Source organism: Gossypium hirsutum, chromosome D05 (assembly GCF_007990345.1).
Source record: "Gossypium hirsutum isolate 1008001.06 chromosome D05, Gossypium_hirsutum_v2.1, whole genome shotgun sequence".
Taxonomy (NCBI): domain Eukaryota; kingdom Viridiplantae; phylum Streptophyta; class Magnoliopsida; order Malvales; family Malvaceae; genus Gossypium; species Gossypium hirsutum.
In genome coordinates, this window is record NC_053441.1 from 33,423,253 (window position 1) to 33,495,341 (window position 72,089).

The window sequence follows — 72,089 nt, forward strand, 5'->3', positions numbered from 1 at the left end:
TACCCCAAGTGCATATGTCATAGCTTAAGTGCTTCTAACTCTCGATTTTCAGTTGATGTCACAGCAATTATCTCATTAACTGTACTTTCTAAATAGTGGTACAGGTTATTATTCTTGTAGACCCCCTTCATTATCACGTGTGCACCAAAAATAATCTTCATTTCACCATCTTTAGCTCTCACTTAGAAACCTTTTGATTCCAAGATTCTTACATAAATGAGATTCTTTATCAAATCCGACACATAATGAACAACATGTAAAGTTATGATTGATTTATTATGATTTCTTAATTGAACAAAGCCAATCCCATATGTGGCAAGAAGAGTATTATTTGTTGTATAGACATCTCCACCCTTTAGTTCTTTAAAATCAAAGAATCACTTCAAATGAGGACACATATGATGGCTACAAGTTAAATCCAACAACCATACATCAAAATGACTAGTTACTATTGTAATAAGTGAGAAATCTAAATCTTCATCATCACACTTAACTGCATTTGATTCTGCTACAACTTTCCTTTTATCATATTTACATTTATTTTCAACTTTCAGAAATTTGTCATCTAGTGTCCTTTTTTTCTTAACGGAAAGCACACTCACCTTTACTCAGCTTCCCCCTTGACTTGGATCTCCCCTTCTGTGGTGTGTGAATGACCCTGGACTACCAATGCTTCCACAGCTCTGGTTGAATTTCTTTTCTTTTCCTTCTTTCTCAGTTCATAATTGTATAAAGGTGCACACACTTTACTAAGAGATACATCAACTTCTTGTGGAGTAGAGTAGTTTTGAGGAACTCAAACTCCACAGGAAGTGAACCCAACAACATCAAAGTCAAATCTTCATATTTGAAAGTCTCATCCATATTCACCAGATTTGTGACTAATTGATTAAAAATGGTGATGTGATCATTCATAATGGTACCTGAAACATAAGTGAATTGAAACAACCTTTTCTTTATGTAGAGCTTATTTTGATTATTTTTCTTCAAAAGTTTTTCTTCTTTGAGAAAGCATACCTTTGCTCTCAACAAAAGTCTCTTTTGAGAAAGCATACCTTTGCTCTCAACAAAAGCACGATCGAATTGTATCACATGTCAAATGATTAACAGTCATCCAATCTTTCTCCTCCACATTATTTGGTTTCTTTCCATCAATGACACTTTTTAGACCTTGCTGAAAGAGAACATTTAGAACCTCACTTTGCCACATATTGAAATGACTTGTGCCATCGAAGATCTCCATTGCCAATCTTTTATTTACCATTGTCGGTCTCCCCTATATGGACGATGTTGGAGTCGTTGATGTAGATATGAATCCTCTTAGACTATCCACCATTTCAGCCATAATCTTTCAATAGACCCAAGGAAATTTTTTCTAATGTGGAAGATCAGTTTAAACCGCAAAAAAATAGCATACTTCGAATAACTTTCAACTCTAATATCTCATGTTGTGAAAATAGGGTAAGAGAGAGTGCATTATTGTACTAGAAAATCACACTAAGTTTAATTCTTAGGAAAGATTGGAGGGGTCATAAACAATCTCGTTTAAAATCCAACCTCCTAAATAGAATCTCTCTACAATGTAATTTAATAATATAATATATCACTACAAGTGTACCCTACAAAATATTGAAAAATAAATAAAAATAATAAATAACACCACAAATTTAACGAGTTTCTACAAATTACGCCTACGTCCTCGAACACTACCAAATATATTTCACTACAAAAGATACAAGTGAAAAATTACAAATATTGTAAAATAACAAATAATAGCAACAAATATCGACATTCAAACCCCTAGCTGCCAAAATAGTTTTACTTGGAACAAACTAACGCAACACTCTGCAGCAAAAGTGGTTGATCTTGGGTGGTAATCCATTATTCCATACCGAAAGCCAACGGCTATCAACTTGTAAGCCAACAATGTTTTTGAGCATCTTGATAGCAAACCAATAACCAAATTTAATAGTGTAAACACCATTTCTCTCAAAGTGTCAAATCCATTTATCCGAAGGCGAAAAAAGTCCACGAACCATGTCAACAGACCAATCATCCCCTTGCTCATTCAAAAGATCTCTAGCAATTAAGTGGTTCATACTAGTGAAGGGGTTCAAAGCAACATGAAAATCAAGAGGACACAAACTCAGTTAGGAATTTATTTAAATCTATTTTCTTTTACAAAGCAACAAATATTATTTTGAAGGTATTTATATCTTTTTATATTTTTATAAATTTAGAAAACATAAATACACACTACACCAAAATAGACTTTTAGCGGCATATTTTGTGGCATTTGGACGGAAAACGTCGCCAAAAATCAAGCATTAGCGGCGCAAAAAATAAAACGCCGCTAAATATCTGGCATTAGCGGCGCTTCAAGAAAAACGCCGTAAAAGAACATAAGTTACGGCATTTTTGGTTATGCGTCGCAAAATCTCAAGACCAAAACGCATCGTTTTTGTATTGATGTATACAATAATTAGTGGCGATTATGATAAAACGCCGCTAAAGCAAGTAATAGCGGCGCATTGTGGGAAGCGCCGCAAAAATCTTAACGAAAACGCATCGTTTTGGTATCGATGTATATTAGAATTAGTGGCGCTTACAAAAAACGCAGTAAAACAAGTATTAGCGGCGTTTACTAAAAGCGCCGCAAAATATGATAACCAAAATGCAGAGTTTTGATCTTAATGTATATTAGAATTAGTGGCGCTTAATAGAAGTGCCACAAAAAATGTTAACCAAAACGCAGCGGTTTGGTCTCGATGTATAATACAATTAGTGGCGTTAGTTAAAAACGCCGCTAAAGTATAAAATTAGCGGCGATTTTTTAGAATCGCCGCAAGATATGCACACCAAAACGCAGAGTTTGGTCTTGAGGTATATTAGGATTAGTGGCGCTTACGGAAAAACGCTGCTAAAGAGTACTATTAGCGGCGCGTTTGGAGAAGCGCCGCTATATTTCTTAACCAAAACTCAACGTTTTGGTCTTGATGTAAAATATAATTAGTGGCGTTTACAATAAAACGCCGCTAAATATTAGTATTAGCGGCGCTTTCAGTTAAGCGCCGCAAGATATGCACACCAAAACGCAGAGTTTGGTATTGAGGTATATTAGAATTAGTGGGGCTTATTGGAAAACGCCGCTAAAGTATACTATTAGCGGCGCTTTCTTAGAAGCGCCGCAAGATATATTAACCGAAACGCTGCGTTTAAATTTTGATGTATACTGGAATTAGTGGCGTTCACGAGAAATCGCCGCTAAATCATATTATTAGCGGCGCTTTTTTATAAGTGCCGCAAAAGATCTTTACCAAAACGCACAGTTTTGGTCTTAACCATGCATTAATATAATGTAGGCTATTATATATTTAGTTTATCGTATTTGGGTTACGTTTAGGGTATTAGGGATCATTATACAATGTTTATTATTTTGGATTATAGTTTAGGGTTTAGGGTTTACTATGTAGGTATATTGTTTTTGGTTTAGGGTTTGAGAGTTTAGGGATTAAGGTTCAGTGATTATTATAAGTTAAAAAGTTTATCGTATATAGTTTAGGGTTTTAGGGTTAATCATTACATAATGTTTAATATTTTGTGAATATTAGAGTATTGAGTTTAGGGTTTATGATGTGGGTTATGGTGTTTTGGGTTTAAGGTTTAGGAGTTTGGGGTTTAAGATTTAGGGTTTGGGGTTTAGACTACTTTAGTCATGTTAAGAGGCTAATTACTGCTTTAGGGGTTTATGCTTGTGGTTAACGGTTTGCAGTTTATAATTTAACGTTTACAATGCATGGTTTTGGGGTTTGGACGATTTAAGGTTTAATGACTTTTTTGGTACCAATTTGAAAAAAATGACAAATACGTATTGTTTTTAATTATTATTATGATACTATAGTTCTAAGTGACACAAATGACTAGTTTACTAATTAATGACGCATGACATATTTATATGTTATATATGATGAAACAAATTAATTTAATATTGTGTTATTTACATTTATATATTAATCATTGATATATTCACTTAAAAATAAAGTATATATAATTTTAAAATTATAATACATTAATTGAATAATATAAATAATTTATAATTTATAATTTTAAATATTGATAATATTTAAATTATACAGATTTATTTTTAAAATTTATAAAATTTTAACAATTGAAATTAATAAATCTGTATAAAATTTTTAAATAATATTATTAATAATATTAATAATGTCATAATTTTAATGTATGAATTAAAAATAATGTCTACAACAATGTAAATAATTTATAAAAAGCTAAATATTAGCGGCGTTTATTAATAAAACGCCGCAAAAATATATAAAAAAAATGAAGTAGTACTACACTGTTTCGTTGACGAATTGCAGGTTAGTGGCGTTTTTTTGTGAAACGCCGCAAAAGTTGTGAAAGTAGTGGCGTTTATGCATAAGCGCCACAAACATTATAATATAAAACGATGCCGTTTTCAAAGCAATGATCGATTAAGTTTTCGGAATGCGGCACCGTTTCAGTGTTGGGAAAAATTTTATAGTGGCGTTTTTGAAGGGAAACGCTGCAATAGTTAATTAAATTTTCGGATTCGGCGCCGTTTCTGTTCTGGAAAATAATTTAATAGTGGCGTTTTGCTAAAAAGCGCCGCAATTATATATAAACTTGGCCAATGCGGCGCCGTTTGTGAGCTTCATAAAATCCAATAGTGGCATTTATTATAAAAACGCCGGAAAATACAACGCAAAACGTTGCCGTTTCGCTTACTGAAAACAATTTTGGGGTATACCCCCGAAGCAATCTTCCCCCAGCCCCAAATTCGTCGCCCCCAAATCCCTAAATCGCCTTCTCTCTGTGAAATTCTTGCGTCCTTCTTGCCCAATTTCTTGAATTCCCAAATCCGTAAATCTCCTCCTTCTTGCCAAATTTCTTGAAATTCGAAATCCCTAAATCGCCTCCTTCCTCCTTCTAGAAAAGATGAACGTCGCACAATAGGCCTTCAAAGGTTCGATTTTGTTCCGATTCTGCGTATGTAATCTTTGGGTTTTGACTTGTTTATTAAATTTATTTTGTTTTTTATTCGTCAAATTTATTTTGATGTTCCTTACTTTAAAAAATTTCTCTTCTCTGATCTGTATAGGGTTTTCGTTCGTTCAGTTCATCGTCCTACAGGTACTATACTTGTTTGGTTTTACTTCTATTTGGGAATGGTTTCATTATTGGGTATGCAACTGATGTTATGTTGTTTCAGTGATAATTTTTAGGTTTATTTCATTTCGCCGTTGACAGTGGTTTTCCTCATCGTCCTGCAGGTACACTGATTTTCTTTATGTTTGAAATTGTTTTTCTCGAAATGGTTTCAGTGGGTGTCTTCATTTCATTTCATTTAACTGGTTTTAGGCAACGTTTCACACACCATTGTTGTTGTCTGTCGATATGTTACTGTTTTTCTGCATTTTTTAGGCATACTGGTCTGTTACTGTTTTCTATCGATGTCATAAATTGTAGAAATCTTAAAGTATGCAAAAACATGAAGTATCTAGCAACAGAGCCTGGATTTAATCTATTTTATTTTTATTAAATTATTACATGTACTTAGGTTAAATAAATTTTTAGTATAATGTGTGATAAGATACAGAAATTGAAGCTAAAATTGGTAATTTAGAATTGCCGAAATTAATAGATCATGAAATTGAGTATGTCATGAGATTTGAATTGCTTGAAAATGTTGTCATGTTAAGATTTGTTTGAGTATTTACATATGGTAAATGTTGTGAATGGATTACTATGAAATGAGCCTTTGTATTGAATGGTAATGATGTATGGTATTTGTACAGTTATGAATAAAGTAGTATTGTTTACAATTGAAATTTGTTAAGAACATATTTGGCCAGAAATGTGGTATAAAAATGTGAATGGGCTGATTATGTATTTGCAGGTTGGTATCGAAAATTTGGTCTTTTGGGGCTCCGATTTTGTATACATTTTTTTGCTGGTTTTCCTTTTAAATATTGGATGATTTTACTTACTTAAAATTGCCATCTAGTTTTCTGCCTTATATTTTCTGCTATAATCTGGCATCCAGTTTGCCATGTTTTGGTATTAAATTATTTTGGTCCTTCACAAATCAAATACGGTATATTAATGTTTAGAGACTAATTGATGATACTTTATCTAAAGGAATCTAAATATGTTCTCATGTGTCCTGCCATCACCATTGCCGTTAATTACAGCATAAGTTACTGCATAGGATTCTAAGGACCCAAATATAATACAGCTCGTAAATTACATAATTAGATAAAATTGAAAGTATCCTTTTTGAATCTACTTTCTTCTCACATTTAACTTTCATTAATAAATAATTAAATCTTCTTCCATTTCTCAAGTAATTCATTTCCAAAATCCCATTTGAAATGTGTAAATAATATTAACATAGATAAATAAATTGGTCCAAACTATACAAATATTTATATGTTTTCCTTTTTCATTATCTTTTTATTTTAATTTTATGCTATTTTAATCACGAAAAATATATTTTGTTTTATTTTTAACTTACCTAATTAAATAAATTGTATTTAAAGTTATATTTTAAATATTTTATTTTATTTTAATCACGAATTTTTTTAAATATTTTATTTTATTTGAATCACGAATATTTTTAAATATTAATTTTTTTTTAAAGTTCAAATTTCATAACTTACGTAATTTACATATCTTACATAATTCATAACTTACGTAATTTAAATTTATAATACATAACTTACATATAATACATAACTTATATAACTTAAATTTAGCAATCATATCATAACTTACATACATAATTAGTAATCATATCACAACTTACATAACCAACATAATGACTTACATAATAACCTACATAATAACTTACATAATAATACATAATAATACATAACATACATAAATTAAATAAGTTACATAATACACAAAAACAAAAACTTACATAACTTACATAATAATACATACCATAAATAAATTAAATAAGTTACATAATACACAAAAACAAAAACTTACATAACTTACATAATATCCTACATCCCTACTTACATAATAATACATACTGTACATAAATTAAATAAGTTACATAATACACAAAAACAAAAACTTACATAACTTACATAATAACTTACATAATAATGCATACCCTACATAAATTAAATAAGTTACATAATACACAATAAGGTTAAAAACATAGTGTAACTTACATAATAACTTACATAATAATACATACTCTACATAATAATACATAACTTACATAAGACATAACTTACATAAGTTTCATAATACACAACTTACACAACTTACACAACTTACATAACTTACATAACTTACATAATACATAACTTATTCCTAAATCCTAAACCCGTGCAATTTATTGTCAATGTCAGACTTCAAGAATTAAGAAATGGACCGTTCTTGGATGAATTTGTCAAGAGTTAGCGACGGTTATCGAAATGGAGTGCAGAGTTTTCTAAATTTTGCATTTCAATATGCAAGCCAGGAGAACATGATTCTTTGCCCGTGTAAGAAGTGTGTCAACATAAACTGGCATTATCGTGAGGTTGTATACGAGCATCTAATTGTTGATGGGTTTGTTCGGGGTTATAAACAATGGTTATTTCATGGAGAATGCCCGCTTGGTACTTCCTCTTCAACGATGGATGTATCTTGCTCTGGTCCTGCTTACTATCAGTCTGATAGAGGGGATGACATGGAAGGTATGTTGTGGGATGCATTTAATATGCACAATCATGGTGTCCAGTTGTTCCCAGCGAACTTTGTGGCTTCTGATGATTGTAATATTGGGAGAAATGCTTTTACCGAACCGGGAAGTAGTGTACCTCATGAAGAGCCGAATGAAGAAGCGGCGAAGTTCTACGCGCTACTTAATGACATGAACGAAGAACTGTATGAGGGATCAAAATTTTCAAAAATGTCTTTCTCTGTTCGTCTTTTTTAGTTAAAATGTTTGGGAGGGTGGACCGGAAACTCGTTGACAATGCTGTTAGAGTTTTTAAGAGAAATGTTTCCGTTTGTAAAAATCCCTCAGTCATGCAAAGATATGAAAAAACTGATAAAAAATTTAGGCCTTGGGTACAACAAAATCCATAGTTGCCCAAATGACTGTATGTTGTATTGGGGCGATCGAAATGACCAACAGTGCTGTCATGTATGCGGCCAATCCCGATGGATTAGTAAAAACACAGAAGATGGGAAGGACGATGAAAATGGTGCACAATCGAGAAAGAAGCCAGTCAAGATTTTGTGATATTTTCCCCTGATACTAAGGTTTCAAAGACTATTCATGTCGTCCAAGACAGCAGATTCAATGACGTGGCACCATGATGGACAAACCGATGATGGATTATTAAGGCATCCGGCAGATTCTTTGGCTTGGAAATCATTTGACAATAACTTTCCAGGCTTTGCAAGCGATCCTAGGAGTGTGAGACTTGGGCTAGCATCTGATGGATTTAATCCTTTCAAGATCATGAGCATTGCGTACAGTACTTGGCCAGTAGTGCTTGTTCCTTATAATCTGCCTCCGTGGATTTGCATGAAACAATCTTCCCTTATCTTATCTATGATTATCCCTGGTGAGAAAGGGCCCGGGAATGATATCGACATTTATTTACAGCCACTTATTGAAGAGTTAAAACAATTATGGGCTAGTGTCGAGACATACGATGTGGTGAGAAAGGAGAACTTTAATTTACGTGCGACTTTAATATGGACCATTAATGACTTTCTCGGTTATGCCAATTTATCCGGTTGGAGTGCCAAGGGTCGTTATGCGTGTCCTTGTTGTGCTGCACAAACATGTTCGCAATGGTTGTACAATGGGAAGAAGTTTTCTTACATGGGGCATCGTCGGTGGTTACCGAAAAATCATAGATTTAGATTTCAGAGTTCTGTATTTGACGGCACTGAAGAGTTCAGAAAAGCTCCTTCCCAGACCAGTGGCTCTGAAATCTTGTTCATGTTGGAAGATATGAATTTCATTTATGGGAAGATGAACCAACTGCCAAACATGCAGAGAAACAGAAGATCAAATGATGAAAGGGACGAAAGCTCCGACGAAGAGGACGATCCTAATGAGGCGGAATTGTGGAAAAAAAGAAGTATTTTTTTGAGTTGCCTTATTGGGAGCATCACCTTTTACGACACAATCTTGATGTTATGCACATTGAGAAAAATGTCTGCGAGAACATTGTGGGTACAATTTTGAACGTCGACGGAAAATCAAAAGACAATCTTCAGAGTCGACTTGATTTAGTCCAAATGGGAATTCGGCCTGATCTTCATCCCAATCCACTTCCGAATGGGAAATATCGGTTGCCGCCTTCTATTTTCTCAATGTCTAAGACGGAGAAAGAACTGTTTTGCATGGTGTTGAAGGATATAAAGGTTCCAGATGCGTATGCATCAAATATATCTCGATGTGTTCGTGTTAAAGATCGAAGATTATATTCGCTAAAATCACATTACTATCACATCTTGATGCAAGATTTAATGCCAATTGCTCTACGATGTTGTATGTCCAAGAAGGTGACGTCTTGTATCATTGAACTATCCAACATAATGAAAGCTATTTGTGGCAAAGTTTTGGATATTCAAAAACTTAAGAAGGTACAGGATCGAGCCGCTTTGACTTTATGCAACATGGAGAAAATCTTATCACCTTTCTTCTTCACCATTATGGTTCACTTGATAATTCATCTCCCGCACGAAGCAATTCTTGGCGGACCCGTTTTCTATCGATGGATGTATCCCATAGAAAGGTGTTAAAGAAGTATTTTTAAAATTTTCCTTCATTCACCTCTATGTCTTTAGTTACAACTTTTGATAATGTTGTATATTGTGTTTAGGTTCCTATCCAAATTAAAGTCTTACTGCCGCAACAAGCGATATCCAGAAGGATCGATTGCTGAAGGCTACTTGGCAGAGGAATGTATGACCTTCTGCTCAAGATATTTAGAAGATGTCGAAACAAGGTTGAACAGACCAAATAGGAATGCTGGACTCGCGGACTATAACTTAGCCGATACTTATTTGTTCCAAAGTTTTGGAGAACCAATCGGTAAAGTTGAAATTGCATAATTAGATCATTTATCGTGGGTACAAGCATATCGATATGTTTTGTTTCACCACGAATCATTGGAACCTTTACGGAAGTAAGTTCTAAAAATTTTATAAATATTTATCAAACTAAATATTGTTTATCTTCTAACAAAGATCACATTTTTTTAACATAGTCAGTACAAACAAATATTGAGATCTCGTTCGCGCTCCCGAAGAACACAACATCGAGATATCAATAAGTTGTTTACAGAATCTTTTTATGAATGGTTAAGCCAAACGGTATGCAGTTGGAGCTTCCGCTTACAAATTATAATGCTTTCTCATAACATTTTTAATTACTCAGTTTACTTTCCATTCAATAGGTTTGGAGTGGGAAGAGCGTAAACAACGAAGTTAAATTGGTCTCTCAAGGTCCAAATCGAGTGGTTAAAAGATATAGTGCGTTCCTCATCAACGGATTCAGATTTCATACAAAATATCGCGAGAGGTTGAGGAGAACGCAAAATTGTAGAATAGTTGTTAATTCTGCAATTACAAGTTATGCTAGTGCTAGGGACAATAATCCTGTCGAGGGAAATGTGGAATATTTCGGACATCTTACTGACATAATTGAGGTGGATTACTACGGCAAATGGAAAGTTGTCTTATTTCGAGGTGATTGGGCCGATGTTAATACAGCTCGTGGAATCAAGCAAGATCAATTTGGTTTTACAATGGTGAACTTTGACCGATTGATTCACACAGGACAACAACTGATAGATGAGCCGTATGTATTCTCAAGTCAAGTCAAACAAGTTTTTTACTCAAAAGATCCAACTGATGAGGGTTGGTATGTTGTACTCCGTAACATCCCTAGAGACTTGTTTGACATGGGCAGTGGAAGTAGAGATAACATCGACAACAGATCAGAAACTTTGCCATTTCCAGAACAAAACTTAAACGATAATATCCCTAGTACTAGTGCACAATTTCAATGGGTTCGTCAGGATACGGATGAAGATATTTACGAATAATGATGTAGTAAGATTTTACGATTGTTTAATTATATGTAATATCATAATTTAAATCTTAGTCTTATTATATATTTCAACTATTTTATATGTGTTGTTATTGTTGCAATTAGTTATTAAGTTTACTTACATTTTATGTGTATTGCAGATAAAATGCCTAGAAGAAAAAATGTAAGGGAAAGCATTGTTCAAAATGATCCAAACTCGACAGAAACAAATAGTACTGAACAACAGACGGCAATTGGATCTTCGAATGTTCCGATTACACCTGAGGATCCTACGGAAGTTCAAAGTAATTTTACATTTAATTTACATGCGTGTTGACTTATAATTAATTTATTTTTCAAATTCTTATATTATAATATACCATTTGTAGCTGAAAATGGTGGGACGCGCAGAGGTCGAGGACGTACGCTACTTAGAGAGTTGTACGAGTTAGATCCAGTCGAGTGTGTCAAGGTATGCAGAAACAATTTTGGTCAGCCTGTTGGATCAGAAGCTCGACTTTTAGCAGGATACATGGGCATTTTAGCACGAAATGCGAATATGTTGCCTATCAACTACGAGTCAAGGCGTCAAATGCCCGATAGCAACAAAAACCAAGCCCTCGATAATATTAAGGTAACAAAATGTTAATGCCATCTGTAATGCTTGGGAAATAGTTTCGTTTATATTTACTTTATTAACTTGTGTTTTTTGTAGGGGAGGTTTGCTTTAGAGGTCTCGGATGCTTATGTAAAGAAGGCATTGGGAAAAAGATGGAGAGACAATAAAAGTACTTTGAAGAAAATTTATTATAAGACAAAAACAACCTTCGATGAGAAATTGCAAAATGTCCCGCCGGGTATGTTGAGGTACCAATGGGAAGATGCGGTTAGATTTTGGCATTCTCAGAAACGCGAGGTACGACGTACTTCCAAACTATTGTAATTATTTTGGTTTATAGTATTTACTATTTACGTTCTAAAAATTTTATAACGTAGGATCGTGAACGAGTTGGAAAAAGTAGCCGGTAGCAACAAAAATTCACTCACACAGCCGGGTCGAGAAGTTTTGCATGTGTAGCTGAGGCGGAGGTATTTTTAATTTTTTAATATTCTCAAATATGTATAACTTTCTATTAAATAATATTTTTACTACTATATTGTAGGAACAGTCGTCCGGTCAAAAAGTTGGACGCCTTCAACTTTTTGAAATTACACATAAGAAGAAAGATGGATCTGCTATGACTCCTGAAGCTGGTGAAATTATGGTACGTTTACTTAACACGATTTGACTTATTTTAGTTATTTATAATGTTTATTTTCTAATGTTTTAATTCATTGCTTGTAATGCGACTATTGTTATATTGCATTTGTTTTTTTAATATATATTGCGTTCCTAACTATGTGATTTATTTATTAGGAAAAAAAAGACGGAGTACGAAGAGATTACTTCTAGTGATAGTTCTGTTCATCTTGAAGACATTGATAACCGGATTATTGCTGAAGTTTTGGGTCCTGAAAAGTATGGTCGGCTTCGATTTCAAGGATCTTTTTTCAGCCCAACCCAATATTTTGGATCCAGCTCGCACCAATACATGGCTTCGGGGAGTCAATCTCAACCTGAAGTTCAGAGGTTAAAAGACCAGATGGCTCAGATGCAAGCGACCACATCTGAGGTTCAAAGGAAATATGAAAAACTTCAGCAACAACTTAAAGCAGAGGCGGCAACAAGGGAAGCAGATGCTACAGCGAGAGAAGCAGAGGCCACAGCGAGAGAAGCAGCGAGAGAAGCAGAGGTTCAAAAGAAATATGAAGAACTACAGCTACGACTTCAAAAAGAAGCGGCATCGAGAGAAGCAGAGCAGAGAAAAAAGTACGACGAACTTCAACAGCAGCTTCAGACTATGATGAAGATGTTTCAGCAGTCGCAACTTCCGCCGTCATAATATATATTGCATAAATATTTTTATTATTTTAACTTTAAACGTTTTTTTAAAGAAAATTATGAATTCACTTTTATTTATATCAATTAATATTATTTTAGTCATTATATTATATAAATTTATTGTTTTTGGTTAGTTTAGATCTGGTTGCTTTTGATTTGTTGTTGCAGGAGGGCTGAAAAAAACAGAAAATTTTATTTTAAAAAAATCCTAAAATTAGTGGCGTTTTTTAAAAAAGTGCCGCTAAAAGTCATATCAAATAGTGGCGTTTGTGAAATAAGCGCCGCTAAATAACACTACTATTAGCGGCGTTTTTGAACAAGCGCCGCTATAGAACATTACTTTTAGCGGCGTTTTCTACCAAAGCGCCGCTAAAGAACATGATCTTTAGCGGCGTTTATTTTCTTAGCGCCGCTAAAGATCATGTTCTTTAACGGCGTTTTTTTCTGTAAGCGACGTTGTCGTTAGCGGCATTTTTTGTGGCGCTTCTTCAAGCGCCGCAAATTGCTTTAGTGGCGTTAAAAAGCGCCGCTAAAAACCTGTTCTGGTGTAGTGACACTTAATGAAAATTATGATATTTAAACACAAGACATCATGCTCTTTGTCATCTCCAATTTACCATTTCAACATCTACATTTTATTTTTATAAGATTTTTTATGAATTTATTATATGAATATTTTCACCCACATTATGGTCAAACCGTAATTTAGTTTACTTTAGGATTATATTAATTTAATTATCATAAATTGAACCATAATCTAGGTTACTTTCGGATTATATTTATCTAATTATCATAAACTTCCTTTGACTATAAAATTTAAAAAGCTTAATACCTGATTTGGCCTTTGTACTTTTTTTTTATCAATTTAGCTCTTATACTTTTATTCTATAATCCTTGTTACCCAAATTTTAATTTTCGACAAAAAAATTGTTATCACAAAAAAAGTGAAAAAAAAAATACTTACAAGTTTTTAGAAAATATGATTTTTTTTTTAAATCATTAAAATCCAACAAAATCATAAAATGGAAAATTATAAAAACTAAAAAAAATCATAATCTATTTTGAAAATTATAAAAAAATAAAAATTTATAAGTATGTGAAACTTTAAAAACAAATTAAAAATTTTCATAAATATTTAAAAACTTTTTGTTTGGAATTTTTAGTTTTTTAAAAGAATTTAGAATTTTATGATTTATTTAAAAATTTTATGGTCTTGTGAAAATTTTAAGATTTTCCTTTTTTTTTGTATTTTTATGAAAATTTTTATATTTTTAGGAAATTTTAAATTTTTACACGTGACATTATTTGATTGGATGGGGAGATTTTTTAAGGAGAAATATGAATGAGGTAATATGATATAGAAAAAAAAAGTACAGGAGTCAAACCTATAAAAACGATAATTTAACAGAAGTAAAAAGAGATCTAAATCAATTTATTTTTAATTTTAATTTTAAATGGCTACCAAAGTCTCCATTACATCAAAAAAAGACTTCCAAGCCCCCTTTTGCGAGAAATTTCAAAGTCAATTCGCCTAGATATTGATGAAAAATGGGGAAGAAGGGAAGGAGCAAGAAAAATAACCAAGACAAACAGAGGCATGATCTAGATGATGATAACCCGAGAAACACTTCAGCTTCCAGGTAACAACTCTTAAGTCTTAACTAATTACCATTTTCTTCTAAATTATCAGTATTTTAGTTCAGTCTCCTTGTATTGGATGAGGTATTCGGATATGAGTAGTCTAACTGATAATGTTTTCGCCAAATTATTTCATCATTTATCTATATATGGAAGCATGATCAAGAGAAATCGTACAAACATGTCAATATCCCGAAAAGGTAGCTAAGTGAGAACTTTTATATATACTTTTACTTTGGGTTTTGTTATTTGTTATGATCACACAACTTTTGAGTTTTGATATGATCAAATGTTGTGTTTTCTTTTTCTTTGGAACAGTAATAATAGTATGGACCCGAATGATTTCATCAGTCATTTACCTGATAACATCCTTCACCAAATCATTTTGTTCCTCCCTGTTCAATCCGCTGTCCTAACTTCTTTCCTTTCAACTCACTGGAAACACCTCTGGAAAGAGGCTTTGTTGGAACCAGTCCATGATGTAGTAACAATGGAAGCTGCTATTGAAGCCATAAAAAGCTTTCTTGATGATTTTGACACACACTATAGGCCTAGAAATAAGTGGGGTTTCATATTTGAGTTGGGTCATGGAAGAGGCATCTTAGTTTCTAGCATTTCCAGCAATGGTTCACTTAAACTTGATTTCTCAGCTAGTAAACCAGAATTTCCAAGGCCATTTGATTTGCTTTTGAAGCTGGACCTTGCACCGCCTAACGCTTATTGGTGGCTGCTTGAGGAAAATCACTCCTTGCAAACCCAACAACCATCTTCAAACACAACGAAAGTAAAATCTTTGCATCTCATATCAGTAAGCCACCTTTCTAATGTGGCCGTTTCGTCTTTGTTGCCAAATTTGCCATTTCTCAGAAGCTTGACTATCGCCAAATGCAATGGATTACAATCTTTACAGATAAAAGAGGCCAAAGCGCTTCGTAAATTAGTGGTCCTCGATTGCCCCCATTTACAATCTCTCAGTTTTGAAGGTTCCAATTTAAAATCTTTCAGATATAGAGGCAAGTTAGTGTCTTTTCAGTTTAGAGACAACAGTGCTTTTTGGGGCGACTGTTGGTTCTTCTTGGAAGATGTCATGGTTGATATCAGACAAGGTTCTCTAACGCAGTGGACATGGGACTTTGAGACTGAGACTTCCTTTTTCCGTCATCATTATGGTCTCTGTAAAAGAAATCATTGGGGCTGCACCAGCAAGTATACATGCTTCAACTCAATTTTGAGAAGCATTAAGAATGTCAAATCTCTAACAATATGCAGATGGTTTTACGAGGTATGTTCATTAGTTCATATAATGTTTGAACTTGAGTATTTGTATGGGATATGTGTTTTAGATGGGTGTTCACTCTTTTGGGTTTTTTTTTTTTTTTTTTGTGTGTGTGTGTGCGTGTTTTGAAGGATCCTTAAAATATCATGTCCTTGTGTATATTCATATTTAAAAATATAGTCCTTTAAGCAAATTGAAAAGTCAACCAACATCCTTGCTAACCTTCATAACTCAATCTTTGATTGGTGATATTGTTGTGATTTGTTTAGACATCGATATGCAAGAAGTTACCCTTCTCAAGTAGACACCCTGAATGTTATTTGAGCCAATTAAAAGAGCTTTGGTGGATTGATTGCTCAACGGAAAGAGAATCAATCAATGCCTTGCTTTGCTTCCTGAAGTTGTGTCCTAAGTTAGAAAGACTGTATGTTACAGTAAGTTTTACCATTTTCTTAACGCACTTTGCATATCTTATTGTATAAATAGCAATGTTACAGTAAGTTTTACTTGCAGCTTGATCCAAAAAGCTATAACCTGCCCAGCGCTGGAAAATTCTCTGCTTTAGTCACTGTTCCTGATAAGCTCTATGATCTCAAAGTTGTGAAACTAGAAGGATTTGCAGATGAAGAGAAAGAGAATTTCATTGCCAGACGACTGGTACCTTTATTCGGAGAAAATAATCCAGTTATTATATCAAAATCAAAAGGGAAATGTTTGAAACATCTGGTGAAAATAGCCAAGTTGGAGAAAAAAGGGAAGTATCCTTACAAGTTTAAAATGGTTAAAAATATTGATGAAAAGTTTCTGGATCATGTTCACATGAAGCTTTAATTTCCTGTCAAGAATAGCCAATTTCAGTTCTGTAACTCATGAATAGTGATGAGGAAATGATTGGCTTTGGTTTCTGTTGGAATTTTTTTTTCTGAACTATGGTTGGAAATTGAGTTGTTTTTGCAGTAAAAGGTCGTGATTTTTTTACCCATTCGGTTCAACAGTTTCGGCTATATTGTATCAGGTCCATCGATTTAGTTTAATTTAATTTTCTGTTTATTTAAATTTTATTATAAAAATATTTTTAACATTTTAATATCTTAGATAAACTAAATTATTTGGGTTTTTTATAAAAATAATATTAAAAAATTAATTAATTATAAAAATAGTATGAAAAATAGATTAATTATGAAAATAAATTATGTTTTACTATCAGTGTCCCCTAGTTAATTGACAACACTATTATAATTTTTTACGGATATATCAAACTGAAATGTAATATTTACGGATATATCAAACTTTACTTTTTTTAGATTGCCGTTGAAAAACAAGAAGGCTTAAAGGTTTGGCTAATATCAAACGTAATATAGGGGGTAATTAGTTCATAAACTCTTCCTTATTTATTATTTTCTTTTTAAGGTCCTCAAAGGAAAATTGAACCTCCATAAAAAGTGGCATGAGCATTGATCCATGGTCCATGAGATCCACAATGGGGATGATGACTATGATGGAAAACCATCAACAAAGTTGACGACTTGAACAAGTACAAGAAACCCCAAAATTCCTATTGCTCTGCACATGAAAGAAAAACAAATACAAACTCCATAAGCCACTCAGCAATGATAAATTTGTGCTTAAAAAAAATCAAAAACCACTAGAGAATACAAGCAACAAACCCCATTTTTTTGATGATTTAAAGTAAAAGTAAAAAAAAAAGGAAAAAAAAGAAAAAAAGAAGAAGAGAATGAAAAAGAAGGAGGGAGTAGTAAATGAACCTTGAAAGGAATTGTTTATGGAAACGAAAAGAAGGGTGATGTTGAAGGGGAATGAAAAATAATAATAAATAAGAAAGGGTTTACGAAGCAATTATCTATTGTGTCAAGTTTGGTGTTGTCAGTAAGGCGCGCCCTTAAGCTTCTTTGTTTGAACAGCCAATCTAAAAGGAAAAGTTTCATATTAGGTCCCTAAATGTTTTGTTTATCATATTTCAATTCGGTGCCGTTAATAAAAAATTATTTTAAAAACCATGATGGTGCCGTCAACTAATTAGGCCGCACAGAAAAAACTGTAAAAAAAACCCAGTTTTTGTAATTAATAATTTTTTTAGTATTATTTTTATAAAGAACCCACATTATTTCTTACTTAATTATTGATAAATTCCTTTCTTTTTATCACCAAACTAAGAAAAATTACAAAATTATCACTCACATTTTCAACTTTTTCTTGTTTATCCATTTCTGTCAACTAGTGGTAGATTTTTAATTTTTATAATAACAAATTTAACTCTCAATATTTATATAAAAAAATTTAATCCCAACATTTACTCATTATATAAATTTCATCCTAATTTTAAAAGTGTCCAATAAATATTAAATAATTTTTTTTAAAATTTTCATTTCACGCCACCTCCTTGACCTTTCCCTCCATCTCCTCACCCACCCAATTTGTAAATTATAATATAAACAAAGTGTTTATAACACCAATCGAATGTTGCTATGCATCTGTATTGGCATTCCGATATCATTTTCAAATACTATAAGTAGTCAAATGTTCTATACTTATTCTCTCGTCATGAGATTTTTTTTCTCTCTCTTTAAGAATTTTCTCCTCTCGTACTCTAAGAGATCTAGTCATAGGTTTTCATTTTTTTTATCACATTGCATTATTTTCTTCAGTGGGGACTGATCCTTACGATTAGGAGTTGCGCTTTCATTTTAATTCATTTGTACTATAGCTTTCTTTATTAATTGAACCTTTATTATTTTTTAGGGTTTGGAGTCAACTTCCGTTTAAAAGAGATTTAATCTACAGATATACTCCTTTACAGGGAGGCAAAAGGTAAGGATTCAGTGAATCATTTTCTATTTTTGTATCTTACTCTAGTTTCCTCTCAAGTTGGGTAGTGAATTTTGTAATAGGAGGGATAGATCTTGTAATTGAACTTCAAGTGGAGGACCAGGAGAGTAGAAAATGAGTTCGATAGATGTTGATTGTCAAAATAATTGTAAAAAAAAGTAATAAATAGGAAAGCGATTGTAAATGTGATTCATAATTCTGCCTGTTAAAGAAAATTATGGATGTAGGGGAATTAAGGAGAAGTCTATATGGAATCCTATTTGAAGATGAGAGAAAAATGGAGATTTTGAATATTCTTTGGTCGATTATGGGATACATTCTAAATTTGAGGGTTTGAGATAAAGAAAAGACAAATGATGAAGTGAATTTTTCAAGAATTAGCTTCAGGATTCAGGTGCATAAGGTTCCTTTGGAGCAGAATGCTAAGAAAATTAGAGGAGTTATAGGCAAAGTTGTTGAAATTAAAGATTTAGCATGAGTTAAGGGAATAAGAAGGGTTTTTTGAGGATAAAGATAGAGGTAGAGATTGATAAGCCTCTTATTACTGGGTTTTGGTTTTCTAGAAGAGGGGGAGGGAAATTATGGGTTGAGATTAAATACGAAAGATTGTCTAATTTGTGTTATTATTGTGGAATACTTGGGTATGTTAATAGATATTTCAATTATAAGGAGGAAATTAGAGGATTGGAGAGTGGCATGTAGTATGGGAAAAAAGAGCTGGATGGTTATAAATGAGGGAATAGGATTTTTTTTAAGGGTGATAGTGAAAGTAGTAGAAGTATATATAATACTAATGAAATTGATAAAGGGGTGAGGTTGTTGTGAGGGATAAAGGGAAGAAAGTTGTAGAAGATGGGTGTGAGGGGGATATTTGTTTTAGTTTTAAAAAGGGGGAGAGAAGTAACAATAATTTTGGTTGTAAGTTAGTAAATAGGAATAGGCAAGGGGAAGTACAATGGTTAGTTAAGGAAGTTGTGAAAGGGTTTGAAGGCATAAGGATGAATGATGAAAGAAAGGGTCTCGAAGAATAAGAAGATGAAAAGGTGAAGAGTAAAAATGGAGTATGATGAAAGTTTTGGTGATGGGAATATTGGAATAATGAAAGGGGAAAGGTAAGGAATTTTATAGTAACTAAGGTAGGAATCAGTGAAAATGAGGAGAAAAATGAGTCATTATATTGTGGAGTTACCTTTAGATGAAGCAATGACTGATGTGAGCTAAATAGATAGAGTGGAAGGGATTGATAGTGAGTGGCATATTGAAAATGTGATAGTTAATTTGAAAATGGAATGGGAACAGAGTAATGGTGTAACACCCCATACCTGACCAAGTCTGAGCTACGAGATGTCACATTCGTTGTCGGATAAACTATGATTCAATCTTAATATGATTTTCCATCATTTGTAGTCTTATACGAGCTCATGAAAGCTCTTTTGCTAACTTGAGGTCGAATTAGGATCAAATTGTAAAGTTTACAAAATAGTGAGTTGACGTTGCGACTTCAGGATTTCTCGTTACGACATAATTCATTGACTTGGCTTCCTTGCAAGCTAAATGGGTCAACGTCATGACATGACTCCTGTTTCCAAAAGGTCCGATTGGTACTTATTCAAATTACCCAAAAATATAGGCCAATTCATGTTTTTATAACCCTATTAACTAGACACAAACTTAGAACGAATACATGGATCTATCACCCTGGATTTCCCAATAACGATGACACTGAAACATGTACATACCATAATTGTAGGTTGCCTGACAATGATGATTTTAATCATCTGATTTATTCTGTCATCTTGAGTTTCTCGAAAATAATGACTCTATATATACATTCTACCACCCCGGGTTGTCCGACAACGATGATTACTAATTAATATTCTGACCCTATGATATGCCAACTACATTTGACCTTGTCCAAACATCTAATAGGGTAACCAATTTTCCAATTTCATTATATAATTCAATTCATATTCCATCGATCTCAATTCATCATCATTTCACAATTTTATATCATCATATAACATGTTCAATTCATTCCATACCACATATCACATATAAATTAAATCATGCTACTTTCTATTTTCTTCAATTTAGTCAAATATCTCAATATTTAATCTCAAATAGATCATATCATTTCATACAATCATTATCAACTCACCTCGATATAACATTATGCAGAATATTATGAATAGGTAATAATTAGATTGATCTCGAATCATAGAAATACAAATCAAAATTTTGCATCACTCATCACCAACTTTCGTTTTTTCCTTTCCCTCTCGATAGCTCGGCGTCATCTTTAGCTATATACAATAATTTAAAAAAATAAAATATCAAATTGCATCCAATTCACATTCAAATACAAAGCCAAACATATTTTTCATTTTATTCAATTTAGTCCCTAAACTCGGGATATGCATATCTTTTTATATATAGCTTTGAATTAAAATCCAATTTCACATTGTTTCATTAGGGAACCTATGATTTCTATTTATAGCATAATTTCATGATAGGTTTTCAATTTATTCAATTTGGTCCCTAATGTTACAAAATTAACAACCAAGCTTATTAGTTTTACAATTTAGTCTTTTTCATAATCTAAGTTTAATATCTATCAATTTCAATTTGAATACATCAATTTCTCAACAATAGTAACTTGCTAAAAATTCAAAAATTGAACAAATTGATACATGGGCTAGCTAAATCAAGCTTACATGATCATAAATCTATAAAAATTAAAGAAAAATGGCTTAGGAACTTACTTGAATTAGTTGTTGAATGATTAAGCTCCAAAAGTGGAGTGTGGTTCTTTTACTATGGATGAACGATGGATGAAGATGATAAATTCATCTTTCTTTCCACTATCGAGCTATTTATACTTAGTTTAATCTTAAATTAATTATAGTTAATTAAGTTAATCATGTTTTACTTAATTAATTATCAACTACTTGCATCCATTGTCCACTAAAATCTATTTAAAGTTGGTTTATTAATCATTTTAGTCTTTTAGATAATTGCTATCTAGGTCCCCAAGCCTTTTTCTTAATTAAAACTTATAGCGATTGGACTTTGACAATGTAGTCCCTAAGCCTTAATTAATCAATTTTTCAATTAAATCACTTAACTGAACTTTAATATATTTTTATATTAAATTCGTAAATATTCTTATTTTATATTTACAGACTCGGTTTACAGAAATAGGGTTCCAAAACTGTATTTTTTGACATTACTAGAAACTGGGTCTTTACAAAAGGTGTTCAAAGGAATGGTAGTACAAGTTTGGGGGATATGGAGAATTTAACAAAAAAAATTAAGCTGGAGGATGATAGAATTGTGGGAGAAATGAAGGTGCAAAGTAATTATAGTAACATTGAGTTAGAAATTTGTAGGATAAGTGGTATGTTTTGTAACAACTGCAAAACTTGGTCTAATTGACCATAGATTTGGCGCACATCGACTTGCACTACATGCAAACCTTCTTCTACTTTACTCACCCTAATAGCCAATGAAGGGTCACTACTATAGGTTGGTTTTTTTTTTGGTGCCCTAAAAGGAAATGAAGGTTGGTATGATGTATTAGGTTTTAGAGGGTTAAAGTTTTGGTTCCCTTGGTTTGATGGTCCCGTTTGGTTCCATCCCCACCTAAGGTTAGGATATCAAGCCATCCTGAGTTATAGATGTTGGAGTAAAGGTTATATCCTCTATTATCTACATAATTCATCTCTATATAGTTGCCCTCATCGTCGTGTCCTGCATTAAAATGGGTTAGATTTGGCTGATTTTGGACTTTCACCTTGGCTGCATTCATTGCCAATTGATTTAACCTTTTAAGGACTTGTTGATACTTATCCTCACTACCTACAGCATTAGTTGCCACTTATTTGGCTCGATATGTGAACCGTTCAGCCAGCCGCATGTAAGAGTCATTGCCATGTCCTCGATGAGTTGACAAGCCTCGATGTAGGTTTTGGCCATGAATTCTCCCATGGATGCTCCATCAAGACTAGAGTGTAAGTTCCTATCAAGTCAATTATAGAAGATTTAAAGTTGCAGCCAATCTTGTAAACCATGATATGGACAATGGCGCAACATTAACTTAAAGCACTCTCATACCTCATATAATGACTCTCATTTCAATTGTCAAAAATTCGTAATATTCATACGAAGTTTCATGGTATTGCTTGGTGGAAAATACTTTGCCAAAAACTTGTTCACTAGCTCGTCCCAAGTGTTTATTGAATCTACCGACTGCAAATCTAACCATATAAAAGCATCATTAATAAGAGAGAAAGGGAATAACCGAATACGTATAGCATCATCAGATACCCCATTATATTTGAAAGTATCACAAATGCTTATAAACCGCTAACGGTGTTGATTTGGATCCTTATTCATAACCCTCAAAATTGAAGGCTCAACTGTATTATTTGTATCATGGCCAATTTAATTTTGAAGTTATTAGTATTAACCGTCTGGAGATTAATGCTACCTCAAATAGTATCTAAGTTGGGCATCTCGTAGTTGCATGAAGTTCTTTGCTCCATAGGTAGTTGTGGTTGTGGTTGAAGCTCTCATTATGGATTTTCAACATGTTGCTCTCTTGATGGAAGTGGGATGTCTCTAGGGTGTTATGCCCTTCTTACGTGTGATGATACGTTCCGATACCGACTCAAATGGTAAGACACTGTTATTGGTTCGAGTCATACAACATTTCTTACAAGCACAATAAATTGAGGAAAATTAATTAACTTTGAAATGAAATAAAAAAAACATAAAATAAGGTTGAATCTACAAACCCTATTTTGACTACTTATCTCTACCTAAAATTGTACACTAAAAATTACTCAATCTTATATCATCTTCCCCGGCAACGGTGCCAACAACTTGACCCAACTTGTGCGTGCGTGTTAAAAACAACGAATTTATTAAAATCATTTAAAGAGTGAGTTTTAACTGCCAGCATACAGTGTCAGTTGTAATATTTATAATTCCAATGGAACACAAAGTATTACAAAGGGTCGAACCCCAAGGAAGAGGTGATCGAGCAATAACTAGCATATACAATAAAGTCTAAGCGGCTACTAATACGATTTTATAGTACGACAATTTATAACAAGATGAGTTTGTAAGAAAATTAAATATTCTACTCTAAGGACTAATTCTGATAAATGTAAAACTAGAGGGACTATCTAGCAAATACTAATGGGGTTGGTTGACTTCGATGTGGTTCACCCAATCTCGGACTTGGGACATAAATCTCGTAAATTACCAAGTAGCTCCATTTTATCTTCCGATCTCAATTTTACTGACTTAGACGAATTAGGTCTGGTTTATCTTTTATCTCACTGGTTAATCTGGGACTAATGAATGTGTGTGCGACAAGATTACCTTCCAATCTCACTTTATCTTGATATTCTCTTAGGGCGTCACTACCTAAGTTTTAAGTTATATTTAGATTAGTCCAATTTGTTACGATTTAGTCCTTTATCCAAGGGTTTTAGTTTGCCCACATCCCATCAACCAACCTCCTTAAAGTTTTAGATACACATGCTTAAAGTAAAAAAAAAAAAGCATAACAATAGAAAAAAAGGCAACCATGAAAATAAAGCTTGAGAAAAATATAAAAGTACAAACATATGTTAGGCCTCCTAATGGCACTATTAGCCAATTTGGGTAAAAAAATAGACAAAAACAAAACATTTTCCCTTAATAACAAAAATAAAAAAATAACGAAAAACTATGCTAAAAATCTATTTTGCTCGAGAAAAAGCTTCTTAAAGGGCGTCAAAAAAGCCTAATTTGCCAAATCAATTTGTAGTAGATCAGGAAGCAATAGAGATATATTGTGACAACCAATCTACTGTTGCAATTGCAAATAACCCTGTCTTCCATGGCAAGACAAAGCACTTCAAGATAAAATATCACTTTGTACGAGAAGTCGAGCAATCAAATGAAGTGAAGCTAGTTCATTGCAGTTTAGATGACCAACTTGATGATATTCTGACAAAAACTCTTGGAAAGATGAGGTTAGAAAGTTTAAGATACGATATTGGAGTTCACAATATTATGGCCAATTAGAAGTGTTGCGAAGTGGCCATTCATGTAATGGCGAACTCAGATCACAAAGCTATTAGCTCATCCAAACTTGCGAGCTCGCCTAGAGATACAAGCTCTTCGAAAGCTACGAGCTTAACCAAAGTTGTGAGCTCATCAAACATGCGAACCACCTTGCGAACTGCCTAGTGTGAGCTATTATGGGTTTTGACGAACCACTAAATGAAGTTCGAGCAGGGTTCACAAGTGCATAATTTGATATGTTTTTTGCTTAGTTTGTTTGTTAAGATAACTTGTTAAAACTTTTTAGGTACTGATTTCTCCTAATCGATTTGTGTACAAGTTTTGTTTTTACTTTTCCAATATGGTTGTTGGATAATTGATTACTTGTAAAAACTCATCATATATAATGTGATTTTTTGGAATGAAAATATGAGTGAGATCCATATAGTAGTTTATTCCATTTGCTAAATGCGTGATTTTTCTCTTTGTTCTTGTTTTCTCTCTCAAAACACCAACAATTATCTTCTTTAATAAAAAAAATTGAGCAACTGATTGGAACAACCTAATAAGTCAATCTAGCCTCATTTTTAATTTCATTGTTTCATGCAAAACGATAGAGATAAAGTATAAACAAAAACAATATGTCAAAAAGGAAGTCAAAATAACGAGACACATTCATATAACTCAAGTCTCATTCTCTTTAAATTTAAAATGGTGAAAGATTATCAAACAAATGGTTGATCCAATGAAATAAAGAAAAAGATCCAAAAGGGTAAGTTCTATAACGAATATTGACAGCTTGAACAAAGTATGTATGATATGATTTTACTAACTTCTCTTTCTCTAAAGATGTAGAATCCAAAAGTGAAGGAATGACTAAGGCTTTGGAGGAATTCTCAAGGGTTGTGTGCTTGCTAGCATCTCTTTCAACTCACTTATGGGAGGTCGGTCTTTAGGATTTGCTTGTATGCACCACAATCCAACTACTACCATCTTTATTGCAATCTCTATATTTTCTTTACTCACAAGACCAAGCAATTGGGGCTCGATATTGTTTTGCTCTATATGCTCATAAATCCATTGCGAAAAATATATCTCGCTAGCTTGTACCTCAACATCAAGGTTCTTCTTCTTCTGGTCATCTCCAGAATCATCATTCCATAGCTATATACATCCGATTAATGGGACGGTGGTAGGGGTAGGGGTGAGGGTTGGTGGATTTGTATTTTATTTAATATTAATATAATTATATTTATTTAATACTAATATAAAATTTAAATTTATTATTATATTTTAAAAATATTTATTTTATATATTTTAAATTTTTTTACATCATTATTTCTTGTCAATAATTTTATTTATATATATTTAAAATATTTGTGTATTTTTATATATTTATTTGAATTTTTTTAGAACTATGACTAAATTGATATAATATGTAAAAGTTTAGAGCTAATTTTTTTTATTATATCGGTTTTTTTAACTACTACGTCAGCTTGTCGTTTATGATTTTAATGAGAATAACCAAAAATGACCAAATTATGTAACGTGGATGGTTAAATTGCAAACTTTTTATTTTGAATGCCTAAAATGAAAATTTTTATAATTGGGTGACTATCTATGTAGTTTACCCTTTTATAAAATAATCATTTCATTTAATTTGAATATTATATTAATTGACTTGTTTTTGTTAAATATTAAAGTAAAATATAAAAAATAGATTTTTAATTAAATTTTATCTTCAAATTATTTTAAATTAAAATTGAGTAGAAAAAATTAATAAAAATATAGTGGTAAAATTGAATGAAATAAAAGTGAATCCAGAAAATTCAATATTGAGTTTAAATGTAGTGATAATTTTCAATATAATAGCAAATTTGTAAATTAACCCTTTTTGATGAGGAGGAGGTAGTGGGGAAGTTGTCATTAGTCCATATATAAGTGGAACGTTCGTAGATGGTGTGTGTTCTCCTGAATTTAATAATTTAAGCTATTCAACGTCAAACTTAACTTGCCAATTCTTTTTTTGGAATTAAAAGAAAATAAGCAACTACCCCCTTATTTCATTGAATCTTTATTTTTAAAAACTATTATTTATCAAATAATCTGGTTACATTTTGTACTTAATTTTAATTAATATATTAGTAAATATATGGAAAGAATATGATTAAGAGAAGAGTCAAAAAGAAAAATATGATTAAGGGATAACCAACTGGGTAAGTTATTATAAGAAATTGTTCAGCTGGGATGCACAGCTAAACAAATTTAGACCAAGAGTAGCCTTTTTTCCTTTGAAACCTAACAAATGGAGACGTGCAATTTAGAGAAGCGGGGTAAGCTCTTCATTTTAACCTTCACCGGCGAAGACGAGCACCGCATAAACCCCGCCCGAATCGACGCAATCCGGTCTGCACTCAACCAAATCCGCTCCGACTCTACCTCTCTCTCTGGCTCCGTTCTCATCACCACCGCTCACGGCAAGTTCTTCTCCAACGGCTATGATCTCGCCTGGGCTGGCTCTTCACCAGACAAGATACGTTTAATGTCTTCCAAGCTCCGGGAACTTGTCGCCGACCTTATCTCCTTTCCTTTGCCTACCGTTGCCGCCATCACCGGCCACGCCTGCGCCGCCGGATTGATCTTTGCTTTTTGTCATGATTATATTGTTATGAGGAAAGATCGAGGGTTTTTGTACATGAGTGAAACGGATATCGGCCTGAAAATTCCGGCTTGGTTCATTGCCGTTATAAGGTGATTCTTCAAAAACCTCTTTTTTCTCCTTCATCTTGATTTTTTTAAGTAGCCGAGTATGGGAACTCCAAATCAACATGGCTGCTGACCATTTGAGAAAACAATGATATATTTATGCTGTCAAAATCAAACTTGATAGCATTATAAACCAATATTATCAACCGTCACGCTGATTTAGGATTCCCATGGATAGCTCAAATATTATTGAGAAAAAAAAAAAGAATAAGAATTGAATATAGAATTTTCCTTTTTCTTTTTTTCTTGCACTTTCCCACTTAATTAGCTTTTTCCTTTTCCTTTCTTTTTTAAAAATAAATTAACTTACGAAAATAACTTACAAAATTAGAAAAAATAATCACTGGAAATAAACAAAGGCAATGAACACCTAACCCAACAACACAAACAAATAATTAAACATTACCTTTAAAAAATTTAAATCCCGTTCTCACTAAAATCAAATAACCTACAAATTTGGATTTTTTATGAAATTTTTGCAAGGGTTTCAATTAATTTTAAGTTTCATATTATTTTGAGATTAAAGTTTCATGGGTTTAGATTTAACAAATGGAACTACAAAAAAACAAAAGGGGTAAATGGATTTAGGGTTCATTGTTTTCAATTTTTTATTTCCAGGAAGAAATCTTTCTTTTAACTTTCCGTTTTTCTTAGATTAATTTATTTTTAGTTAATTTCTTTTTAAATTTAAAAATAAATTACTTGTTTTTAAATTCCTCATATACTTGTTATAGCCAATTGTAATTCAAAAACTATATTTAAAAAAAGGAAAAGCTAATAGGCTAAATCACTTAGGAAAAATGCAAGAGAAGAGAAAAGAATAGGAAATTTTCCTTTTTTTTTTGCAATAATATTTAGATTGTACAATAAATCTTCAAATTGGTATGGCCACCGACGATTTGAGTTTACGACGTTGTTTTGACTCTGACAGAAAAAATTAATCATTATCACCCTAAATCGTTAATCGTTATGTTGATTCGGGGTTTTCATACATAATTCATATTATTCAAATAATTAAAAAAATCATATTATTTTGATCATTATTATTTTTTATATTATTCCAAAATCAAGAAAAACGTTTTTCTGAACCCAAAATGGTCTTATTTCACTCGTACAAGTAAGTTTAGTCAAACTTTGAATTTTTTTATTTAATATTATTTATTTTTTAATTTTAGCTGCAAGATTGGAGACGCCAAAGTACGGCGAGATGTGGTGTTGAAAGCGAAGAAGTTAACGGCGGAGCAAGCATTGGAGAGTGGAATTATCGACGCAGCGTTTGATACAGCGGCGGAGACGGCAGAAGGGGCGGTGGAATTAGGAGAAAAGTTGGTTAAAAATGGGTGGAACGGCCAAGTTTACGGTGAAAATAGAAAGCAGCTTTATAGAGAGATTTTAGATAAACTTGGAGTTGATGAAACTACAGACGATGTGAACAATGTTGCAATTGCAACATCCAAAATGTAGTAGCGGTTTCTGACCCCAAAAGAAATGCGGTAACGCTCCTGTTTTTTTCTTCTTTTAATTATTTTTTTATATTATTAATTGAAATATTAATTCTAATATTTTCTGTTTCACAAATAATAATTATAATGTCTTCTGGATCTTTTCAATTATATTTAATTTTTTATTTCCATTGCTCATGCTAAAAAAATATTCGTTAGTATAATAATATTCATAAAAAATATGAATTTACACATTACAAAACATCTTTTGTTTGTTTTAAGTTATATTTTAATTATTTTTATTGATGTGTTATTTGTATAGGAAGCAATCTCAACTATAAAAGTGAGTAGTAGAATACTCAATAATAGTTTGGAATCTTTTGTATAATTATCTTTGATTGTTTATGTCTTTAGCATGATCACTTGATGAAATATTGAGGGAAGCGGGATAAATGGTCAACATTATCGGAGGAGTTTCTCTTTGGATAATAGGTACGGTAATTGATATTCCTGTGATCAATTTAATTGGTATTTTTTTTATGGTTCATAGTTTGGATTATATTCGTCTTTGTAATATGAAATAATAAGACGAACTAAGTTATGGACATGAAAGTGTAAGAGATGTAATTGTATGATATAATTATATAATATTTAATAGGCTCAATTGAATAGAGACTTTAAACTATTGGTTTTGATTGAATTAGGGCTTCCTACTCAATTAAGCATATTTAATACTATCAATTTTTTGATAATAGAACAAACAAAAGGCAGATAATACTGAGATAACTTGTACAAATAGACTAAACTTGTAACGGCAACTTGTGTATACCAAACCCTGCGGTGCCTTTATTCCAATTAACATACAGACTAGCCTCCAGAACAGTGACGGAGAGTCACAGTGAATTGTATTTGAAGGTCTCGCATCCTGCCCATGAAATTTGAGTTTGTTCCTTTGAAGCCCATGTGGACCATCATGAACAAGCAATAACAGGACACCTATATCCTTTGTGGCTTAACACTCCTCAAGCTCTGCTCTATAGAATAGTCACCATCAGCAAAGATTTGCTCTAACGTTTCATAACTTTAGATTCTAAATATTTACTTCTTATTTAGCTGAACATATGATCCCTCAAAAATCTTCTCTTCATTGTTCATCATTATAGGTTATCCCCTGCCATAAAACTGCTTGAATTACCCAAGGTAGCATTTCAAAACTTATATTTGGATTTTAAAATTTTAGATTTGAATTTCTTGATTTCTAAATTCTTTGTTTAGGAATTAAAATTTGTTAAAATAGATGCTGATAATGGCAATTGAATGATCGCAAAAATAAAGAAAAATAAGAACACATAGATTTTACGTGCAAATTCTTTCAGAAAAAAAATTACGAGCAAATGAGAAGAAATTTACTAATGTTAAAAAACGAATGATACAATAGGAGTTTCGACTACATCTATTTAAAGGTTGAAAAATATTATTCTAATCAATGTTAAATAAACGAAGTATAGTTCTATACAAGAGGAGTTTTAGCCCTTGGCTTTAAGCCCTACATAGATTTCCTTGTTTTATCATTGTATTATTTTTTAATAAGGATTCGAGTCACACAACTTTAACAAAATAATGTTTCAAGTACAAGATTTTGAATTAATTTGATTCATTGTTTGAATAATTCAAATTTAAATTTAAATTTAAACTAATTTAAACTTTAAAAAATATTGAAATGAATTATATGTAAATTATAATTAGAAAAATACTATAATAATGATAACAAATATCAAATAAATCTCAAGTTTGAGCTCTAAAGCACTTCATTAAATTAAGATTTGGATATAGAGCATTTTAAAATTTAAAAAGAACCGATTAATAATAATTAAGAAAAAGTTATATATATATATATACTTTTTTTTTTAAATAAGATAAAGTTATCTGACTTACAAAATATAACTCATATTTCATAACTAATACTAATTCATGTTTTATTATTAAATTATTTGACTTATAAAAAATTGATTTTTGCTAGTTCTTAAATTTTGTGGACTAAACTGAAAATTTTGAGAACTATATTAAAAACTTGAAAAAAATAAAAAAAGACTACGATTTTTTGCTACAGCTAAAGTAATGTCAAAGTTTGTACATTCTTGTCCACATATTTTTGTAAAAAAAAAACATAGTGAGAGCAACAACCACCATATTTATAGAAATTTAATATAACATTTAACTCAAGAACGATTTGATATAGTTAGATTAAAGGAAGAAAATTTTATGATATTTAAATTTTGTAAATTCATATATTTTATTTTATATAAAAAATATATTTAAAAATTCAAATTCAAAATTATCCGAATCTTGGTTTTTAAAAAGGAATTAATTTTTCTTTTGCCTGATTTAAAATTTAGAGGGGTTGTTTTAGTGACACTTCAGCTTAGGGTAAAAATGGCATAAATCATCTTTCCCCATTCTTTTTATAATTATAGGCTTAATCGAAATTTTTTGACGTAGCTGGCTAATGTTTCTAAGTTATTTTTTATATACTTTTTATTTTATATTTAGAGTATTATAAATTAATTGAGAAAATATTTGATGTATTGTTAGTGTATGAGTTTTATATATTATTGGTAGAGGCGCTCATGGGTCGGGCCGGGTCCAACAAAAATTTTAGGCCCATTTGCTAGGCCTGGGCCCGGTTCGGCCTGAACAATGGACCTAAAACTTTGCCCAAGACCAACCCGAATAAAAATGTTAAAACTCGAGTCTGACCCATCCGTTTTACTTTTATCCAACAAATTGAAAATAAAATTTAAAAAATATGTATACTTAAATAACACTAAAATTAACAATAAAACAAGTGTTATACAATATCCAAACAATAACAACAAAATAGTAGTAAAATAATAATGAAATGGTAGCAAAATAGGGAGAAAGCAACAAGAAAATAGCATTAGAACAAAAAAATAGCTTTTTTTATCCTTTTATGAATTCGAGCTGGGCCGGGGCTGGGCCAAAAATGCCTTACCCGAGGCCAACCCGTTTAAACTCAAGCCCATTTTTCGGGCCCATATTCTTTCCCAAACCCTCTCACTTTTCGAATGAACCGGCCCATGAGTAAGTCTAATCATTGGTAAATAACAATATGATACATTATTATTGAATAAAATAAAAAATAGTAAAAGACTTATAAATAAATACTAAAAAATTATTTAAATGCAATTAAAGAATCATTAATTATAAAAAAAATGCTAAAAACCTAAACTTTGAATCAAAACCTTAATCTTAAAGGTTTGTAATTAAAATAATTTATATTATTGGCTAATTTAGTCTTTTTATTTAAAAAATTAATGAAAAATTGCATATGGTGGGATTTGATTCTGAACTAATACCACTTAAATAAAGCTTTATTTTAATATTGTTGTATATTTCAATTTTTATTATGCACACTTCACATTTCAAATTTTTAGTATGCACACTTTATTTTAATAAAATCCCTGACTGAGTTGATGTCACCCTCAACCGCGTCACCGGCTCGCTTAGGAAGTTACGAGAATACCCTTTTGTAATTAAGTATTTTAGTCTTTTCACCTTAAAAGACCCAATAAAAATATGTATATAATAGGATTTGAACCCACACCAATTAAAATAGTATGTTTTTAATTTACCACTAATCTAAAGCTTTATTTTAATATTTTTACACATTTTAATTTTATTATACAACTCTATTACCTCCATTAGTTGTGTGTATGTATATATATTATTAATAAAACCACTGACTGAGTTGGTTTCACATTCAACTAGGTCACCAACTCAATTAGGAAGTTATGAGAACGTCCTTCCGTAATAAGAATAAATAATATTATTCAAGAGTATTTTAATCTTTTCACTTTAAAAAATAAAAAAAAAATATGTATTTGATGGGATTTGAACACACACCAATTGCATTAGTAAATTATTTAATTTACCACTCAACTAAAATCTTATTTTATATTTTTATACATTTTAATTTTATTATGGACACTCTATTGTATCCATCAGTTGTATATATCATAGTTTATTATTATTTTATTAATAAAATCACTAACTGAGTTGGTGTCACCTTCAATTAGGTCACCAACTTGGTTAGGAAGTTACGGGAATGTCCTTTTCATAATTAAAACAAGTTAATAATGTACATATTTCATGTGTTATTAGTAATTAGTTTCAAACCATGCGTTTCTTTAGTTATTATATGTTATTTTTAAATAGACTTTTATGTTCTAAATTTGTGGTTTCTACATGCATACGCGTGTGATAAGATTTACAGTATTAATAATGTATTTGATTGAATTGGTGTCACAAGTTAACTCAACATCAATTCAAGTTTGATGACGACACCATGATAAAGAATTTAATCTACTTTTTTCATTTTAATAATATACATATTTCATGTGTTATTATAAATTAGTTTCAAATCATACATTTATTATTTATTATATGTTGTTTATAAATAGACATTTGTGTCCTAAATTTGTGGTTTCCACACACATGTGTGTGTGATAGGATTTCTAATTATTTATTAAGTGTTTTACTGAGTTGGTGTCACCCTCAATCGGGCCACCAACTCGATTAATAAAATTATGGAAATACCCTTCTACAGTTTAAATAAGTTAAACTATTTAAAAGTATATTAGTCTTTTCATTTTAACAAAAATCAATAAAAATATGCATATAATGATATTTGAACCACGCCAATTGGATAAATGAAACATTAAATTTACCACTCAACCAAAGCTTCATTTTAATGTATTTTATATATTTCTATTTTAATATGCACAATTTATTATCTCCATTAGTGGTATATCTATACTATTTATCAAGTGTTTTACTAAGTGACAAACACTTTCTAGGTCTACAACCCAAGTGCAAATTATATTCAAGTAATAAAATCTCGGGAGCCCAAGATTGATCCATAGGTGCAAGAATAACGGAGAAGATCATTTAATTGAAAGCCAAAAAAACATCAAGGATCCGTTTATCCAAAAAACATAAGTGCAGATTCGGTTAAGGTTTATTGTTATAAATATCACAAATTAGGTTGATTTTCAAAATTTTAATTTTTCACTGTGTAAGAAAACTATTTTCAAACCGGGTTTTTTCCAACAACAACCTGTTATCCAGATAACGTATTGTATTTGTTCCAACATTTTGGGTCCTAACCTTCAACAGATACTCATATATCTTATCATATTGTGCCTTATGAGCTCCTTCAAGTAATTCTACTGCCCTAAGTTTAGCCCTTCTACATTTGGTTAGTGAGACAAGGGAAAGGAAATCTCTTTTGACATTTTGTTGCAATGATGTCAAAGAATAATCAGGATTAGCAATGAACTTGTCTTTATAAAGTTGACCTAGCCAATTTGAGGTTATATTATTAATTTTATAGACCTTAGAGCAATTACGATTAGGGTTTAAACTCTAAATTTGTTAAGTCTGGTCAATAGGGTCATTATGGTGTAGTTTAGAGGCCCATATGTACCAAGAACAGTTTGAACTGCCAGTTGCCTTTAACCTCTTTTAATCACTTTTTGGGAATTTAATAAAAAACTATTCAGCCTACCATCCTGCCTGACAGTTTCTTTTAGATTGTCTTTGGTCGAAAATAACATTCCAACCTCAAGTTTTGGATTATTCATGTCACTGTCTGAGCTGAAATCAGGCCAATTTTAGCCATCTGAGTCAGATTCATGTACACTATTTAATCTCTTAGAATCATCATTATCAGGCAATTCCCTTACTTCTATATCATCCATGTTTAAGCCATTTAGATCAGCTCTAACCCTATTAAACACATCAAAATCAAACAGTTCTTCTTCACTCTCATTACATTCATCATCAAGTAAATCTGCCTGTAACAACCCTAACTCGACCTAGACGTTATGGTTGAATCCGGAAGTGTTACGAAGAAGGGTTTTGAAACCAAATTTCATGTTTAAAATTTCTTATATTAATTGCTACTAAAAAGGGTTCACATTTCTAGAAAACTTATCATTTTCTTTAAGTAAATCTATCATTTATTGCCTATTTAAGTACAACGTAATTCTATTGTAACACCCCCTAACCCCAAACTGTCGCCGAAACAGAGTTACGAGGCATTACAGAACATATCGGTCAATTTATAAGCAATTCACAAGTAAATAACAAACATATAAAAATTAAATCATAAAATACCTTTTAATGGACCCTTGAAGTTAAATCATATATTAACAATGGAACGGGACTTCATCGAGTACTCCAAATTTAAAAAAAAAATTCAATAAAACCCCTTTATAAACATCTAACCTTCCCTGCAATTTTCAAACAACAACCAATCCAAAACCAATGGCACAACCAAAAAAACAAATTTAAACTCAATTACACTTAAATCATGACCAATTCATTAAGATAGTAATTTAATAACTAAACATTCATAATATCATTCAAAATTAACTAAAAACTTCATTCATTTTCCATTCTAACTTAATGCCAAATTATATAATATAATCTTTACCATTTTGTTAAACTAATATCAAAATATGGTATACCATTTTTTACAAGCAACATTACAAACACATCTATATAACTTATACAACTCCTAGTACATGCCACTTTCAATTAAGGGAGAAAACATCACAAAAATTTATGCTGGAGTCCGGATTATTCTGGATGTTGAACCGAGACTATGGAATCCTTTCAACATGTGTACGAAAACAACCGTACGCTGAGTATTTTATACTCAGTGGTATTACCATAATTCAAACTGTAAAACCATAATAAAATATAAATATCAAGTATATAACAATTGATTTTCTCTTACATTAATTCATTCTTAAACTATATTAGTACTAACAATACACTTTTAACTATGCATCAATTTTAATCATATGTCATAACTTTAATTACATTTACTACATGAACATTTAGTTCATGTTTTCCATTTGCAATTTCAATTTCAATCCACAATTCATTTTTTTTCTAATTTCTTTCAATAATCTCAATATTACGATCAATCAGATTTATATACATTTCTCATTTCAGTTATTCACCCTATTAACAATCTGGACTTTGACGGATACACGGATTTCAACCCAAACACACCAGTATGGCACATTGTGCCTAAAACGATACATAGTACCTGATCAATATACGACACATAAGTGCCTGAAACGACACATGAAACGTCTGATACGACACACGAGGAGCCTAATACGACACACGAGGTGCCTGAAATACGACACATAAAGTGCCTGATATACGACACATAAAGTGCCTGAACGGCAAAGTCAATAAATCCCGCACTCTTCCAAATCCTATGGCATGCCAACTATATCCGACTCAGCCCGACTAGTTAATAGGGTATTCCAATTCTCACTTAAAACTCAATTCTGTCACAATTTCTCACATTTTCAATTCAATCATTTGCCACTTTTCAATCAATTTTCAATTCACATATTCCTAATTTAATACACTTTCTCAATTCAATATGCATTTCAATTATTCACATATAATCACAATTCAATTTTTCACTTTTATTTCAAGAATTCATTTTCAATATCAATTATACTTTTCCATTCACTAATCAAAGCACAATTTAAATTTAAATTTCAATATCAATTATACTTTTCCATTCACTTTTCCAAATTCAATTCATTAAAGTCACTTACCTTATTATTTGCTTACCATACACATAATTTAAATTTAACATTAAATAATAAATAATTTGAACTATAGTAATACAAACCCGAATTTGCTCGATTATTCCTTAATAATCTTCTTCTTTCCTTTGTGTGTCGATGCCTCGAGTTCCTTGTTAGCTACGAAAATAATAATTTACACTATTAGTTACAACATTAATTTATAATAATAGAATTTCTATCTAATTTATACTTTAATTCCAATTTAATCGTAACTAAATTTATTTACTTTTCTAATTTAATTCACACTCTATTTCTATTCAAATTTATTCCAAACTCAAATTTATATTCTAAATTTTCAGTATACATCACTAATTTTGAATTTTCCTCAATTTAGTCCCTACAACATAAAATTTATAGCTTACTTTACAATTTAACCCCTTTTGTCAATTCTAACTAGAAATTCTATCAATCAAACCCCTAATTCAACAATTTGTTCAACATGAATCATATTAAAAAATCTAAGAACTTTCAAAATTTTAACTTAAATTCAACAAAACTTTGTTTTAAGACCTCTAAAACATGAAAATTAAAAGAAAATGACTTGATTGACTTACCAAATTAAAGCTTAAAGCCTCAAACCCTAATTTTTCCCTTTTCTTTTCTATCCCCTTTGCTTTCTTTCTTTTTCGTCTGTTCTCTGTTTCTTCTTTCTATTTTGTTTTCTTTTTATTTCTTTTTAGTTTATTTACTTTATGTTATAATAATATAATATATAATAATTAATATAAATATCTTTTACTACACATGTACATATTCATAACCATACATTTGTCAAAATCATAACTTATTTATTATATAAAAATCCCATAATATAATTAATATAAATTAAGATTTAATAAATTAGTAATAAGTAATAAATATCTTTTACTTAAAATTTAAGGTAAATCAATTATACTTATAATTATACATTTGTACATTTTATATTATTACACATGTACTAATTTGTACCTTACATTTGTCATTATTTTGGTTTATTTTACATATAATATAATATAATATAATATAATATAATATAATATAATATAATATAATATAATATAATATAATAATATATTAATATATTTAAAACATAAAAATCTAAGTTTTTTATAATACTTATGCCGCCTCGTATTTATGAATTGGCTTAATTTCCATTTTGGCCCTTTATACTTTCTTTTAATCTATAATTCAACTTTTACACCTTATTTTATTTAGTCCTTTTTCCTAATTTCTCTTAATTAAGCTAAATTCATCTAATTAAAACTTAATTAGGCACATTACTGGACTCATAATTACTCATAATAATTATTTACGGACTCGATTTACTAAGACAGAGGCCCGATATGGCACTTTTTTGATGCTCGTGAATTTTGGGTCATTACATTTCTCCCCCTAAATAAATTTCGTCCTCAAAATTTACCTGAGAAGAGATGAGGATATTGCGCTCTTATAGTTTCTTTCGGTTCCCAAGTTGCTTCTTCCACATTATGATTTCTCCATAACACTCTCACTTGAGGAACCCGTTTATTTCTCAACTCTTTTACTTCTCGAGCCAATATTTGAACTGGCTCTTCTTCATAAGTCAAATCAGATCGAATTTCAATGTCTTTAGTAGGAATAACATGAGAAGGATCCAATCTATATCTCTGAAGCATCAAAACATGAAAAACATCGTGAATCTTCTGTAATTCTAGAGGTAAAGCCAATCGATAGGCAACCGGTCCGATTCTTTCTACTATTTCATATGGCCCAATAAATCGAGGACTCAATTTACCTTTTCGGCCAAATCTCAGGACTTTCTTCCAAGGCGACACCTTCAGAAATACTTTATCACCAACGGAATATTCTATATCTCGTCGTTTCAAATCCGCATAAGATTTCTGTCTATCGAATGTTGCCTTCAATCTGTCTCTAAGCTTCTTAACTGCTACCTTTGTTTCTTTAATTAATTTAGGCCCAATCACTTTTCTTTCATTCAATTCTGCCCAACATATAGGCGATCGACACCTTCAACCATATAAAGCTTCATAAGGAGCCATTTGAATACTAGATTGGAAACTATTATTATAAACAAACTTGACCAATGGTAAGTAATGTTCTCAACCTAATTCAAAATCGATGATACAAGCTCTCAACATGTCTTCCAAAATCTGAATTACCCGCTCAGATTGTCCGTCAGTTTGTGGATGAAATACAGTACTAAAATTGAGCCGAGTTTCCAGAGAATTATATAACTGCTTCCAAAATCTCGATGTAAATCGAGGATCCCAATATGAAATTATCGATACTGGAATACCATGTAATCTAACAATTTCCTGGATATAAACCTCGGGAAGCTTTTGTAGCAACCGGTTGGTTCTAACTGTTATAAAATGAGCTGCCTTTGTAAGCCGACCAACAATTACCCAAATAACATTCTTTTTGTTGGCTGACAACAGTAGTCCCGTAACAAATTCCATAGTGATGCAATCCCATTTCTACTCGGGGATACTAATAGGCCGAAGTAGACCTGTCGGTACCTGATGTTCTGTTTTTACTTGCTGACAAGTTAGACATTTACCGACATATTCAACTATATTTTTCTTCATTCCTGGCCACCAATACAGTTCTTGTAGATCACGATACATCTTCGTTCCACCTAGGTGGAAAGCGAAAGTACTATTATGTGCTTCTCGGAGAATCAGCTCTTTAATCTCAGAAGTAGCTGGGATACAAATCCGATTCCGAAACCTCAAACAATCATGCTCGTCAATACTAAAATTTTCCACTGTACCATGCTGTACCATTTCTCTTTTCCTCATTAACTTTTCATCTTCTAGCTGTGCTGCTCTGATTTGATCAAACATGATCGGTTTAACTCTCAACTCAGCTAACAAACTTCCATCATCATCAATACTAAACTGAGCAAACATTGCTCGTAATTCAACCGCTTCTTTTCTGCTCAATGCATCTGCTACCACATTTGCCTTTCCTGGATGATAATCTATAATACAATCATAATCTTTTAGAAGTTCTATCCATCATCCCTGTCGCAGATTTAACTCTTTTTATGACAAAAGATATTTGAGACTTTTATGATCAGTGTAAATATAACATTTTTCACCATACAAGTAATGCCTCCAAATCTATAATGCAAAGATTACAGCAGCTAACTCCAAATCGTGTGTAGGGTAGTTACGTTCATGTGGTTTTAACTGTCGAGATGCATAAGCTATTACTTTTCCATCTTGGTGCCTTCCATTGAACAATTGCCTCGACCTTCTTCGGATCAACTCTAATCCCATCAGTAGATACAACATGTCCCAAGAGTACTACCTCTGATAACCAGAATTCACATTTACTCAGCTTCTCGTACAACTGTTTTTCCCGTAGAATCTGTAACACTGTTCTGAGATGCTAATTATGTTCTACCTTAGTCTTCGAATAAACTAATATATCATCAATAAAAACCACCACGAATTGATCTAAAAACGACTGAAAGACATGATTCATGATATCTATAAAAACTCCAAATCGTGTTGGTGCCTTCCATTGAACAATTGCCTCAACCTTTTTCGGATCAACTCTAATTCCATCAATAGATACAACATGTCCCAAGAGTACTACCTCTGATAACCAGAATTCACATTTACTCAGCTTCTCGTACAACTGTTTTTCTCGCAGAATCTGTAACACTGTTCTGAGATGCTAATTATGTTCTACCTTAGTCTTCGAATAAACCAATATATCATCAATAAAAACCACCACGAATTGATCTAAAAACGACTGAAAGACATGATTCATGATATCTATAAAAGCAGCTGGGGCATTAGTCAACCTGAACGGCATCACCAAAAATTCATAATGACCATACCTCGTACGGAAAGTTGTCTTCGACACATCACTTTCTTTTACTTTCAACTGATAATATCCAGGTCTCAAATCAATCTTCGAAAATACTGAAGCTCCTTTCAGCTGATCAAATAAATCATCAATCCGAGGTAATGGATATTTATTTTTGATTGTTACCTTGTTTAACTGCCGATAATCTATACATAGTCGCATTGATCCATCTTTCTTCTTAACAAACAATACCGGGGCTCCCCAAAGTGAAATGCTCAGTCTAATAAACCCACGATCTAGTAAATCCTGTAACTGGACCTTTAACTCTTTCAATTCAATGGCAGACATTCGATACGGAGGTATAGAGATTGGTGTTGTACCCGGATACACTTCTATAGCAAATTCAACCTCTCTTTCAGGTAGTAGGCCCGATAGCTTTTCAGGGAATACATTTGGAAACTCACATACGGTCCTGATCTAACTACACTGACTCCCAACCGAATCAGAATTAATAACATAAGCTAGATATGTTGTACAACCCTGCTGAAGTAATTTATTAGCTTTTATTGCCGAAACAATACGTGCCAGCCATTAGGTGTGCGCAAAATTCGGGTAAAACCGAAAAAATTCGGTTAACCAATCGAATTCGGTTAATCGGTCGATTAACCAAATTTTTTTGGTCGGGGTCGGTTAATTATTTTTTAAGTTTTTAGTTAACGGTTAATTCGATTCGAAACCGGTCGGTTAACCAAATTTTTTTGGTTTAACCGAAAAAATTAATAAATAAAATTATAATATATAAATAGGCCCACTATTCACCTAAACCCAATCCAAACCCAAGTATTCAACCCAACCCAATTACCCAACCCAACCCAATCATAAAAATTACAAAAAAATTAATAAATAAAAATAAAATTCTAAAACTAAAACTAAAACTAAAACTAAAACTAAAACTAAAGTCTAAAAGTCTAAATATAATTTAATTATGTAGTGATTCAATTCAGTTGATTCGGTTAATTCGGTTAATTCGGGTAATCCGATTAATTCGGTTAATTCAGATAATTCGGTTAATTTTTAACCAAAAATAAAAAATATATAATTTTCGGTTAATTCGGTTAACTGATCGAATTAACCGAAAAAATTCCAGTTCGATTAATTTTTTTTGAAAAAATTTTGATTCGATTAACGGTTAAAAATTTTGAAAGGTTAGTTAATTCGGTTAATGTTATTTCGGGTCGATTAACCGGTCGGTTAATCGAATGAACACCCCTACCTGCCATTGGTATGGATGTCATTCACCTCAATTCTGTCTCCATCCTCTATCTGAATACTGAACCTCATTTTGTAACAATCCAAAATCACCCCGTATTCGGATAACCAATTCATTCCCAATATTATATCAAATTCGCCGAAAGGCATAATCAACAAGCCAACGGAAAACATTTTATCATGTATCATCAACGGGCATCTTCGGCATACTTGATCTACGGACACAGTTTGTCTCAAAGGGCTAGACACTTCTATTAAAACTCTAGACGTTTTAGATTTTAACTTTCCCGACTCAATCAGTTTTGAATTAATATATGGATATGACGACCCTGGATCAATTAAGGCATAAACATGCTCAGAATGCAATAAGAATATACCTGTCACGACATCATGTGCATCACCCTCTTCTCTTGTCCGAACCACGTAAGCCCTAGCCAGTGCTCTTGCCTCTGACTGCTGTGTAACTATGTCACCGCTCTTACGAACACCTTTACCTCTGGATACCGAACTACTTTTGCCCGAACCTCTACCTCTAGCAGTAGATACTGATTACTGTGGCGTGGCAGGAGTAATATTTTTATTCTTCGAACAATCTTTAACAAAGTGCTCTGTCGACCCGCAAAGGAAGCAGCCTCTAGTCACTTTCCAACATTCACCTAAATGTTTCTTCTCGCAATATCCACATTCTAGAATTTCTGCATCTCAGGGTGGACTTCTTACACTACCAGTAGATACCGTCGTCTATTTCCCCTGGCTTCTGTCACCTCGATCAGATCTAAAACTTGACCTCTAACCACTTCTGGATTCTCGAGATCTTTTCGGTAAAGGATTTGAAATAGTAATGCCAACTCATTTCCCAGTCGATCTAGCTATCTCAGGCTTTTTATCCAAACCCAACACCTGCTCTACCATATTTGCTCTCTCTTCCAAATCCACAAATTTTGAAATTTGGTGTGATACCAAATGTACTCTGATCTCATCTCTCAAACCCCGCAGGAACCTCTTGCAACTATCAGCCTCTGTCGGTATAAACTCGGAAGCATATTGGCTGAGTCTAGAAAATTCACGTTCATAATCTACAACTAACAGATTACCTTGTTTCAACATCAGAAATTCCTATCTCTTATCTTCGATATCCAGCTCCCCAACATATTTCTTCTGAAATTCTTTTTGAAATAAGTCTCATGTCACCTGTTCTGTAGGCAGATGTCGTATTACAGATTCCCTCCATAGATAAGCTTCACCTTGCAACAGAGAAACATCACAGATCAAACTTTCTCGGGGGGTACATTCCAATTGCTGCAGAACTCGTTTAGTTGATTCCATCCAAATCTCTGCAGTGGATGGATCAACTCCCTTCAAACCCAAAAATTCAGTGGCACCGTATTTCCTTATCTCTTTTATCGGGGCCCGTCTTTGAGTTGGTGCAGAACTTGTAGCAGGAAAAATCCCCGCTACTCTTTGCAAAGCATCATCAATAACTCTTAATATATCAGAATCATCTCTATCATTTCTTCTATCTGTTGTAGGAGCTTGATTCCTTATCGGGTTAATACTAGGTGTTACCAATTTAGTTTCATCTAACCTATAAGATTCTCCTTCTCCGGTATACATTTCTTCATCAGTATCATTTATTCTTTCATTAGACATCTTTAATCAATAAAACGAAAACAAACAAATAGGTCAACATCTAAATATCCCAAATCAGTTTTGACTTGACAGTGGCATGTACATCTAGACTCAATTTTGAGCTCAATTTAGGCCAAGAATCTGCTAAACCTAATCGCTCTGATGCCAAAAATTGTAACACCCCTTAACCCCAAACCATTTCCAAAACAGGGTTACGAGGCATTACAGAACATATCAGTCAATTTATGAGCAATTCACAAGTAAATAATAAACATATAAAAATTAAATCATAAAATACCTTTTAATGGACCCTCGAAGTTAAATCACATATTAACAATGGAACGGGACTTCATCGAGTACTCCAAATTAAAAAAAAATAAATTCAATAAAACCCCTTTATAAACATCTAACCTTCCCTACAATTTTCAAACAACAACCAATCCAAAACCAATGGCACAACCAAAAAAACAATTTAAACTCAATTACACTTAAATCATGAGCAATTCATTAACATAGTAATTTAATAACTAAACATTCATAATATCATTCAAAATTAACTAATAACTTCATTCATTTTCCATTCTAACTTAATGCCAAATTATATAATATAATCTTTACCATTTTGTTAAACTAATATCAAAATATGGTATACCATTTTTTACAAGCAACACTACAAACACATCTATATAACCTATATAACTCCTAGTACATGCCACTTTCAATTAAGGGAGAAAACATCACCAAAATTTATGCTGGAGTCCGGATTATTCTGGATGCTGAACCGAGACTATGGACTCCTTTCAACATGCGTACAGAAACAACCGTACGCTGAGTATTTTATACTCAGTGGTATTACCATAATTCAAACTGTAATAACCATAATAAAATATAAATATCAAGTATATAACAATTGATTTTCTCTTACATTAATTCATTCTTAAACTATATTAGTATTAACAATACACTTTTAACTATAAATCAATTTTAATCATATGTCATAACTTTAATTACATTTACTGCATGAACATTTAGTTCATGTTTTCCATTTGCAATTTCAATTTCAATCCACAATTCATTTTTTTTCTAATTTCTTTCAATATTCTCAATATTACGATCAATCAGATTTATATACATTTCTCATTTCAGTTATTCACCCTATTAACAATCTGGACTTTGACGGATACACGGATTTCAACCCAAACACACCAGTACGACACATTGTGCCTAAAACGATACATAGTACCTGATCAATATACGACACATAAGTGCCTGAAACGACACATGAAACATCTAATACGACACACGAGGTGCCTGAAATACGACACATAAAGTGCCTGATATACGACACATAAAGTGCCTAAACAGTAAAGCCGATAAATCCCATACTCTTTCAAATCCTATGGCATGCCAACTATATCCGACTTAGCCCGAGTAGTTAATAGGGTATTCCAATTCTCAATTAAAACTCAATTCTATCACAATTTCTCACATTTTCAATTGAATCATTTTTCACTTTTCAATCAATTGTCAATTCACATATTCCTAATTCAATACACTTTCTCAATTCAATATGCATTTCACTTATTCACATATAATCACAATTCAAATTTTCACTTTTATTTCAAGAATTCATTTTCAATATCAATTATACTTTTCCATTCACTAATCAAAGCACAATTCAATACCAACACATACTTTTCTCATTTAATTTAATTTTCCAAATTCAATTCATTAAAGTCACTTACCTTATTATTTGCTTACCATACACATAATTTAAATTTAACATTAAATAATAAATAATTTAAATTATAGTAATACAAACTCGAATTTGCTCAATTATTCCTCAATAATCTTCTTCTTTCCTTTGTGTGTCGATGCCTCGAGTTCCTTGTTAGCTACGAAAATAATAATTTACACTATTAGTTACAACATTAATTTATAATAATAGAATTTCTATCTAATTTATACTTTAACTCCAATTTAATCCTAACAAAATTTATTTACTTTTCTAATTTAATTCACACTCTATTTTTATTCAAATTTCTGTCAAACTCAAATTTATCTACTAAATTTTCAGCATATTTCACTAATTTTGAATTTTCATCAATTTAGTCCCTACAACATAAAATTTATAGCTTACTTTACAATTTAACCCCTTTTATCAATTCTAACTAGAAATTCTATTAATCAAACCCCTAATTCAACAATTTGTTCAACATGAATCATATTAAAAAATTTAAGAACTTTCAAAATTTTAACTTAAATTCAATAAAACTTTATTTTAAGACTTCTAAAACATGAAAATTAAAAGAAAAGGACTTGATTGACTTACCAAATTAAAGCTTAAAGCCTCAAACCCTAATTTTTCCGTTTCTTTTCTTTCCCCTTTCCTTTCTTTCTTTTTCATCTGTTCTCTGTTTCTTCTTTCTATTTTGTTTCCTTTTTATTTCTTTTTAGTTTATTTGCTTTATGTTATAATAATATAATATATAATAATTCATAACCATACGTTTGTGAAAATCATAACTTATTTATTATATAAAAATCCATAATATAATTAATATAAATTATTGTTAATAAGTAATAAATATCTTTTAGTTAAATTTAAGTAAATCAATTATAATTATACATTTGTACATTTTATATTATTACACATGTACTAATTTGTACCTTACATTTGTCATTATTTTGGTTTATTTTACATAATATAATATAATATAATATAATATAATATAATATAATATATTTAAAACATAAAAATCTAATATTTTTATCATACTTATGCCGCCTGATATTTATGAATTGGCTTAATTGCCATTTTGGCGCTTTATACTTTCTTTTAATCTATAATTCAACTTTTACACCTTATTTTATTTAGTCTTTTTTCCTAATTTCTCTTAATTAAACTAAATTCATCTAATTAAAACTTAATTAGACACATTACTAGACACATAATTACTCCTAATAATTATTTACGAACTCGATTTACTAAAACGGAGGCCCGATATTGTACTTTTTTATGCCCGTGAATTTTTGGTCATTACATTTATGGCGGAAGCTCGCATATCATTGTAGTTGAAAATCGAATTTTGTATTTCCAGAAAAAAAAACATTTGTTTTGTAAAAATCATTATTCTAGTCAAACATCGCAATAAAATAGTCAAAATGCATCTAAAACCAAAATAAAAATCAAACAGTCTGAAGAGTCCAATAATTACAAAACTCTCAGAACTAATCCTTAATTTAAATAAAAACCATTAATTAAAATAGTTCATGAACGTGTGGTCACCGTGAGACTCTGTCGTACTGATCCGCCTAAGCTTGTGGATTACCTGTACAGAACAAACAAACAGATGTGAGTTTTCGTAAACTTAGTGTGTAACCCAACAGAAGTAGACATGCAATATACACAGAAATCTCATATGCAGCCAGATACAAATTCAGACCTCAGTCCATAACAAGTAAAGATGTCAGAATTAGATAAGTAGAACAAATATACAGAATCCTACTCCCATCCTCAACACACCATCTCCAACCATCCCATCACACCATGTGGGGTTTAAAACATCCACCCATCCCTACACACCATATATTGTCAAAGCGGCACATAACAGATAATCTGCAGTCAAGCTACCAGAATATAGGCGAAAGATCACCGTACAGATCACTTCCTTCACATATACAAATCCCACCCGAAACACAGATAGAAAATACAGATGTAGAAATATCAGAGTAAACATGCTTAACATGCTCGTATACAGATGGATACATACTTAAATGGTACAATTAGACATAAATATAGGTGTCCTACTTAGAGCAGATTATCAAAATATCAGATCACATATTTTAGGGTTTGGTTAGCCCTTACCAACCCTACGGTAGGCCCACAGTCGATCGGAACGACCCGTGCGATCCTAGGAAAAATTTCAAAATTAGGGGCCCACAAGCCTCTTATGGCTTGAACATGTTGTAACAGCCCGTTTTCAGTTAAATTGGAATAGTGGTTTCGGGACTACAAATTTGATGTCGAAACAAAATTTATTTTAATATTATTAGTGATCTATGGTATAATAGGAATGTCGCATGAAAATTCGTTAAGAAATTTTACCGATTACTTGTCTAATTAGTTAAAAAGGACTAAATTGAAAAAAGTGCAAAACTTGCTAATTATAATAGTTAAGTGATTAAATAGCTTAACTAGTAAATAGAGGAGGAATTAAGGCATAAATATGCCTAAAATAGGTGGATGAGGCAGCATAACCTGGGAAATTAATAAAATAAAAATAATTAATGGCAAAATTGTAAATTTTGCCAAATTAAAATTAAACAAATGGAAAATTAAAGATTTCTAGACATTTCATTATCATTTTCAATTCTAAGAATAGAAGTTGAAGAGGGTTTAGGCTGGTTCTTCAATTCTTGCTTCATGTGAGTTCAATTCTTACTCGTTTCTTGAAATTTTTATGTTTTTGAGATTGTTACAATTAGGTCCAGTTAACTTTTACCTTAGTTTTTGATTTTATTAAAAATCTTGGAAGTTACCATTGATGAGTTCATATGATTTTAGTTATTAGATGATGAATTTGAGGTGTTGATGGGTATTTAAAAGTATTTTATTAAAGAATTTTGATGAAATCATGATTTAGGGATTAAATGGAAAATATGTTGAATTCATGGAAAATTCTAAATTTTATGGAATTCATGGGTTACTATTGTTATGTATGAAAATTTCTAGGCTTGGAATGAAGATTAAGTTTCATGAATTACATTTTTCGAGCCTAGGGATGAAATCATAATTGATTAAAAGTATAGGGGAAAAATGGTAATTTTCCAAAGATGTGTATTAGATAGAATTGGGTATGAATTGTATTAAATTAATGTTAAATTCGTTCATATAGATCTGGATAGACCAAATACAGAGTTAGATTGAGGAAAAGAAAGTGTCAGATTAGTAGATTTTACATACACGAATATTGTCGAGGTAAGCTCGTGTAACTAAATTGTATATTTATATTTTTAATTGAATTTTATGTGTGTGAATTAAATTTTGTAATTAACATGTAAGAAAATTGAACACACATCCAAATATAACCGACAAGTATTAAGTCTCGTTTGAATAAATAAATTTGATGGATACAGGGTTCGTGAATTGGTTGTGGTCCTGCATGTGTTGCAGACACACCATAGCTCGAAAGAGTGTCTCATTCTTAGCTCTATGAGCTTCCCGTTAATAGTTCTTCGGAGCATCCCGATTGGTTGTGATCCTACATGTGTTGTGGACACACTGTAGCTCTTATGAGCGTCTCGATATATGGCTCTTTGGAACTTCCCGATTAAAGTCTCTTCCATGAGCTTCCCGATTAATGGCTCTCCGGAGCTTCCTGATATTGGCTCGCTTAAACCTTCCCGATATTGGCTCGTATGAGCTTCCTGTTACATGGCTCATAAGAGCTTCCTATTTATATGCTCATATGAGCATTCCCGAATATGAATTGATGAATTGCAAATTTGTATACTTCATGTGTACTACCCAAGTATCCATCAATATTTTAAATTATTCAACGGTTAATATCCTGATATAAGAAAATAAATGAATTCAAAGTGAATCGTTACCTGTATATACAAAAAATACATGGAAATTTGATATTGATGAGCTCATACATGGTTTTTGATATTCATGTGAAATAAATGACTAACATGTTTGATGAATTTGTGTGTTTAGGCTATTAGCCAAATTGTTAGGATGCATTTTGTATGTTTATTTTAATGAAAACAAATGATAATTTAATTTTTCGTTATACAAACTTACTAAACATTAAATGCTTACTCTATTTTATTTCCTTTGTTTTATAGTACTCGGAGACTTGAAAAGGTTGGAAGCTAGTCGGAGCTACATCACACTATCCCTCGGACTCTTCGGTATATATAGCAAACTAATTTTGGTTATAATGGCATGTATAGGCTATAAATGACCAATAGTGGCAATATAAATGTTTGGTTGTAATTAGCCATTGGAATGGCTTGTGAATGACATATCTTGATGTATTTGTATATGGTCTTAATGTGTTTGATGAGTCCTTGAATTGGTTAAATGATGGATATTATATAGGCTCATAATTAATTGATTTGAGTTAGTAAATTTGGTAAGATATACATGTATGTGAATTCGGTCAATTAGGGGAAACTGAATACTTAGACATATAGGATGTTATAACATGTACTAAACTTCGTTTTAGCTTGATTTGAATGATTGGTATTGCCTTGTGAATGTGTTAAAGGGTTGATGTAGGTGGAAGACAAATTGGGTGAGAAAAGTGGCCTTGAAAATGACCTATTTTCGTCCACATGGGCAGAGACACGGGCATGTGTCTCGACCGTGTGTGACACACGGCCTAGCATATGGGCGTGTGATCTGGTCGTGTGTCCTTTGCATCTTAAAAATTGAGAAACATAATGCTCAAAATTATCCACACGGCCTAGTACATGATTTAGTCCAATGCATATTTTGGTCCTCGAGGGCTCATGTAAGAGACAAAATGATTGAACATGATTAATTTTTGATATAGATGTTAAATGATATAAAATAACTGTATTTGATCTGTAAACTCCAATAATGCTCCGTAATCTTGTTCCGGCGACAGATATGGGTTAAGGGTGTTATGTTTATTGGTATCAGAGCTACGGTTTAGTCAATTCTCAGGCTAACGTAACAAGTATAGCTTTAGCTATACATGGCATTATATAATATGTGATAGTGTGATATCTCCTAACCATTTTAAACATGTTTGTCATATAGTAATGTCGTCTAACCGAGCTGAATCCAAAGAAGCTGAGAGCAATGCTTAAGCTTCAGTTCAAAGAGCAGCTTCAAGTAGTAAAAGGCTCGTATCTGAGAGCCGAAAAGGAGAGGCTAAAGAAGCCTTCTTCTAAATGATGAACGAATGGTTTACAGAATTCGTAAGAACAAATTCGACTGTACAACAACCTCCCCCTCATGTCTCTCAACTGGTTCTTGATATGTCACAAGGTACAGAACTTGTTAGAACTGGTAAGCCTTCTGTAGATAAAATTTGCAAATATGGGGTAGAAGAATTCAGAGCTACCGCTGAAGAAGATCCAAAAAGGGCTGAATTCTGGCTAGAAAACACTATTAGGGTTCTGGATGAATTATCTTGTACACCGACCGAATGTTCGAAATGTGTTGTATCCCTGTTAATAGACTCAACCTACTAGTGGTGGAACACCTTAATTTCTATTGTACTGAAAGAAAGGGTTACATGGAAATTTTTCCAAACTGAATTAAAAAAGAAGTATATCAGTCAGAGATTCCCGGATCAGAAAAGGAAAGAATTTTTAGAGCTTAAACAAGGGCATATGATGGTATCCAAATATGAAAGAGAATTTGTCCGACTGAGTAAGTATGCTAGAGAATGTATCTGGACGCGTGTGGATTGACCATGTGACCCAAGTCAGAGAGTTACATGGGCACAGACACAGGTTGGGACACAGCTGTGTGACCTACTTCGAATGCCCACACGAGCGTGTGACCTCTACCTAGGAAAAATTTTGACATTTTACGAAAAATTCTCTAAGTACTTGGTTTAGTCCCGACTTGTTTTCAATGCATATTTTGAGCCTCGAGGGCTCATGTATGGGACAAAATGATTGAACATGATTGATTTCTGATATGGATGTTAAGTGATATAAAATAACTGTATTTGATCTGTAAACTTTGGTAATGCTCCGTAATTCTATTCCGGCGATGGATATGGGTCAGGGGTGTTACATGTATAGGCCTACAAGCCCGGATTGGCCTTGCTCGTGTGGCCCCCATGCTTGTGTGGCATACCTGTGTTGGCCTACACGCCCAACTCGCCTTAGCCCGTGTGGCTCACACGGTCACACTCACGCCGTCACACTGTTATGTCCTGTGCACGACCATGCCTTTGTCAAACACACGGCCGTATCTTGCATACGGCTAACCACACGGTCAAGCACACACCTGTGTGACGTTGACAATGCCCTTTTTTTGGCTTTTTCCTAACCTCAATTTTTCGTGTTTAGGGTACACACCTGGTTCAATTTTGATGCAAAACTACTCCCGAAACCACCAGAACCTAGGAATAGCATTCCAACGACTGATTAACAGACAATTTGCGAAAACCACAACGAAAAATCGAATTGCACAAACGAACTTACCGCCAACAAGAACCATTACTCTCATGGTTTAGGTCGTTGTAGCACTAACTATAGGTTCCCCATCAATTCCTGTGCAAAACTTTCTCAAAGAATTACTTTCCTCCTAGTTTACCCCATTAATGAAAATTCCAATGAATAGAATAATCCCAATCAATTTACAGAAACCGAAACCTATAGTCAAACAAAACCCCACTTACCAGAATCGCACGATGAACACCAAAAATATCAAGATACGAAGATACGATAGCAGACAAAAAAAAGAATTGTAGGAAAGGAAGAGGAAAAAAAATGGCAGAGAACAGAGAAAACTAACATCGAATTTTTGGGAAGAGAGAAATTTTAAAAAAAGAAATAAAAAATATAATCAAATTAGAACCCTCACCATATCTCAACTTCCCATTATCCCACTAACTAACCTACTAATTCTCCACCACTTCAGAATTTTACTTCCACCCAACCTCTCACAACCAAAACAAAAATATCATCCATACTCTTACAGGAAATCGAACACAAAACCTCCAGCAATTTAACTCTTTACCACTCAAACCAGCAAACTTATTCTAATATGAGTTTACTAAAGATAAAATATAACCCAACCCACCAAGGATAAGGCTAGGATAAAAAATGACCAAAATTTTCCAAATATGGGACTTGAACCCAAAACCTCATACACTCACCTAGAACACTTAACCAATGAAGCAAATACATATTTGTGTTAAATTTCACAGAAACAAACTTAGATTATTCAGGGCGTTACACTGTCAAACAAATTTAACATCAATAAATGAAGTGACAGACAATAACCAAACACTTTCATACAACCTAGGCAGTTGCAAACAATAATAAATACAAAAACAATTTAATACAAATAAATTCATTTCTGTCACGCACATGTCATAAACTTTAATACAAAGAAATCCATTTCTGTCATGTACAATAACCAAACAATTTAATACATGTCATAAACATTTAAAAAATGTTTTGAATCATATTTAAATAGTTCAATGGCATACACAATTTCAAATAATTCAATACAAATTGACTTGTCAAATAGGAACTAATTTGTCTCTTTCCTACGGCTATTAGTATGCACATGGTATACAATAACTTTAGAAAAATCATTACTTGTAATTCACTTCAATACAGAAAATAATCATATTTGAATCAACATTTAAATTTTTTTTTGATCATATTTGAATAATTCAATAAAAGCTGATTTGTCAAATAGGAACTAATTTGTCTCTTTCCTAAGACTATCTGTATGCACACGACAGGCCATAACTTTAGAAAAATCTAAACCTGTCATACATTTTAATAACCAAAGAAATAAAAAATTTGGCATACACTTTAAGACAAACAATAAACATATACAATGCATAAACCTTATAAGAATGCAACATTTTTCAACAAAGAAATCCAAAAAACCCTAAACTTAAATACTCCTAACTCCAAAAAATCATAAACCAAATATAGAAACTTACCCGTTACAGTGGATGCAACAACATCAATTGCTTCTCTTCTATTAACCATTGTGGCCCTAAACCTTAACCATTGATAACTGTTGTTGTCTTATTTTCTCCCTAAACTCGAAACCCAAAATATCAATACTTCAACCTTCAATTTTTCAATCTTACCTTTACCTTGAAAGGTTCTATCCTTCAATCGTCCAATCTTAAACTCTTAAATATTAATCCCAATCGATTTTCTTTTCTTCTCCTTAATCCCAATTGATTTGTCTTTTTTTTTTACCCTAAACCAATCCATTTTATCTTTTCTTTTCCCTAAACCCATCCAGACATTGGACCCTTCAACTCTTCGTCCAATATGGCAAGTTAACTGGCCACGTCATTTATCTCGTTAGACTTATAACGGAAAATGTTAATGAGTGATTGATTTATCACTTTTCGATGATGTTAGTAACCGATTTATTATTTTTTAAAAGTTGAGTGGCTGAATTAAAAATTGAGTGACTATTTTATCATTAAGATCAAAATTGAGTGACTGTTGATGTAATTTACCGTATATATATTTTTTAATCTTTAATAGGACATACCCTTTGCCTCCTCCCGTTGAAAGAGCAACAACCGTTACTACAAACAGTACAACAGCGCAGAGTGAAAACGATTTGCTGGGACTTTTATTATGTGCAGATGATAGAAGTTGATCAACGGCTGGGATTTCTTGCCAATTTTCTACGTATTCTCACTATATCTGCTCTTGTAACTGATTACCCCTACGTTATAGATGATTCTATTTATCGAGAAAACTGAATGGATATGCTAGCCATTCTATCCACTTTTTTATTTTTATTTTATTTTTTTATTACTTTCAAAATAAATAAATGTATCAACTAAAATAATTATACTTGTTGATCAAATCAAAAGCCGTAAACAAATTCACATTTTTTAGATTTAGATCAAATCAATCATTTTATCATTAAATATATTAATTTAATTTATATATTAGTAAAAAAATCAAATTGTAAAAAGTTAATATTTATTATTTAAAAAATGACAAATTATTTTAATGTTAAATTTTATTCCTGATACTTGATCCAACCGATCTATCTGATTATCGGCAATCAGATTCTAAAAACAGTGTTACAATCACGAATGATAACAAGCAGCATGTTCTCAAAAGAAGAAAGACCATACCAGCACCTAATCAAGATAATAATAAAAAATCCACCCTTGGGTTATAAAAAGTATAATTACGGTTACTAGTCCTTCTCATGACAAAACAAAAACCTTGAAGCCAAGTGAAAACCCCAAACTCCAATTTCATGATCCATAAATAAAAAATTAGATTAAATGCAAGGTTCTACATGTATAAAATCAATGATTATGTCAATAAAGATGAATTCTTAATAATATCAAACTACGCACGGCAAGACCAAAAAATAACCATATAATCTAAAATGATTGCAGTTTTAATTTCATAGATTTCCTCATGGAATGAGGTTAGAAAACAATGAAGCACCAACCACTAAAATCCTTACATGTATCACAATATAGATTCCTCCAGGTCCATGAATGGTCGTTCACTCCACGGCGAGGGCCGAAAGCAGACACGTACCTCATGCTCTTCAGGTCCTACGCGATGCTTGGGCACGATTATCTCAAGCATTGTTCCTGTCTCATCATGGTATGCTTCCAGTTTAGCATTTTCCGGAATGCGGTTCGGTAGGGGAATTTCTCGAATAAATTCCCCCGGAGGGCAGTGCTCAGGTGCTGGATCTGTTAACTTAAACGTCCTATCTTGTCTCTTAATGAATGGCATGCAGGCTGTACTCACACATGATATCTTTACGATTCCATGTGAGGGAGTATTTCTCCAAGCAACTTTCACCCTTGGAAGATCTGAAAAGGGCAAGCTGACAATGATCAAAAAGCTTTCATCATCTTCATATATCGTTTTCGCTGCTGTTACAGGCCCGTATACGTTCTTCATTACCCCACTAAATTCATTCATCCATGTTGGCTCGAACCGGTGAATTTTCATATCCAAAACTCTGTTAGAATGCAAATTATTGGGTAAACAAGGATCTTCATCATTTCCATGCCGGAAATAGTCCTTTTTTCGTTTATTACAGACAGGTGATAAATCCATCCCGTTACCATTACTATGTTCTATCGGCTGAGTTGATAGGTTTAAACCAGTACCGTTAAGCAGTTTTCTAGTGTGGGCATTTAAACTACTCTTTAAAGTAGCAGGGGGGCGCTCAAGCTCGAATTCTGTGCTCGTAAGGTTTCTCCAAGCTGCAAAATCACTTGCTTCAGGAGGAATAGAGAAGTTTATATCCCTGCCGGTAAGTTCTCTCCACCTCCTCTTCTCTTCATCATCAAGATTTGAGAGGTTTGGTGATGGCACAACTTCAATCCCATGTAAACATTGAGGATTGGAAAGACCCCTGTAGTGTTTCCTCTGCATTCTATGAGATCTAACAAAACCCTTACCAACACTAAACGGAAACGGGCGCTCCCCTTGCCGGGAGTGACCATTCATGTAACTCCTCAACTGCATCTTACCAAGTGCATTTTCGGGCCTTTCCTTGAAAACCCACATATACATGTTCTCCATATCATGCTGAACCAAGAATGCATCTAGCTCCAAGTCCGACTTGTCATACCCAGACAAACCGTTGCTGTCTCTGATTACCTTAGACTTTGACTTCCCACTCAAAACAGGCTTGAAGTAGAAAGTAAAGAAAAACCAAGCACCCCATACACTATCAAGACGCTTGATACACTTCTTAGCCACTTTCGGGACACTGACTACCGCCTCATAAATCTGGGGTGCAAGGCTAACATCTAAGATTTCACATGAATCATTCCAAGCCAAAGGTGGGGGGCTCGGTTCGGATGATAACGGGAGATTGATATCAGGTGGCCGAGACAACAGCATAGATCGGTTCATCTCTCTCTCCAATTCATCTGGTAGAAAAGAACCGGAATCCATAGACAGAAGTGTAGATGGGTGATCAGTTTCCATAGACAAAGTAGTGAGAATAGCTTCCCCCATTCTTTTTCTCTTGCTCTTTTAAGTATTTCCTCTCTTTTTTTTTTCACTTTTATATATAATTTGAAATACCCCTACCAATCAACAAAAGCTCTCTATTGACATCTTCACAAATCAAATGAAAAATTTCAGCCAAATCGTATATTCATACACCAATCAATCTACAAAACCACTGGTAAACCTCATAAAAATCTTCATGATTCAATTCCAAACAAAACAGTATCCACTAAGTTTCATCAATCAACCAAATTCAAACTACAGCCAAACAGGAACAAGGGCAGTAACATTGATAACACCAGAAAAACCCAACCTGAAAAAAAAACAAAAACGAACACCCAATTTAATATCAAATTCTCTATATCAACATGGATTCAAAATAACAAAAAAGACGCTTCCTTTATGACAGACAAATCGCATATCAAGGCCGAGTCAAGCTAATGTTTTTATATCTAAGATCTAAAATACCCTAAAAAATAAAGATTCAAAATTCTCACTTTCTATCGATTTTCTTAGTCATCAAACAAACAGAATATAAACTCAAAAAGAATAAAAAAGAAGAAGCAAATCCATGATTCTACAAGAACCAGAATCCAATAAAATCCCAAGAGTAGAGAGAGCCGCAAAAAAAGGAGCAGATGTGAAAGGAAATCAAATCAATCACAGACAAAAAAAAAACTAACCCTAGAATAATAAAAGAAAAAGCAAAAGAAAATTGAATTTTATAGCTATTACCTAAAATAGAGGATTTGAATCCAGAGAAAATTGAGAGCTTGAAAAATGATACCCTTTGAGAGAGAGAGAGAGAGAGAGAGAGACAGAGGGAGAGAGAGAGAGAGAGAGAGAGAGAGAGAGAGAACGGAATCTGTTTAAAGAGACGGAGTTGAATAAGGGAAGGGAAGAGACATCGGCGCCGTTTAGAACTGACGGTGTTAGGTAACGGAGACGGTGACGGGAAATTTTTTTTTTGGGACTGAGAAGCTAAAAACAAGGGTCAAACGAGGCGTCCCTCTATGATAAAGTGACAATTGCTGAGGAGCACGTGTCAGTAAAAGAGTTGGAAATATGCGCTTTATATTTTTCAAACTTTAAAAACCATTCATTTATTTAATCAATTACTTTTAAAAGATTAGTAGCTAAGCATGGGGTTTTTTTTTTATCAAAATAAAATAATTTTGAAAATAGGGAGATTAAATAAGGATATGATTTTTACAGTGAAGCTAAAAAAATAATTATCAAATATTTGTTAAATATTAAAATAAATAAATAATGTTTTGCAAACCTTTCAATTAGAGGGAAGCAAGTATTGTATTTTGGGATATTTCTTATTTAGGTCCCTCGATTTAAATTATTAATTTAATCCCAACTGTTTAGTCCTTGTTTTTAATATGTTTGAGTTTATTTTGCATCTTATATGATTTTTTAAAATTATTAATACCTTTATATGTATATGTTGAAGATTCAATTTGTAGTATAATAATTTTAGTTGTGTCTACTTATATGTCTCTTCTTTATTTGATAATTATTTTTTAGATGGTATCATTTGACAAGTATGCGATACTATTTTTTTACTGTAAAAATCACACTATCTCATATTTAATCTCTAAAATATGTCATTTTTGAAATTATTTCATTTTTATGTTATTTTGATAAAAATCCTTTAAAATTTTGTCGATAAATAAAAAAAATTACAAATGATTAGGAAATAATTTTCTAAAAATAAAATAGTATTTATGTATTTATACAATATGGATTGACTTGATATGTTGAAGGAAGATAAATTATTATTTGATATATTAATTATCGTGGTTTTTTTATTTTATAAGAAAAATTAAATAATCACTATGTTGTTCATTTATTTATTTTTAAAGTATTAATTAACAGTATTTTAACTATCATTTACGAAATTATTTCATTTGAATAAATTCATGAGAAAGAATTAATGATTTAAAGTTATTTATATATAATATGATATATATTATATATAAAAAAAGAAAAAAAAACAATGTTTAACCCCAGAACTTGGTGATTAAAATATAATATGAAGTTTATTTTGGAATTGGAATGATGTACTAATGTTGGAACAATGTGCTAATGCACTGATTCCAATACAATATTATGTTTGTGGTGATTTTAATACGATACTAAGTTTGTTTTAAATGTTAGACTAGAATTGTACCGAGTTTGGTTTAGAGCTGTGCTAATGCAGCTATTCCCATAGTGGTGATTTTTCTTTTGGTGGAAAAGAACAATTACTTATCTAATTTACATAGAATTATACTAGAATGAAAAAACACCTTTTGCCTTGTCTGTTTTAAGAAGTGCTAGTGTCATGGGTTGCGCATGGGAGCACGCAACCATGACAAACTTGTGCGATCCATCATATTTAAGGGAGGTCATTTGACCCAACCAAACTGGCCCGTTGCCTGGAGAGATTAAAAGCCCATTTCAAGAGCCTGGTAAATATGGAAAGTGATCCAAGAAGATATGATTATGTAATCTTAGAGTTCTAATTGTATACAGCTTCTAATTGTGTCTTAGAGTTCTAATTGTATACAGCTTTTAATTGTAGCCCTTGATGTACTTTGAGGCTCAACTATAAATAGAGACCTCTTTGCTCATTGTAATTCATTCAGTTGTCAATAAGAATTTTGAGAGTATTCACTCAAACTTTTCTCTCAAGTGTTCTTGCTTTTGTTCATCTTTCAAAGCTCGTCCTTACTTCGTTCTTCTACTGTTCTTCATGGAAGCCTTGAGGGAATTATATTGAATCCTTTATCATTGTGAGATTAGGCTGACTTAGGTGTTTTTACTGTCGAATCTGTTATTATTGCGAGTTAGGCTGACTTAGGCGTTTTTAAGCAAAGAAACTGCCTAAGGCCGCACGGTCGCGTGGAAAAATTCTAAGTCCGTGACAGTTGGTATCCGAGCTAAGGTTCAAAGCCACCGTTGAAAGATGTCGAAAGAATTTGAGGGAATGGAGACCCGTGGGAGGGCTAGGAAAGCTAGCCGCTCGAGGGACATATTGTCAGCTTTAGAGGATCGTGTCGTCACTCTCGAGAATTCCGTGGGGGATATCAAGGAGAGGATTGAGGATGTCGATGATAGGCTCCATGATGGATTGTAGTCCATGCAGGAGCGGCTCAAAGTGTATGTGTTGGACAATGTGGAACAGTTTATGGGTAGAGATGATGCCATTGAGACTATGATGGCGGCTTTGAAAGAGGAGATTGCGGAGCTCAAAGATGAACTCACAATCTACAAGGCTGCTTTGGGCAATGGTGGGTTAGCTGCTGTCGCACCCAAGCCCAATATTGATGTTCCCAAGCCCAAGGAGTTCAAGAGAACAAGGTCCGCAAGAGATGTGGACAACTTTCTGTGGGGAATCGAGCAATACTTCCGTGCCAAATGCATCACAGAGGATGTCACTAAGGTAACTACTGCTGCGATGTATTTATCTGACGTTGTTTTATTATGTTGGCGTCGTAGGTCTACTGATGTGAGACGTGGTGGGACCGAAATCGGAACTTGGGAGGAGTTTCGATGTGAGTTCAAAGCACAATTTTACCCAGAGTATGCCGAAGATGAGACTCGGGCAAAGTTACGTTGACTTGGGCAACAAGGCACTGTGAGGGAGTATGTGCAGGTGTTTAGCGAACTTATGCTTCAAATTTCAGATATGGGGGAGAAAGAGGCATTCTTTTCCTTCATGGATAGATTAAAACTGTGGGTGAAGCAGGAGTTGCAACGCCGAAGAGTTCAAGAACTCACCAAGGCAATGTCCGTAGCAGAATCGCTTGCTGAATTTGGTGGGAAGAAAGACAATGCCAATTCTTCTAAGCCCAGATTTAATCAAAAGGGTAATAGTGGAGGAGATAAAGAAAGGCCCACTAGAAACGGTAACGGTAAGAAGCCTTGGGGCAAGAAAAAGAGCGGGACTATAAGTTGCTTTCACTGTGATGGTCCACATATGATCAAGGACTGCCCAAAGAAGGTCACTCTCACGGCTATGGAAGCAAAGGGGGAGTCCGATGCGGAGGATAACAATCTTGGTTCAATACTAGAGGGTGTCGAAGATAGAATGAGCCATGGTTTGATGTTTGTAGACATCATTGTGGCTGGCAGAAAATTGAATGTGCTTGTTGACATAGGCGCTTCTGATTTGTTCATGTCCGAGGAGGCTGCTTGTAAACTGGGCCTCAAGATAGATAATGAAGTGGGTCGGATCAAAACAGTGAACTTAGAAAGTGTTCCAATCAAAGGGGTTGCAAAGGGAGTGGATCTTCAGCTCGACAAATGGTTCGAGAAGGTATCCATTAAGGTAATATCGCTTGATGATTATGATTTTGTGGTTGGACTAAGCTTCCTAGATCAAGTTAATGCTCTTATTGCCCCTTCGAGCAATTACATGGTGATTTCAGACGCGAAACATCAATGCATGGTGAAAGTAACAAGGAAGAGAAGCTTTAAGGGAAAAACACTGTCGGCAATTCAGTTTGCTAAAGGTGTACGTAGAAATGAAGTCTCATATTTATCAACCTTGAAGATCGAAGAGACCGCTGAGTCTGTTAGTGAGACCCCGAAAGAAGTCGGTTAATTGTTGCAATCATTCCGAGATGTAATGCCTACTCAGTTGCCCAAAAGTTTGCCACTCAAGAGGGAGGTGGACCACAAAATCAAGTTAGTGTCCAATGTGGTACAGCCAGCAAGGGTCCCCTATCGTATGTCTCCGCCAGAATTAGAAGAGTTGCGGAAACAATTGAAGGAACTTTTAGATGCGGGATTCATTAGACCATCTAAATCCCCATACGATGCCCCAGTGTTGCTCCAAAAGAAACATGATGGGTCCTTGAGAATGTGCATCCATTATCGAGCTCTAAACAAGATCACTGTGAAGAATAGGTACCCTATTCCTCTTATTACAGATTTGTTTGATTAGCTTGGTAGTGCAAGATTGTTTACCAAGTTAGATTGGAGATCGGGGTATCATCAAGTTTGAATAGCCGAGGGAGATGAACCAAAAACAGCTGTGTGACACGGTACGGTTCGTATGAGTTCCTTGTGATGCCTTTTGGACTCACGAATGCCCCAGCTACATTCTGCACCCTAATGAATAAGGTACTTCAACCATTTCTTCATCGTTTTGTGGTTGTTTACCTTTGATGATATTGTGGTGTATAGCAAGTCTCTTGAAGAGCACATGAGACACTTGAGGGAGGTGCTCCAAACTTTGAGGGAAAATGAGCTGTTCATCAAGGAGGAGAAATGCTCATTTGTCCAACAAGAGGTGTCATTCCTAGGCAACATTATGGGAGGTGGTAAGATCTGAATGGATAAGAGCAAGGTACGAGCCATTTCAGAGTGGGAGCCTCCAACTAAGGTAACAGAATTGAGATCCTTCCTTGGGTTGGCAAATTACTATCGACACTTTGTTGAAGGCTACTCTAGAATTACCACCCCCTTAACGGACATGTTGAAAAAGGGGAAGGTATGGGATTGGAAATCAAAATGTGAGAAGGCCTTTAATCAATTGAAGTAAGAAATGACGAGGGAACCCGTACTTGCCTTGTCAGATTTTACGAAGCCTTATGAGGTACTCACGGATGCATCAGATTATGCTATAGGGGGAGTATTGATGCAAGATAGGCACCCAATTACTTTTGAGAGTCGAAAGCTTAATGAGATGGAGCGTAGATATACAGTCCAAGAGAAAGAGATGATTGCGATAGTACACTGTTTGCGCACATGGAGACATTATCTATTGGATTCCAGGTTCGTGGTCCTTACCGATAATGTTGCCAATAGTTACTTACTAACCCAGAAAAAGTTGTCTCCCAAGTAGGCTCGTTGGCAAGTTTTGCTAACGGAGTTTGATTTTATAATGGAATATAAACCAGGAAGTGCCAACATTGTGGCTGATGCACTCAGTCGAAAGATGGAATTCGCAGCAATTAGTCAATCTGATGGATCTTTGTTGGAACGCATTCGAGAGGGATTATCCCATGATCCCAAGGCCAAAAATTTGATTGAGCTTGCCAAGGAGGGAAAAACAAGAAGATTTTGGCTTGATGGGGAGCTGTTATACACTCATGGACACCGCCTCTATGTGCCCCATTATGGGAAACTCCGTAAGGAAGTTATGAAGGAGTGTCATGACTCGAAATGGGCAAACCATCTAGGGATGCATCGCACTTTGGCCCTTTTGGAGGAATGTTATTATTGGCCTCACATGGGTGCTGATGTGGAAACCTATATGAAAACCTGTCTAGTGTGCCAATAAGACAAGGTTGAGTTAAAGACTCCAGCTAGTTTGCTTCAACCCATGCCAGTTCCGGAAAGGCCATGGGAGAGTTTATCCATGGATTTTATTATTGGTTTGCCTAAGTCTGATGGGTTTGGAAGTATTCTTGTTGTGGTGGATAGGTTTTCAAAGTATACGACATTTATTTTGGCGACCAAGGAGTGCCCTACTGAGGAAGTAGCTCGGTTGTTTCTTAGACACGTGGTGAAATACTAGAGAGTGCCACTGTCTACTATCAGTGATTGAGATGGGCGATTTACGGGCCGGTTCTGGACGGAGTTGTTCAAGTTAATGAACTCAGATTTGAACTTCTCCACGAGCATGCATCCACCTACTGATGGGCAAACTGAACGAGTAAATGCATTGTTGGAGACATATCTTCGACACTATGTAAGTGCCACACAAAGGGATTGGCCAAAGTTGTTGGATGTGGCCCAATTTTCATACAACTTGCAGTGAAGTGAGGCCACGAATCAAAGTCCATTTGAAATAGTGACGGGTCAACAGCCACTCACACCTAACACTGTTGTGTCCCATTATATAGGACCAAATCCGGCAGCCTATCGATTCGCAAAAGATTGGCAAGAGAAGAATGACTTGGCTAGAGCTTGTTTACACAAGGTAAGTAAGCGTAGCAAGAAGTAGGCTGGTAAAAAACGAATGGATGTGCAATTTCAAGTGGGTGACTCAGTCCTTGCTAAACTACACTTGATTTTGCGATATACTGGCTTGCACAAGGGTCTTGTACGAAGTTATGAGGGGCCGTTCAAAGTTGTGAAGAGAGTAGGCAAGGTGGCCTACAAGCTTGAGCTGGCAGCAAAACTTAAAGTCCACCCGATCTTCCATGTAAGCATGCTTAAGCCATTTCATGGGGGGATTCGAATCGAGGTAAGTCCGAACGAGCACCGATGGGGGTAAAGGTGTCGTACGATCGTGAAGTCGAAAACATTGAGGCAGATCGGGTAATTAGACAAAAGTACCACCAACCATGGCATGAGTACTTAGTTTGATGGAAGGGACTTCCTGATAACGAAGCAAGTTAGGAACCTGTCGAGGCATTGTGGCAGTTCCAAGGGAAGATTGACCAATTCCATAAGGAAGATGCGACGAGGGCGTCGCTAGAACAAGTGGGGGAGAATGTCATGGGTTGCGCATGGGAGCACGCAACCATGACAAACTTGTGCGATCCATCATACTTGAGGGAGGTCATTTGGCCCAACCAAACTGGCCCGTTGCCTGGAGAGATTAAAAGCCCATCTCAAGAGCCTGGTAAATATGGAAAGTGATCCAAGAAGATATGATTATGTAATTTTAGAGTTCTAATTGTATACAGCTTCTAATTGTGTCTTAGAGTTCTAATTGTATACAGCTTTTAATTGTAGCCCTTGATGTACTTTGAGGCTCAACTATAAATAGAGACCTCTTTGCTCATTGTAATTCATTCAGTTGTCAATAAGAATTTTGAGAGTATTCACTCAAACTTTTCTCTCAAGTGTTCTTGCTTTTGTTCATCTTTCAAAGCTCGTCCTTACTTCGTTCTTCTGCTGTTCTTCGTGGGAAGCCTTGAGGGAATTCTGTTGAATCCTTTATCATTGCGAGATTAGGTTGACTTAGGTGTTTTTACTGTTGAATCCGTTATCATTGCGAGTTAGGTTGACTTAGGCGTTTTTAAGCAAAGAAACTGCCTAAGGCCGCACGGATCGCATGGAAAAATTCTAAGTCCGTGACACTAGAATCACCTTCGGAGGGAAATCAAACAGCTGCAAGTCTTATTTTTTTTTGTTCAAAATCAATTTAATTAAATAATTCGCAACCTAATTATACTCCAATAGCGGTGATTTCAATACAGTATTAAGTCTACTTTAAATGTTAGGTTGAAAATTGTTAGGCTAGAACTGTACAAAATTTATTTTAAAATAGAACGATGTGTTAATGTTGACATATATAATGTGCGATAATAGCATATCTTCATCATTTTTCTGTCTCTTGAGAGATGTCTAGCATTATTCAATTGAAAGGTGTAATAAGAGAAAAAATATATTGTATTTTATCTTGGAAATGAGAAAGTAACTATTCTTAGTAAAGTTTTGTGTAAATATTGCCTTCCAATTTTTTTGGATATAAAATTTCTACACAATAATTAATAATGGTTATTTGAAAATATTTATTCATATATAATATTTTGAAAAATATTAATATAAGATGACAATATTTACAATTATATAAATTGATTTATTTTAGGAATTTATTGTATTTATGTGATAATAATAAATAAATAATGTTTTATTTTTTAGAGAAAGGGAAGAGTTAAAAATCCCAGTTCAAATTAGAATTATAAATAAATATCAATTTTCTCACTATTTTCATAAGTTAATTTCTTCATTTTAAGAAATTCATGAGATGAAAACTTATAATTTAAATTTATTGATATATTATTTATATGTAATGATATTTTTATGAAAGGGAAACATAATAATCATTAAAAGAAAGAGAGTTTGGTTTGGAAATAACGTACTAAAACGTCGGCATTCAATAACCATTAACTAAATCACATTTGACTTTCAATGGTCACAACTTAATTACTTTTAGAAACGATATTTAATTACCTTTTAGGGGCATATATATGTATATATATATATATCACTTAATATCACTTTTTACTTTGTGTATTGAAGTTATTACCTTTATGCATTCACAGTTCATTACTTTTTCATATATATATGATTTTTACCATCACTATAATATTATAAATGAAAACTAAAAAGAAAATTAAGCATTCATATTTATATGAATTTTATTTTTAATTTTTTTATTTGTCATATGTAAATTAGTAAATGAATATACTCTAATAAATATATACAACAAATTCGTGTATTTGCCCATGATAAAAGAATTAGTATATACAATATAATAGGGTGCATATATTAATTTGCAATAAGTGGCACATATGTGTTTTTTATTTAATTTTTATAGTTTTTAAAGATAATTTTTATAATTTTAATAGATTTATGAATTTTTTTTATTTAGATTTAACACCCAAGTTTTTCATATTTAAATTATTTTGAGTTGAGTTTTTTTTTTCAGATAATTTGTTTCTATCTTTCAAGTCTTTGAAGTCCAATTTAATAATTTTAAAATCAAATTAAATCAAATTTCAAAAACAAATCAAATCAAATTTTAACAAATTATTTATATTAATCAAAATATTAAAAATAAAATTTTAATATTACTAAAAATAAATATAGAAATGTAAAAAAAAAGAAAATAATAAAAAAAGAGAAGTTAAAATCGAGTTTTCCTTTTCCTATTGCCTGCTTAATTTGATGGTGTTGGCTACCCGCAGATACATACGAAAAACCCAAGAAGTAAATATTTTATCTATTCGCAACACTCTTATTTTTTAGTTAATTATTAAGTTATAATTTTAATTAGATAATTATAATTTTTAAAATTTAGATAAAATTTTAATTAAATAAAAATTAATTATATAATCTATCCATTTGATTTAACTTAAATATTTATTTACATATTATCTATAACATTATCTATTTTAAAATTTAATATTAGCATAAAATTTTTTTAAAATTAATTATCACATTTAAAAAAATATTTTGAATGAAATCATTTTACCTATAAAATTATATCCTTTACATTTTTTGACATAAAACTATTTTAACATTAATTATATTTTACTTTTAATAATCATAAATCTATTAAAATTATAATTCAAAATTTAAACCATAATTATCTTTTAAGTTTTAATTACCTACCACTAACACAATAATTTTCATTTTGAAAGTTGCACTTTTTTTTATAGCTTTTTTTAAAAGAAAAAAAACAGTATTAAGCAATTACATTAATAAGTACATAGTGAACTCATGTAGAATTAATTCTATTCACCAATAACAAATTGTGCACCAAAATTAGGGGTTATTCAAAGGAGATCAATCCTATGCCACCATTAAGTACACATTTTTGCCAAGTTGATCCGCAATTTCATTTTGAGATATCAGAATATGACGAAAACGGGCTTTCTAGTTCTGAGTTAGTAACAGAAGGATAAGTCATAGTTCCACCATTCTACTACTAGCAGCTCCACTAGCTAAAATAGTTTTCACTAGGAGGGCATTGTCACACTCCACGTCAATATATTTAAAACTCCTCTCCCAAGCTATGCGCAACCCTTCTAACACCATTCTTGATCAACTCTTAAGATTGAATCCTTACCAACCACCATCGAATAGTCATATAACTAGTTTGCATTAGAGTCCCTAAACACTCCTCCAATACAAGCGTTAAAAACATTCGATGACCCTGCCCCATTCGCATTGAATTTAATCCATCTTCTATCCAGTGGTAACCAATAACTACCAGTTACCATTGAACTAGAGTGCAAAGGATTGGTGTTCCAGCTCACAAAGCTCCTTGCCCACGCAACACCTGAAGTCACAATCTCATGTAAACAAATGTGACTGTTAGAGAAAACAAAATTGTTTCGACTTTTCCATAGCAACCAACATAGTATAGGAAAGAAAGTTTTCCATTCAACATCCTTGCTTCCATAAATCTCTTTAATTCTGCAAATTTTGCAGAAGCAAGTCATTAAACTGCATAGAAAAGAAGGCATTGTGAGTAAACCTCGGCAACATAGAGACCCAAATTGGTTTTGAAAAAGGACAGTCTCGAATTACGTGTAACCCAGACTCAACAGCATGACCACACCTCAAACAATGGCTATCATTAGATATATGATGCCCAAACCCGTTCCTAATTTGTTAATAACTTGTTATTCCATAGTAACGAAAGGAATAGCCGAACTCTTTGAGGCGCTCTAGCCTTCCAAATAAAATTCCAAACCTTAGACATATCATCATTCACAATAGGATAAAGACGCCTAAAAGTTTCAGTGGTGGAACGCAAATTTTTCTTCATTTTTTTCTCCTCTCTTAATTTCTTTGGTCATAAACGAATCCTTATCACTCATTCTTCTATTCTTTTGAATATGTTAAAATAATATTCATACTCACCTTTTTTTTTATTTTGACTTTCTCCATAGCCGTTCCTCCTCCATTCACTTAAGTTTTCTATTGAAATCATAAAATCTCTAATTTAGCCCAATATAGTGTAACTGAGGATTAGTTTATTTAATCTCAATTCTTTCTTTTCTTTAAGTGAGCTGAATCTAATGTCTAATGTATGTATAATATGTTTTCATGAAGGATCCAACCCAGATCGCTTGGATTAGCCTTAGTGCAAGGGAAGTAATTGGATCTCCGTTCGAACGAGTAATAGAGTAAGTTCCTCGCTTGATTTCATAAGAGAACTATATTGGACTATAATTGAAACTAACATATGTATTTGGTGTTGGTACCTTAATGTTATAATAGAATCGAGGAGAGATCTAGATAGATCTAAAACGTAAGGATTATAAAGGTGTAGACTTTGCATCATGGTACTTTCATTCAAGGTGTGAGATCTTAATCAATTAAAAATAGTGGATGAATTGATTTATAAAAAAATTATATATATGTGTTTAAAAATAACTGTTTTTATTTTAGCCAATCTTGTGACTAAATGAATACATAAAGTATTCAAGGTGAATAGTAAATTCCTTATTAAGGATTTACTGCAAGTAAGTACCTCAATCTAAGAAATTTGTATTGCCAAAAGTGTATGTAATGTCACTGTATAATTCGATATTGTTTCATATGTATTGTGATGCTAAAACATGCCATTGATCTGATTTTGATATTGAAAGCATGTTAAATCATATTCACTAAGATTGTTAAATATGATTGCATGTTTAAGACATGGCACTGGTTCTATTAATAATCGATCACATGATAAAATTATGATAATTGATATTGAAATACCAATCGCATGATAATTCATGCCTATTGTTTTTGCCACTGATTGCATGTTTTAATCATGCCTACTGTACTGTTTAATTAATGTTAAAAATATGTCATTTTGCATTGGGGTTGGGACGATTATGTAAGGAGGAAGTACTGACAGTTTACTTGCATTTCTGGTGGCTTGTCTACAACATTGGCAGCTTGTCTACAATACTAGCAGTTTATCTGCATTACTGGTGGTTTGTCTACATTACTGGCAGCTTGTCTGCATTACTGGCAGCTTGTTCACATTTATGGCAGTTTATCTGCATTACTGGTGGCTTGTCCACAAACTGGTGTGTAATTGGCTGGATGAGTTTTGGGGAACTCTTATTATGGCGTGAACAGAGTTGGGTAGGACATTTTTCTGAAAATACTGCATTTACATGTTTATGCATACTGAAATTGTGATTTTGTACTATTTTAAAATCCTTTATTGTTGAATGGCTTGACTGTTATTTACATTGTTGATTATTGTATATTTGAGTTAAGACTCACACTGAGCTTATTAGCTCACTCCTTAGTTTACTGATTTTACAGATAACCCTCAAGGGTAGGACTTGGACACGACTATCGGAGGAACTTCTTAGATGTTTCCATTTTTAAGCACTTTAAACGTAATTTTAATAATTATTTTGGGACTGTAATAATTTTTATATGGACTGTGATATGGGACTTTATTTGGGGATTTTTATTTTGATTTGCATGATTTTAAGTTTTAAATTGCTCATTTGATATTTAAATGATTACACATGAAAAATTGACTTTTAATGAAAATATGATATTATCACTAATTTTTGCTGCAATATTGAAAATAAGTTTTGAAATTATTTTTGAAATTAACATGTTTCCATGAAATTATAACAAATAACCAAGTTCACTAGTTTTGAATAAAGAGGAAAATGGTTTTTAAAATGTTTAAAATTATGGAAAATTTTCTATGCTATTTTAGTAGCCAATGTAGCCTTCAAAATTCAGCCATAACGTCTAGGTCGGGTTTGAGAGGTTACATTTCCTCTTGCTAATTCATTTGGAATGTTGGGTGAAAAGAACACTTGTGACTTATTCCTATTTACCTTTTGGCCAGATCTCTCTTTGATAAAAACAATGGCTTCCAACGTCTCTGTTCAACCACTTCCTCGATAAGATGTCCCAAATGCTCCATGCATAGAACAAATAGATACAGCGAGAGCATATCTCCTTAAAGAATACCACATGCTGGCTGAAAAGGATCTGTAACCACTCCATTCTAGAGGATTTGAAGAGATGACAATAATAAACAATTTAAAATCATCGTGACCAACAAAGGCAGTAGTCTAGCTTCAAACAGTGTATCCTCCAAAAACTCCCATCTGACTCTATTGTATGCTTTTTCCAAATCAATATTCAAAGCCATCCCCATTTTTCTTCTTTTGAAATTTCGTACAAAATGAATAGCTTCCTGCGCAATTACAATGTTATCCGATATGCTTCTACCAGCAACAAAGCTAGCTTGATTTTGCTTAGTAATCTTCACCATCAACGACCTTAATCTATTAACTAGCACCTTCGTAACAACCTTATATAACACTGTACATAAACTTATTGGCTGAATATGCGTAATTCTTTCCGGACCTTAAACTTTTGACAAAGAACCAACAATGTTCTATTTAGCCACGAGTTTAATTGATGACCCTTCAAAACTTGTTGCACCATACAAAAAATTGAACCATCGAGTGTATTCCGTTGTGATTGAAATAATTTTACATGAAATCTATCCACTCCTGGTGTTTTCAACGGGGCCTTTCTAAAGGCTGCCTTACGAATCTCCTCATCACTGATTCCCATTATTAGGCTATCCTTCTTTGATGGAGAAATCTCAAGAAATCTTCCTTTACTAGGAAAGGCTCCATGGACTGAATAATCCACATAATAAAGTTCTTTAAAAAATTCCACCACATGTTGTAGGACCTTCGAATCAAGGCACCAATCATCATTCCCAATTTTAAGTCTTTCCACCTTATTTTTCTTCTGCCTAGCCATAGTACGGCTATGAAAATACTTTGTGTTTCTATCGCCATTCGTAAGCCATTCTGATCTAGATTTTTGATACCATAACAACTCTTCATGCTTCAGGAATTCCTCAACCTCGTACCGTAATTCCAATTTACGATCACAAAATCTAACTGAATACCTAAACTTCAAAATTTCTTTACATTCAAGTTTCGAAATTAGCCTCCTCTTACGAACAAAAATATTCCCAAAAACATGTTTACTACATTTTTAAACCTTTTTTTTTGGAAAAGCTCTAAGTTAGTAATCACATCCATATTATTCTTCCAATTGCTACTTATAAGGCCCTTAAAATCAGCATGGAGCAACCAATTAGCTAAGCAACTGAAAGGTCTATTACCTCTATTTTGCAACGGATTGAGAGAAACAAAAATCGACCAATGATCTGACTTTAGGTGATGGAAATTTTGTATTGAGCAATTTGGTGCAAACGAGTCCCAAATCAAGTTACACACAACCCTATCTATGCCCTGTAATAGATTGCTTCTACTCTAGGTGAATCGAGGCCTACTGAACCCCAAGTCATGAATACCATTATCAAACAGAAAAGGCTGGAAACTACTACATCCACTTCACACGCTCGTTGCCCTACCCACTCATTTTGACGGCTCTAGAATCGAATTAAAGTCTCTTACTATAATCCACAGTTCCCTAATCGATTCAACAAGAGAATTCAAAAAACCCCATTACTTCGCGTTACTAGTTATGGGATAACATACACTACTAAACATAAAAACTTAGAAGGTCCTTGTCTGATACTAACCCTCATATGAATCATCTATGGATGCAAATTCAGAATGTCAATGAGGACACTGTCACTCCAGAGAACCCACATTCCCCAACAAAAACCTTCGCTTCAATTCTGAATGAATTTGGGAACCCAGGTTTGAAAATGATGCCATTCGCCCAAACACCATTGACCTGAGTCTCAAACAAACACATAACATCTAAACAAAATTCTATTTTATACTTAGCCATAAAATTACAAAAATAGAGATGACTAGTTCCTTGACAGAAAAAACAACCAAACAACCAATCCAAGCTTCGACACTAAAATCAACAACTAACCTCGGCATTTCTAATAACATCATCATCCATAACTTCCACCACAAAAAATTTCATCCTCTATTGGGGAACAATTCATGGTTCCTTGTTCAATGCCACGCACAATGCCCTCCATTGTTGCCATTAGCTCCACCATTAGGGTTCCATCACCTTCCAACTCGCGATCTGGCGGTTTCTTCCATTGGATATCACTGTTGAAACTTGTTTGCACATCTGGATTTGGGAACCCCATACTCGATTCTCCAAAGTGAAACACGTGATCTTTTCCCCTTTGAACCTTTAGACTCCCCTTTCTTAACCACCTGAGTTGCACTATGTTTATTTATGTCCAAATTGGACTTAAAAGTAATCAAAACCCTTATCCTTAACATTTGGATCTATCGTGCCTATTTTAGAACCATTATCTAACACATTCCCTCCCTTTATAGCAGTTAACCCAATATTGACATTAACTGGCCTTAATGCATTTGGACCAGATTTGGCCCACTACCAACTATAATTCTTTTTTCTGTTAAGCCTAGCCATCCTTATCTTCCCCAACTTTGTTTCCTTTTGTCAAGATTCTCCAACCTTTGCATTAAAATTCTTTCCT

At 32.9% G+C, this 72,089-nt stretch overlaps 3 protein-coding genes and 1 non-coding gene across 9 annotated transcripts; 3 read left to right on the plus strand and 1 right to left on the minus strand.

The window, feature by feature from the left end:
- The first annotated feature begins 14,505 nt into the window (after positions 1-14,505).
- Positions 14,506-16,935, plus strand: LOC107904119 (F-box protein At2g39490). 5 transcript variants are annotated; one of them, XM_016830388.2, is made up of 5 exons: positions 14,555-14,683; positions 14,838-14,881; positions 15,000-15,963; positions 16,227-16,391; positions 16,471-16,935. In XM_016830388.2, the coding sequence occupies exons 3-5, from the start codon at positions 15,010-15,012 to the stop codon at positions 16,786-16,788; spliced, it is 1,437 nt and encodes a 478-aa protein (XP_016685877.2). In that variant the 5' UTR covers positions 14,555-14,683; positions 14,838-14,881; positions 15,000-15,009; the 3' UTR covers positions 16,789-16,935. The 5 variants fall into 5 exon arrangements, with proteins under 5 accessions (XP_016685878.2, XP_016685879.2, XP_016685876.2 ...); XM_016830390.2 differs by lacking the exon at positions 14,838-14,881 and having other exon boundaries at positions 14,507-14,683; positions 16,227-16,381; XM_016830387.2 differs by lacking the exon at positions 14,838-14,881 and having other exon boundaries at positions 14,508-14,683.
- A 5,932-nt stretch (positions 16,936-22,867) lies between these two features.
- LOC121218108 (small nucleolar RNA R71) lies at positions 22,868-22,974 on the plus strand. Its single transcript, XR_005914371.1, has one exon. It is a non-coding gene; the product is annotated as a small nucleolar RNA R71 (small nucleolar RNA).
- Positions 22,975-26,826: 3,852 nt separating this feature from the next.
- LOC107904121 (enoyl-CoA delta isomerase 1, peroxisomal) lies at positions 26,827-29,769 on the plus strand. Its single transcript, XM_016830392.2, has 3 exons — positions 26,827-27,612; positions 28,803-29,120; positions 29,484-29,769. The coding sequence occupies exons 1-2, from the start codon at positions 27,167-27,169 to the stop codon at positions 29,089-29,091; spliced, it is 735 nt and encodes a 244-aa protein (XP_016685881.1). The 5' UTR covers positions 26,827-27,166; the 3' UTR covers positions 29,092-29,120; positions 29,484-29,769.
- Positions 29,770-54,495: 24,726 nt separating this feature from the next.
- Positions 54,496-57,203, minus strand: LOC107904120 (uncharacterized). Of its 2 annotated transcripts, none has more exons than XM_016830391.2 (2): positions 56,921-57,203; positions 54,496-56,498 (listed from the first exon to the last, which is right to left on the minus strand). In XM_016830391.2, the coding sequence occupies exon 2, from the start codon at positions 56,189-56,191 to the stop codon at positions 54,674-54,676; it is 1,518 nt and encodes a 505-aa protein (XP_016685880.2). In that variant the 5' UTR covers positions 56,192-56,498; positions 56,921-57,203; the 3' UTR covers positions 54,496-54,673. The 2 variants fall into 2 exon arrangements, with proteins under 2 accessions (XP_016685880.2, XP_040950701.1); XM_041094767.1 differs by lacking the exon at positions 56,921-57,203 and adding an exon at positions 56,683-56,859.
- Positions 57,204-72,089: the final 14,886 nt, after the last annotated feature.

Bases quoted from the DNA above. Each gene is read 5' to 3' on its own strand.
- LOC107904119 (XM_016830387.2), top strand. From the start codon at position 14,592: ATGGGGAAGAAGGGAAGGAGCAAGAAAAATAACCAAGACAAACAGAGG. The intron at 14,684-14,999 runs GTAACAACTCTT...TCTTTGGAACAG, and splicing joins AGAAACACTTCAGCTTCCAG to TAATAATAGTATGGACCCGA. The intron at 15,964-16,226 runs GTATGTTCATTA...TGATTTGTTTAG, and splicing joins TATGCAGATGGTTTTACGAG to ACATCGATATGCAAGAAGTT.
- LOC107904121 (XM_016830392.2), top strand. From the start codon at position 27,167: ATGGAGACGTGCAATTTAGAGAAGCGGGGTAAGCTCTTCATTTTAACC. The intron at 27,613-28,802 runs GTGATTCTTCAA...TTTTAATTTTAG, and splicing joins TGGTTCATTGCCGTTATAAG to CTGCAAGATTGGAGACGCCA.
- LOC107904120 (XM_016830391.2), bottom strand. From the start codon at position 56,191: ATGGGGGAAGCTATTCTCACTACTTTGTCTATGGAAACTGATCACCCA.